This window comes from Cyprinus carpio, unplaced genomic scaffold (genome assembly GCF_018340385.1).
Source record: "Cyprinus carpio isolate SPL01 unplaced genomic scaffold, ASM1834038v1 S000006762, whole genome shotgun sequence".
Taxonomy (NCBI): domain Eukaryota; kingdom Metazoa; phylum Chordata; class Actinopteri; order Cypriniformes; family Cyprinidae; genus Cyprinus; species Cyprinus carpio.
This window is the reverse complement of record NW_024879359.1, coordinates 42,173-114,261: the sequence shown is the minus strand read 5'-3', so window position 1 is coordinate 114,261 and position 72,089 is coordinate 42,173. Positions and strand designations below refer to the sequence as shown.

General features: G+C 39.2%; 2 pseudogenes; one reads left to right on the top strand and one right to left on the bottom strand.

Annotated features, from left to right (window-relative positions):
- Positions 1–36,009: 36,009 nt before the first annotated feature.
- LOC122144811 lies at positions 36,010–60,071 on the bottom strand (annotated as a pseudogene).
- Positions 60,072–67,803: 7,732 nt separating this feature from the next.
- The window catches only part of LOC109053939, a 12,385-nt pseudogene continuing 8,099 nt past the window's right edge, over positions 67,804–72,089 (top strand).

Genomic DNA, 72,089 nt, shown 5'->3' with positions numbered 1-72,089 from the left:
TTGCCGGCCCGAGACTCGAACCCACAACCTTAGGGTTAGGAGTCAAACTCTCTAACCACTAGGCCACGACTTCCCCACATGCCATACTCCACTGCCATACTTAATCATACTTATTATATATTTTTTTAATCTAAGTGGAAATCAGTTTGTGAAATAATGTAAATTTGACTGACTGCTTCACTTCCACTTTAAGAGTGGAGAGCGTAACAGAAAGAGCAATAACCTCAAGATAGAGAGAAACCGAGACTGGAAGGACTCTCTAGAGGTGACTTGGAAAGACAGAGTTGTTTAGACACAGGGGTGGCCACAGGGGGCGCTTTAGCCCAGTATGGCTGGAGTGCTTGTGAGTGGGGATGCCCAGGTCTGGTAAGCCTACACTGGGCACAGCTGCACAACAGCCAGCCCTGGCACCATCCACATGCCCTGGCAGACATAGTGGGTCTTAGAGCCTAACTAAAACATGCACACACACATACACACACGTACAATCCACCCAGTCTGGTAGCTGCCAACAGCCCTAACACCGTCTCTGCCATGCTGGCATCCATCCTGCCACCTATCGCTGACGGCGACGGTTTCCACAGAGACCGGAGTTTGGCACGACGCCCAGGAGAGCACTGGAGTATGGCATTGGCAGCGTTTGTATAAGCTTAGGCTTGTCTCTCTCTCTCTCTCTCCCTTCTTGGTCTCTTTTGCTCATTCTCACCCTCTCTTCCTATGATTTGCTGTTTGTTTGTTGTTTTTATTTGTCCTCTGTCTCCAGACGCTTGTATATTTAAGGCTGTGGATGTGGAGGTGCAGAAAGGAGATTCCGGAGGCACCACAGGGGTCACACGCCTCTGGGGTACTGCGACCACCTTGAGAGAACACAGTAATGCACTCACATCCACAATCACACATGCTTAAAAACACCATCACGATGAAATTTACACCCTAACAGCTCTAGTGCCAACATATGTGACAACATATGAACTTATGTATGTGTTTATGTCATATACATTAGGCAGCACAATCTTGGTATAGAGAGTCTCTGAGGCATTTTGCAATGCCACACGTGACTACTACACTCAGTGTTTGGAGCTAAAGGGGTAAATGCCAACTCAAACAGCTGTAATTGTTTTGAACTGAATATGTTCACCTAAAGCCCTCATTTTAATCCTAGTGGACAGATGCCATATAAAACCCCTTTAAAATGAAAACAGTGTAAACATTCTGTCGCCCAATGCTGCCAGCAAGCCCTATACGGCAGACGTATATGGATCTCAAACTGAAATATTACTGTGTAATGCTGGCCATAATTCCAGCTTAAAAAAAAAAAAAAAACCTACATAAAGTGCAGATGGCAATTTTGGTAAAACTGACCGCAGTAATTTTGACATCCAAGAAATTCAAGTTAATACTAAACAAACATGCAAAGTAAAGTCAGATTGTTCACAATTACAGCTGTAACAGATTTTTGCATACTATTGGCAATTGTACATCAAATTTTGTTTGTACAATTTTAGCATATAACTCTATGAACACCATTTGTGAGTACAATTGTTTGTGAATTTTTCATGTAATGGGTTATATTATATGTGCATATGTACATATATTAAATTTTTGCACTTAATTGTACAATTTCTGTTTACATTTTTTGTGCATTATTTGCATAAACTGTACACACAATTTTAGCATGTATACATGTATGTACAATTTTTAATACAAACTGCACATATTTTTTGCATCATGCACTTTGAGTGTACAATAGTACTGTCTTTTTATTTGTATAAAATTGTACACAGTTTTCTTTTGTAATTTCATGTTCAACTTTGTTGTAGATACTGTTTTTGAATGTAACTGACCATACAATTTCTGTGAACAAATATTTAGGCTTTTAGCAAAGAAATGTACCAAAAATTCTTGAATATAATTGTGTGTGCAATTTTGCATTAAGTTGCACATAATATTAAAATGTTACTGTACATACTACATTTGCACGCAACTAAAAATTGCATGTACATTTTTGTATGTAATTGTACATACAATTACTGTGTACAGTGGTGTTTGTGCATTTTTTGCATATCAAATGCACACAAAAATGTAGCATGTAATTTTGTTAATTTTTTTGTATGAACATACTATTTTTCTGAACAGTTTTATGTGTAATTATTTTACTTTCTTTGAACCTTTTTTATTTATTCATTTAAAAATCATCAGATTCTAAAAAAACATGAAACATGACAGTATTCAGACTGATCCACAAATCATTTGTCAAAAGTTCACATGGCCCAAAAATCCACTTCACCTTTTGTTCATTAGGGTCAGATTTAGCCAGCACTGAGTCACCCTCTCTCTATAAGAACACTTGCAGAAGTCCAAAATCATGTCCTTCCCCCTTCTAACTGCTTTCAGATGAGCTCCACAATGAATGAAAAAGGCAGATCTCTCTGTAAAACTCCTCGTTTAAAATATTCTCCCTTTCTGCTTGTCCCCCCATATCCCCCCTCTCTCTCTGGTCTGCTTTTTTTTATTCCTGGGTGCAAGCTGAATTAATAAATATATGCAAATGTGTGCGGTGGAACATGACGAGTTTTAAATCAGTCTGCGCTGCTCTTTGAGCGCCTGGTGAGATTGAGGCTGAGAGCTGACCCCGGGTTAATCATTTTTCACTTCCCTATCGCATTCAGTTCTGCTGCTGCCAGTGTATGTGTGTGTGTGTGTGTGTGCGTGTGCATGTGTCTAGGTGTGGGTCTAAGTGAGTTTGTGCATCCCTGTGTGTGTTTGTGTGTGTATTATTATTACAGAGGGAGGTAAGTCATGTTCATGTTTTTTGAACAAATCAATGAAGATAAAGTCTTTCATTTATCTTATCACAGATGAATCTTAAACAGTAAATAAGGAAATTTTTGATTTTAGTGTGAGAAAATATTCTTCCTTGCACATATTTACTCAGCACTAAAACATGACCTGTTGTTCTCGCCTTTCTCTCTCCGTCACTCTATTTTCCTCATCCTCCAGAAAGCACAAACTTTTGGTCTTAAGTACATCTTCAGCTTTCTGTTTTGTGTTCCTTCTAAGTTCTCACATTTCTTTCAAGTATTTGGTAAACATTTTTCAAATTTTCTCTCTTTTCTGATGTTATGCCACTCCAATTTAAGCAAATATACTACAAATATTTTTTCTACAACTGCTAAAAGATATCAACCTTTCATTATTCCATAAATTCATATATTTATATATCCTATTCAGATATCAGATATTCAGCATCAAATCAGCATGATTTCTGAAGGATCATGTGACACTGAAGACTGGAGTAATGGCGCTGAAAATTCAGTTTTTCCATCACAGAAGTAAATTTCATTTTAAATTTAAAATAATAAAATAGAAAAACATATTGATATTTAACCTGTAATACAATTCCACAATAATACTGTTTTTTTTTTTTTTACTGTATTTTTAATTGAATAAATGCAGCCTCAGTGAGCCTAAGTCTCTCTTACAAAAATATTAAGAAAATTACTGAATGCAGCAGTGTACTTTGTAATAACAAAAAGTTTAACAAATTAGAAAAAAAAATGCTTAAAAAAACATTTTCACTAGTGAGTTCTAGCTTTTGGACAACACACTGATCTCACACACTATATAATCAACTATACATAAGAAAAAAGTGGCCTACATCTGTACCTCAAGAATGAACAAAATAAATGATGCCCATGCATGCTTAAGAGTTTAAGCTTCTAGAGTTTATGGACCACCAGAGAGGTCAAAAATCAATCTCTACTGCTTTGTTCATTCCACTGTAGCTCCATCTACAGGAAGGAGAAAGGTAGAAAAATGAAGAAATCCAGGATCTGAAACCTTCATTCTAATGTTACAATGTACCATAATATAGATAAAAAGTGAACCTTGAAAATGTGCATTTGCATTTTCACTCTCTTACTGTATTGTTTTTCCAACTCACACAGACCTTTGGGATTAGCACACCCCTGTAGGCCCCCTCCTCCTGTCGTCAGGCATGTCTGTGGCCGCCTAACTGATCTAAGTTCTAATCAAACATCATTTAGACTGCATCTCACCCCGTCCCCACGGGAACAACCACCCCAGTGACGGTCGCCAGGCAACCACCCTCTCATTTCTGAAGTGTCAGTTTGCATTATTGTCTTCACGCTCTCTAGTGATACCCAGAGTCTTGCACAGACACAGACTTCTACATGGACACACACACACATTCACCTACAGTCACATACTCAAATGTGCTTCGTAACATTTTTTCAGAAAAGCATTTGAATGCTGTAAAAAATATAAATGTGTTTTGATACACATACCATCCATAAGAATTCACTGCACTGCTGTCAGAAAGTGGTGTCAAAATTTGTCGGCACCAACAGACCCCTCGAAAATCATTTGTGTTCACCTGCCAAAGTAAATATTTGGCATTGATCTGCAATAGACTGTACAGCGTGAAGAAAAAGAAAGAGGAGAATTCACAAACATAAAGAATAATGTATATGAAAACACACCACGCATACAAATTATGCTGAGTATGTATATCTGAAATAATCACATGGCACTCGACACAGTCCACACAAACTGTATTTGTAGGTCTAAAAAAGTGTAAAATGACAGATGAAGATAGTCATCTCACTGATGGCGACATCACTCAAATACATATACAGAGAGAGAGAGATAGAGAGAGAGAGAGAGTCAGAGAAACAAATTTGTGAAATACCTTAAAGTGTGTAATTTACACATCTTTAATGTTATTTTAGTTTTATTAATATACTCATACTTATTCATATTTTGAATTACATTTTATTTGTATATTTTTATTTTTAAAATATAAAAATTAAATGTATTTGATCAAAAATAAAATGTATTAAATTTTTATTTTTATATTTTTGTTTTTATTTTTATTTTTTTTTATTCAGATTTTAATGTTTTAGCAGTCTCTTATGCTCACCAAGGCTGTATTTATTTTATCAAAAATTCAGTAAAACAATTATATTGTAAAATGTTATTGCAATTTAAAAGAACTGATTTCTATAAATGTGATTTATTCCTTTGTTGCAAAGAAAATTTTTAGCAGCAATTACTCCAGTATGCAGTGTCACATAAAAAGCATTCTAATATCCTGATTTATAACTTTGTTTACAAATAACGATTTCTTATTTTCACTGTAAACAGTTGTGCTGACTGATGTAATTTTTTTTTAATAGAAACCATAAACAAAAAAAATCATCAAAACCAAACATTTGAATGATAGTGCAAATTATAAGTGCAAATTGAGTGACAAGATAAGTTGAAAAAATGTATATGAATTTCTTATTTCTGAATATTTGGTTCGTCATATAATAAAACATATAATAAATAATAAATAATATTAGAAAAAAAAAAATAATAATTAAAACTAACTTACTACTACTACAACAAAAAAAAAAAAAAAAAAAAACAAAAAAAAAAAACCCATCGTCTTCTTAGGTGTGATGTGAGAAGGCTACTGACAAATAAGATAAATCTATAATGACATGTCGCCTCTGCTAGCTTTAACAGTTTATGGAGCAGCCGTCTCATAATATCAATACCACAATGTGAGGAGAATTGCCTCTGCAAGGGTGACAAAATTTGCTGTGATTGTTCACTAGGTTTTGAGAGAACATTCCCACTTTGTAACAACATGGCCTCCATGACACCTCTCAAGTGTTGACAGATGATACAATCTTTTTATTCTGTGTATGTCTACTCGACATACGTTGTGTATACTTTTATATTCATGTAAGTGGTCTTTTTGTGGTTTCTGATGTGTGTGTGTGTCTGTGTTTTTGTTTGTGCGTGTGTGGGAATCCGGTGCCAGTTAGAAGACAGAAGTGAGCTCTGAATGCATTAGCACCGATGCGAGCAAGGCTGCGAAATATTGTCAAAGTAAATATGATTCATAAAGAATATGGTGGCTTAACAGCCCAGCGCTAGGTGGAAACACGTCAAAGAGGCTAACCCAATTACTGCACTCGTTAGAGTGAGGCAGCTGTTCATTTTTTAGGACTCTAGAAATGTGTTAGATGTACCAGTTAATTTCCTGGCTGTCGAATTCAAACCCTGGGATATCATGTTCCTTTTTTCGCTTGTTTGTTGCATAATTTTCTTTTCTCTTGGCAAGTCAAATATTCAGATGCGCAAAACCTAAAATGAACCTGTTTGGGATGTAGAGATAATTGAGCCATATTTTTCCGGACTTTTCTTAAAGGGAATGATTTTCTGACGGATCATGTGACACTGAAAAACTGGATTAATGACTGCTGAAAAATTTAGCTTTGCCATCACAGGAAATAGTAATTAAAATTGTAATAATATTTCACTATATAACTTTTTTTTTGCATTTTTTATCAAATAAGCAGAACATGTGTACAGTTAATGAAGTCTGCTTTGACCCTTGTGTGATCTTTAGGGGAACTGACTTTAATACATCCAATTAAAATCATCCTTGACGCCAGTTACTTGAAAGTAATTGAAATAATAAAAAGTTAGTTCTGAGGAAAGTTCTAGCATTGCAGACACTTAATATTTTGCATCTAATATAAAGAAATTCATACATTTAAGATTGTGACCCAAGTGTCCTTTTTGGGAAACAGTTTTTAAAGTAATTTTATGTGACCTTAATAGTTCAAGGAAAAATGCAACAGATTGAATAGCTAATTTGTTAACCACCAGTATCTGTGTTTGGACCGTGCTATTCTGAGGTTATTTGCATTATTGTGAGGATGCTCTTTAAAATACCACCTATTAAGGCTAGCTGTCTACACACCTGTGTACATGTATATGAAAACAGTTAGTTTTTATAGAGTTGTGCTCAGATATATTAAGTTGCAAACAAACGCACACACACATACACATGTAGGCTGACACCAGGGGGGGACATGTGCAGATGGCCACGCAGGGTGTATTGACGAGGGTACAGAAGGTGCAAACTATATGGTGTGTGACAGAGAGCAAAGTCACTGAAACCTCCAACTTCAAAAGAGTTTTTGAGGCCCCAGCGCTGCACTTTGATGCCAGGTGAAGCGACTTTTGCATTAGGCCAAGTCCACTTTGGCGAATTCTTTTGGTAATGACTGTAGAGTGGAGCTTGGCCTGTCCTGGGATCAGAGGTGAAATAAAAGTTCTGTGTAGCGCGTCCACTTAGCAACCAACAAGCCGCAATTTATTAATTCCATGGCTTGAAAATGCAATACCCCGTGTTTATGACGTGACTCTCTCGAATACTTGATGATGGTCAGTGATGGCATTCTGTGGTCAATATTCCAAAGATTGCCAGATAATCATTGCAAACTATATAATTGAACCATTGTTCCATGCCTTTGAATCCCTGATATTGCCAATATACAGAACATATGATTATAATCCAATTTAATATTAATATTCAACTCAAAATTTCAAAATTCACACAAAAATATCTGAAAATATAACATGCATTGTCTATTGATCAGTATTGTTTTAGTATTATTGATATACTGTTTGGAAATATTTTGATTCATATTTTATTTTTTTATTTTCTGTTTTAATTTTAATTAAAGTTTAAGTAATTTCTGTTGTGTTTTTGTGTTGATTTTAAATTTATATGTTTATGAAGTTTTAGATTTGAGTTTTACTTTTTTTTTTTTGACAAATGCAGTTGAACAATTAATAATAAAACTGAAAGGAGAGGAAAAGGGGTAATAATATTGATATTGGTGTGCTTTAAAACTGTTTGTTGTTAACATGCTTATCAAGTTCGGACGCGTCATTCTTTATTGATTAAATGCCGCCGATGAAAAAACAGTCAGGGTTCAAAATTTCCCTTGGAATGAGCACACTGCTGACGTGATTTATCGCCACAATGTGAGTTTATTAACCGGATCGGCAAGGCATATCAGCATATTTATTTGATATTTGTAACATCAAAAAACGATGCCGGAGATCTTCCGATTAACACTACGATAATATACAGAATTCCTTGTTAATATTATTTTAAAGACTGACTTTTTTGTGTGTTTTTTTAGTAGTTTCAGCTTAGTTTTAGTTAAAGAATAAACCTTGCTCTTAACAAGATCGTGTAGATTTTTTTTCTTTGTTTTTCTAACAAAGAAGGGCTGCTAACAATTGTAATTGCGCAATTGTCGTCAATAATTTTGTTACATTTGCAGTTTCTTATCTGGTGGGGACAGGTATGAAGAGAATTCTAACAACACTAAAACAAAAACAACCAAAAGGAACATATAAATCGAGTCAACCACATAGTGCATTCTGGACAGCAATCTCACCACCATTTTACACCACTTAGTCTATAACCAAAGTGATCAAAAAATCATTTAATGGGAATAGGTAGTTAAAGGACCCCTCTGTAACCCACCCTTTTCACTCATCAGGGCTTTTTTGTCCGCCCAAAAGGTTACTATTTGAAGGTGGATGGCCATAAAAATATGGCGAGAAGGTATTTTAATTTTAAATAAAAGCTTCGTAAATGCTCTCTGGGGCAGCACTCTGCGGCTTTGTTTAAAGATGATTGATTGACTGCTATATCTCCAGGATAAGGTAGTTTTTTGTTCCACTCCTTCCCATCCTACTCTGTTCCTTTTCTTTCTCTCTATTGCTCCATGTCAGCATACCTCTCCAAGCATCCGCTCTCAACTATCATCAAGTCAGTTACGAGGACAATATTTCATCGTCACCAATGACACAATGTTTAAGAGCTCATTCTGCGCCTGGTGGACAAGCCCCATCACTTTTCCCAGGAGGCCGTGGGGTAGGGTGCCCTGTTAAACATGAACTACAATCTAACACCCCTGGATAGTGCCGCGGCTTATTTTATTTTTCAGGAGGCCATTAGAGCGGTTCAAACGAAAGAATGATGCTGTTATGTCCAACCACAGAACTGATAAAAAGGGGGGGGGGGTAAACCGACTCAAGCCACTGTCCAATTCTCTCGCCTATATCTCAAAATACACATTGAACATAATGTTAGGAAAGGGCTTTATGAATAACAATTTTAATCAGAAATATTGAGACACCATAAAGGCGTGACCCAGACCATCAGAATCACCGCTGGCAATTCTTTATTCTTCAGTCTCTCTTTAGTCAATTTTTTTGTTTATTTCTCCTCCCTTTTCCTTTGTCATTCTCCTGTTTCTCAAACTTAGGGACAAGAGTTTATTAAAAACCATATGGAAGGAGGCTGAGAATATAGGCAACATTGTCACTTCTGTAAATAAACTGTACCGGTGAAAACAGATTGAATTTATTTATGTACGTCACTATAACTATACGGTTAGGAGGTCATGGGATACCACCTTGTTCTGAACACGCAAGTATCACCCGACTGTATGCTGGAAAGATGTGTTTACATTTCCAGTCTATGGTGTTTCTAGTCAAATTAACATATTTTTTCCGAGCTGATAATATAATGTGAAATCTATGGACGGGTTTTACAAAAGCAGAGGTCTCCATGTTTCAGCACCTAACAGTGTCGCAATGATGCATTTTTTTTTTCTCCTTTTTTGTCCCTTCATGTTTCTTGACAACAGATTCTTCCAGATTCAGCAAAGTTTATTGAAAATATTAGATCGCCATACATTGTAATGTCTAAGTAGTTAAAACATCCAAAACTGTCATGGACAGATTCAGTAGCACACATTGCAATAGCAAACAAAAACTTGCTTAGATCACTAGTGTCACACTTCCTGCATGCAAATATGCATACTTACACATCCCATTATGTCTGAGAAGGTACTACATTTGAATTTGACTTTATACATTTGAATTTAATACGTTGTCATTAGTATGAATTATAGTATCTATATTCTATACCAGTTTATGTTCTATGTATATGAGTATGGGTGAATGAAACTTTGATGTACTTTCGCCTATTGTTTTTGCGAATACTATGACTTTTGGGCATAATACTCTTATGCCATACTGTTCTCCACTAAAATTAACCTCAGTTATTAGTCTTTTCCAAATATGAAAACTATGTCCTACGTTTTGCATTTGTCAGCAAATTCTGCTGTATTTAAGAAGGACGAATTATAATTGCTAATGATCATCTCATTTTACTTTACCATGGGACCATGAATATGAATCACAATTTAGTTCCCTTCTCTGTTTTTTTCCTCTCCCTTTTGCCAAACCCTTCCCTTTACTGCTTGCAGCTTCCGAACATTAATCTTTCTTTCCGTTCAGTCTCTCGATCACGTTTTCCTCCTTTTCCTTGCCCCTATTTTCCCCTCCTCTGTCTCTTTCTCTCTAACATCAGGCTGATAAGGTCTGATGATTTCTAGCTACTCTAGTGCCAGCGACAGGGACTTCCTGCCGGCTACAGCCCAGGGGCCCAGTGACACACTGCAGGGATTGTTGGGAGCTCTGATTTTTTTTCTTGCTTTTTTTTCCTTTCTGCTGCACTTTCGCACAGGGTCTGTTTTCCTTCTGTGTTGTATGCTGAGCATGGGTGTCCTCTATGAGATGAATAAAAAATGGGATCTCAGGAAGTCCTGGGGCCGAATCATAGATCACCCACGCTTCATCTTCTTCATATCACACTCTCTGCTGCAGAACTACATTCACTCTGGGGCTGTAGTCACAGACAAGCTGCCTGCTGCTCCAGTAAGATACAGCTTTACTGTATCAGATTGAATTTATTAGGCCTGTCTGATGCTGTAGCCTTCTGATGCTTTTTGTGAGAGGTCAAACTGTAAGATAGATAGAACAATAGATAGAAGATGGACAGGACAGCAGATAGACATATATATATATATATAGAGAGAGAGAGAGAGAGAGAGAGAGAGAGAGAAAAATGGATAGATGATAGAACAAAGGCTATCTAGATGGACAGACAGAATGATAGATAGGACTATAGATTCGGATGATGATAGATAGATGAATAGATTTATGGATAGACAGAACGATAGAGAGAATGATAGATAGAATGATCTATAGATGGAATGACTACATTTAACAATAGATGGAATGATAGACAGAATGATAGATAGAACAAAAGATATATAGATAGATTTATAGTTGGATAGCAAGAATGATCGAAACAATAGAATATCTAGAATGCTAGATGGACAGACCAGAACAATAGACCGAAAAATGATAGAGAGAATGATCGATGGAATGATTGATGGAATAATAGATGGACAGATAGGACAACATAATGATAGTTGATAGAACAATATATATATATATATATATATATATTATATATATATAATATATTATATATATATATATATATATATTATATTATATATATATATAGATAGATAGATAGATAGATAGAACAAAAGATTGATAGATTGATGGATAGATAGAACAATAGATATATGGATAGACATGGAGGTGGACAGACAGATGATAGACAGAAGGATAGATAGTTTGAATAATAGAATGCTTGAATGGCAGAAAAAATGGAGTGAGACTTATGGATGGATGAATGGATGGATGGAACTACTCAGCACAGCTAAAAAGAGAGAAAAGGAACAGGAAGTTGGCAGGGTGGGCGGCACAGTCAGTGCTGAGAGGATGAACAGGGCTGAGAGGACACACCATTGATAACATGAAGAAAGACGATGATGAGAGGAGACTGAATGAGGACACACACAAGTCAAGAGAGAGAGAGAGAGAGAGAGAGAGAGAGAGAGAGAGAGAGAGAGAGAGAAGCACCAGGCTGTCAGGTGGAGAGAGAGAAGGATGAAGAGGGAGGAGAGGAGGGGGGTTAGGGGTGTTTGAGTTTGGGGAGTGGACAGCCGGGCTGGCAGGCGAGAGAGAGAAAAAAATTCAGCAGCAGGGAACAGGCCGGGGATTCACAGTAATTAGATGACAAAACGGCAGGGCTCGCTGGAGATGAGAGAGAGAAGGGTCACCCACAATGCCTCCCACCGCGAGGGGTAATTTGTAAGTGTCAATCACTACGCCAAGCCACCCGACACGAGAGAGCGAAAAAGAGGGAGGGAAGACAAGGGACTTGGAAAAAGATGCAGCGGAGGGAAAAAAAAAAGACTGAAAGTGGAGAGGGACGAGAGGAATTACAGAGTCTGAGGAAGGGGAGAAAAACAGGAAGCGATCGGTTTGATTCATGAACAAAACCATTGGAATCAGTTTTTGTCAAATGAATCTGTGTGTGAATCTGTGTGGTTCCACCACAGGTTAAAAAAGAAAGGTCATTTAAACATCTTAGCTCACAATTCTGGAAAACGAAAGGTCAAAATTGTGAAGATATAAACATAATGCGAGGAAAGAAAGTCACAAAAACAAATAACAAATCAGATGTATGACTCACAATTCAGAAACGGCCGAATCAGAATGTAACATGTAAACTTGGAATTGCAATAATTAAGTCATAATTCTGTTTTCCTTAGAATGGCAAGAAAACAGTCCAAAATGTGAGAAAAAGAAAAAAAATTTCAATAGCCTGTTTTTTAAAAACAAAAATTTATTCCTGGCTGGAAACAGGCTTCAATAGAAGCAACTAATTAATTGAAAAAGATTAAACGATGATTTATTTTTTTTCATGGCAAACTAGTGAACTTAATTATTATTATTTTAGATAGTAATATCTCAATAAATAATACAAAATTTGTTGCTTGAAATGAAAGCAAACAGAAGCAATAGTTGGGGGAGATTAAGGTAATAAACAGGAGAGAAATTATGGTGCACAGAGTCTGTCGGTAAAGTATAAGCAAATTAGAACAAACTCGTCGTGATACAAAAGAAGCACCCAGAGTCACTGATTACAAGAAACATGGGGTGACGGTAATGAGGGAAGCTTTTAGAAGATGCATTCGACGAACAGCCAAGAGGAGGCCATTTGCCTTGGTGATCTACGGCAGTCTCAAGGCCACACGACAAGTGCATGCTTTGAGTTCAGGGAGTGGCCTGCAGACTATTTTTAGTTTATGTGTTGATTTCGAGGTCAGTACGGAGGTCACCTGTGTTAGAGGCACATCAAGCACAACATTGGCACGGGTAGAACAACCACTTTTATCTTTGGTTATCATCTTTGCTGAGGTGGTTAAAACCGGACTGGAACATAGTCCATGGACTCCGTTGCACATATTCAGTTTGGAAAGAAGAAAGATTTGAGAAAAAACGTAGTGACTGGTTAGAAGGACAGATCATGGTATCACTGCTTCTCCATTATTCGCTGGTTATGTTGTGAGAATTCGAAGAAGTGTGAGAGGTTTAGTTTAGGGACGGTATAGGTCAGGGAGCCATGGGATGACTGCATGTTATCTCGCTCTGCCAAAGACATGAGCTCTGTTCATACAGTACTCAAATAACACCAACACCATCAGAACTGAACAAGGGCATTTTAGCATTATCTCTACTGACACAAGGGCACTATCGCCATCACACACACACATGCACACAATTTCTAAAACGGTACATTCACTGTAGGGTTTCTTTTTTTCTTGTGTATAAAACCAGGGATTTACTGATTACCAAACACAGATACAGTCCAGAACAGCACAGACATTGTGAGAATTGTGATATGATAAGTGTTATGTCGCTTTTTTCATTTGTTATCACAAAACTATAACTGACACTAAACTTTTCATATTTGATTGGATAAAATTTAAGTTTAATTCCACCATCCATTTTTAAACAATAAAATATTTTTTTTTAAATGTTTGGTTGTTGGGTCGAATATCATCTAATTATGCATGCACAATGGCAAAAGCCAGGTTGTGAAATAATTTGCCAATGCCATTTATGTTCAGACTTAGTGTGTGTTATTCCAGAATCACCAAAACGAAGTAACCCGTTTTTCTTGGTTTTCTGCTTCAAATGTTTATATGGAAGTGGGGAAAAAGTATGCATATGAGATTGAACTGGAATGAGATGAATGGAAATAACGTGTCATGGTCGATATAATATCAATAAATTATTGGTATGTCTGCAAGGGAAAAAAACAGCAGAGTTGAGATTATTGCTAATAATTTCAGAATTTGTTGACCACTAATCGGAGATTGCTGTCCTGTGGCATGTAAAAAAAACAGATGTGCCCTGATGCTTTGGGATTGATGTTGCAGATTACCTATTTTAAGCATTAAACGTTTTAAAATGTTAAGTCCTGAATTCTGTAAGTGATCTCAACAGATATGAAAGATATTTTCAAAACCATCCCTTGTAAATTTATCCCCCGCAAGGCATTATATTTGCACCTCAGTTTGCATATACGGCACGAACACCGTGTAAACACAATTCAGTAAGGCTCAGAGCTAATGAGTACACAAGCTTAATTGAATAAATTAAAGTGCATACAGATTTAAAATCAGAAACCGGGCCCAAAAATATAATCAGGACAAAAGACAGACTTGCAATCTCACCTGGTTAATAAATGAAAGTCTTTTAAACGCAGGGTCTCCAAACACCTTTTAATTTTTATATTTTAGGATTATTATTATTTTTTTTTTACTCTTAATGAGTGATTTAAATTCCCACATTTCCACCTTGTTTATAAGTTTACCTATAAGTAGCAGCTCGTGAACCTCCTCACACTGTATTTATTTTTTCTATTCTGTTATTTTAATTGTATATTGAATATCGGGGTAAACAGGGTGCGTTCATTTTAAAAATAAAACACAGGTAGACAGACACACAGAAAGGTCTGGAAATGCCAAGGCTGTGGGTTGGAATCCTAGGAAATCCTCTTTTACCCACCTTTTTTTAATAAAATCTATGAAATTGCATAAAGACAATCTTTGCTACGATCAGTTGCTACATCAAATATATTCATGCATTTATTTAAAAAGAAAACTCTTTTCAACACAATAACCAGTAAGATACATACACCAAAGATGCCTTAGTCTTTCATGTCCTTGACAAATGGTTTTTGAAAGCATTTGAATGCAACAAACTGGACTTGAATACACACTGTTAGTCCTCTTTCTACTGAGAAACACAGGTCAAATCAAACCCACACATCTTTTGGCAGCTGATACTAAGACAAAATAGCTTAACAGAAGCAGCACTGATAAACATTAAGGGCCGCTGAGGACAAAATCGAATGCTAGAAGAGTTGTGTTATTGCTGTCCACTTGCAGAATAGACAATAGACAAAACAGACAATCTGACATGCAAGAACCTTGACAGGGTGATCAGGACCCCAAAACAAAATAGAGGTGTCTTGGCACGGCTAAATAAACATATGGACATGAAATAGCAATTTAATTTAAATTATTTTATCATAAAAAAAGAGACCTGAAACTAGCCCAACTATGTATGAAAATCAGTTGTCTGGACCAGCTACACACACACACACACACACACACACACATACATATATATTACACCAAACAAGACCTATATATCAGTTATCTACTATGACCATAGGACTTTTAGTGCTCCTGTCAAACCATTGGTATCATTGTTATCACTCCGACTAGCTGGATAATACACACCATGATCTTTTTTGTTTTAAAGCAGAAGCAATAAGTTGAGCAAACAGAAGCAAAATTTAGACTGTGAGGACATATATCATGACATTTGTCAACAGTTCGTCCTTTAAAAAAAAACGAAAGCCCCTCCCATGAGTATGGAAACAGAATAGGAAATCTTTAAATCACGTTTAATAAAAACTAGAGTCTAAAGGAAAGTCGAATCAAATCATTTTCAGCTTTGTAGGTCTTAACCCTGAAACTGCTGTTTTTTTGTAAAACTCTAAAGGATGTTTCTCAAAAGTGCCTCGACCTCAATAAGTCCTTTTTTGTTGATGTAACCCTCCGGCACGATTATACTGTGGGTGAGTTTAAAGGAAATCCTTGAATACAAACCTCTTTAAACTATTTTTATAACAGCATTTTGTAATTATTTTGATAACTCAATTTGCATTGCAGCCTTTTATGACATTTCTATTCTAATTGAAAGACTACATATTCATATGTTTTCGCCAAAGCTCAATTTGTGTTGTCAACACCGTCAGGTATCTATTTATCCAAAATTATAAGGTATTAATAACAATTATAAACAAAACAAAACAAAAAAAAATCCACATGGAACACTGCTTGACCAGTTTTCTTTACTGTGTCATGATTCATACTTCCTAATGAAACAGAATCTTAGACAGGTTTGGGACTCAGAACACATTATTATGGACTTTTCATTTTTTTATAAAAATGTTTAGATCACAACAAAAATATGATAGACCACCAGCTGTATTTAACAACAGAATCACTCGCCAGTTGGTTGCAGGTGCTATTAGAATAAACATTGTTAAGATTTTTAAGATAAGGACTTTTTGGCCTGCAGGACAAGCTCCATCAGTATTATTCAAGGATCACATATAACATTTAACAAAAGCTTAAAAGTCTAAGATTATTTATTTTTAAAGAAATTAATGCTGCCCACAAGGCTATCGACGCCGACTATTAGGATGATTTCTGAAGGATCATGTTGAGCACTGACGAACTAGAGCAAGGGCTGCAAAAAAATCATCAAAACAAGAATATAAATTAAGAAGATTAAAAATAGATCTCCAGATATAAAAAAGATCCTAAATGGTCATATATTACTGTTTTCAATGTATTTTTGATTTCAACACAAAATGGACCAGAGAATAAGACTTAAATCAAAAATAAAAATCCATACCGGCCTTCCTCCGTGATCTCTGTTAAAATTAATCAACCTTGGACTACAACGAACACAGCACTATTTAGCATGACATCAAACATGAGAATGGACTAAAAAAAGATTTTGATTTCAAGGGATAAGTAGAAACGAGACGTGCATCATGTAGATTTGTACTGAATAATATAAAGTCACATAGATTTTAAGCCAAAATATATGTTGATGGATACGTGCTAAACAAATTCATGAACCAGTGTGGGTCTCGCTGTCTGTGTCGTGTGGGTCTGTTGTGCGCACGCGTAGAGAGAGAGAGAGTTGTGTTAATTGAATGGAATGGTTGAATCTTGATGACTGTCCAGATAGTTGTCTGTCCACGCATTGGACTCAGACGGAATCGAATTTGGAAGCATTATTGGATGTCACTAATGTGTTGAAGTGATCTGCTACCTTCTGGAATCTACTTCGAAAAAGATGGATGGAAACACTGCTTTTTTACCCAATTCTCACTCATATATACCGCCCATTCAGCCATCCTCCACGTACTTAATAAATGAGGACCGGATCAAAAACCAGTATATCCATGATACAGGATGGTTCCCAATCAGAAAGGAGTCATTAACAGAATGGGATGGTATTTTAAATAACCAAACTTCTGATACAGTGTAAGTCTTCTGAGAAAATGGAACTAGGGAGGATGTTGCTGGAGAGAAGGAGGAAAAGAAAAGGAGGATGAAATAAGAAGAGGCGAAAGCGAGACGAGATGGAGGGAAGAATGGCTACACTAACTGTTTGAGGAAGTTTAATATAAGAAGTTCGGGAGATACGGCCACGCGGACAAAATAATTGGACAAAATCAGGCATTCCGCCGTCAAAGCCGGACGCCTGTCCACGTCAAACTGCGAGACAGGGCCAAACAATCCAGCACTCGCATTCCGATAAGAACGCCAGAGAGCGTGTGCAGAAACTGCATCTACAGACGACAGTAATGGAGAGGGAGAGTGGAAGGGCACATAAAGGAGGAAAGGGATGTGAAGGATGCTGAGTTAAATCTTTTACCTGCAGACTAGTACAACAAAAGAAAAAAGGGGGAGGAGAGAAGATGATGACTTTTACGGAAAGGGAGGGACGTGTCTCAGACAAAAAAAAAAAAAAAAGTGAACAGCGATAAAACAGATGCTTCTATTAGTATTGCGAGACACATGATACTTCATAGGTTTTAAATCAAGCTGAGGAGGGTGAAGTTATGTGTGCGCGTCGCATGCAAAATTCAGGGCTCTCGTCAGACCCATCCATGCCTCATATTCCTCACAACGAGGGGGAGGGGGGAGGGAAGGTGTGAGCTCAGACTAGTAAAAATAGCACTTCCTCTCTCAGCCTCAACACCTGGGGAAATGCCAGAAGGTGGATGAGGGTGAGACGGACGGAGCGGGGAAAACATATCGAGAGACAAAACAGATCAGCTTTAAGATTTAAAATCAGATGCTGGTTTAAACATTTTTGCTTTAGATGTTTCATTGTTGATACAAAAAAAAAATCAAAACAAAACAAACAAACAAACAAAACAAAACAAAAAAAAAAAAAAAAAAAACACTGTTTTGTCAGTCTGGCCATAGGGATTTTCAGTGACTTTTCCTGAATCATTCACTGAATTAATTTGTTCAAAAACACTGATTCATTCAGAAATGAAACTTATGAGTATTGAATCACTGAATTGCTAAACCAAATCAGTTAGTTCAAATATTGCCTGCTATATAGTAGTGAAGTATGCTGATTTGATGCAGCCACAGTTTTTATAAGTGAATCTTTAAATCATTCACTCCATTGAATCAATTTGAATCAAAAGTTTCATTTTAGAACTAAAAAGCTTTGTTTTGAAATATTTTTGTTGGCATAGCGAATAATAGCATGCTATTGGTAGGAATATGTAATACAATTATATGCAGTGTTCATGAAAGAACCATGGAATAAAGTTAAGTGATTTTATCAACGAATGCAATGATGGGCTCAATCTATCTTTGTTTTTTTTTTGTTTTTTTGTACAGCTGACTTTTCTCGAATCATTATTAAACAACTGCTGCAAATAGAGCTGGAAAAAGCATGTTTTCGTAAAACTGTGTAAATAACCACCGCATTACCAAGAGGAGATTTATTCACTAGAGTCATTATCTGGTGAACACATGGAGTACTTTTGATTAGTCTGTGTGCTCGGAGATATAGCGTGTACAATATTGTTTCATAGTATTCAAACTGAGAGAATGAAGTCTTGTACAGTAAATACGTTTGTTTGATAAGGATATCAGCTAGATATTTAAAAAGGATGGCTAGTTTCATTTTTGTTTACTGTGTGAGTGTACAGGCAGGCCTACAGTTCTTTGTTGCTCGTTCACGCTTGGATATTGTAACAATGTATTTTCCAATGTATATATAAAAAGTATATAATATGTGTGTTTTATGATTAGCTAGTGGTTTAACAGTTTGTTCATTGGCGTTATAGTATAATCAGTGTTAAGTTATAAGCCTTGACTTATGATATATTTTACGAGATCTCGTCTCTGAATAAATTATCACTGTCACCACTATGGAAGCATACAGGCCCATGAATAAACATGCAAATAAACAATGAAAATTACCATAAATCTGCCCTGCTAATGACTAAGGTTAAATCAAACTCTCAAAAATAGAAACAAACAGTCAAGCAAACAAATATGTTCACAGCATCGGGAGTGTGCTGGCTGACGGGCCCTTCCCTCTCCATGCTGCCAAAGATGTTCACACAGGCAGGGCATATGTGGAAGGGGGAAATGAGGCACCAACCATCTCAGCATCCAAGCGCTAAAGTGCCAGCAGAGACACACTGCCCCCTATTGGCGTCTTGGGAACCCAGTTAACCACCCAAACAAGATTCACCTTTTTTTTTTCTTCAATTTGATACAGTAGAGAGGCCGTGGCACACTATGAGAGAGAGAGAGAGAGAGAGAGAGAGAGAGAGAGAGAGAGAGAGAGAGAGAGAGAGAGAGAGAGAGAGAGAGAGCGCACACATTTCACTCATATCACTTACCAAAAATACAATTAAGCAGATACGTTTTAGTATAAATATGTCTTAAGGAAATATTCCAGATTAGTGAAAAAAAAGCTAGAAATTAACTCATGAAGAGTTGCCCCCAAGTTTGGCAAATAAAATATTATATACCTTTTTTTTTCTCTTTGCACTGGTATTGTTATATTATACAAATAATGTAAACAATTCAAATTCTGTAAACAAATAAAAATATTTTAAATGTTTAAATATTAGAATTTTTTATAAAATATTTTGTTTTATTCTTTTTTTATTTTAGCAGGTGTAGTGGTCACAGGTTTGTTTAACAGTTAAAAGTTAATTCATATTTAACCCAATATATTGAAGAAATATTCTCAATCAGTATGTTTTTCCTGCTCTGAACAAGTTTTACCCCCTCAAGAACTTTTGACAAATGTTCAAAATGATATGCACTCATTTCAAAATGAATAATTAGTCATATCAGTGCCTAATAAAAGTTGGTGTCCCTTCATGCTGAGATCACATGATGACTGTTTCCACCAGTTCTCACCAAGATAGGTTTGATTTATACAGTATAACTTTCCGGTACCTCAAATCACTTTTAAAAGTACATCTGAACAAAGCAGGCAAGTCAACGAAACAATGTTGTAACATTTATATGCATTTTGTTTTATGGCCGCAGAGCTCTATAAAGAAGGGAAGATCCGTGCCTTTTTTGTGCAGCTTCGGAAACACTTGCACATATGCACAAGGTGTTTTGAATTGATAATTAATGTTTAAAAGCAAACATGGAGTTACAAAAAGGGAGAGAAGTTAATCTACCTGTAGTCGAAATGTGGCACCCGTCTCCTTCCCTACAGAGACACAAATACACACACACACACACACAATTCAAGAGTTTGAGTGTGTGAGTACATTAAAAGGGTTAAAGAGGTTTCCTGCTGTGCTCTCTGCTCTGTGTCTCGGCCCAATTCACTTGCCAGAGTACAGAAATATGCCGCCATCAATTACAGCCTGGCTGCACTGCCAATCAATATAAAGAGCAAGAGAAAGCAGCGCCACAAGCCACATAAACACGACAAACGGCCACATTAAAACCTCCAGCTCACGCTCTTTCACTCTCTACGAGGTTTGAACCTCTCTCGCCTCATTCACCGCTCGCGCAACACCTATTTCTTTTTTTAGCTCAAGCCCCTCAATGCTCTTTTCTTTTTGTTTCTCTCTACCAAGTGTCTGTCTTTGTCCTCATACCTTCTCTGTTGGCAAACAAAACGCTTTTTCTTTTCTATTCCCTCATGAGCAGTGCTCTGTTCCTTACTTATGGCCCATGCTCTTCAAAAAATCAGCAATACCATTGTTGGATGATGGTATACATAAAAGCCCTCACAACCCTTCCATGCCACCAATGTCATGGTCTGCTCACTGCATGACATACTGTACACAGAGAGATCAATAGATACTGAGATTCAATACACTGCAACACACATGACTGACCGACCAGTTGACAGGAATGGTTGTTAGAGAAGCCTGTTTGGACACACCACACACACACACACACACACACACACACACACACACACACACACACACACACACACACACTTTGCTCCAAAATATAACCATAGCCTAGCTTCCATTAAAATATCTAATGAAAATCCTACTAATCTTTCAGCTACTATTTTTTTTTTTTTCCAAAAGTGACAAAAGAACAATAAAGAAAACTGTCTGAAAGACTTTAGTACACATGCAATGAGACGTCTTATGTCTTTGTGGCCATCTGAAGGAATGTGCCACTTTTTTTTTTATCTGACACCGGAATTCCGCGTTAATCCACTGACCTGAAAGATGAAAAGACTGTCCATCTTGCATTCCCTAGCAATGAAAAGTAGAGCATGAGCCACCGATGTTACTTTCAAGTGAAGTTGGGCCATATATACAAAAAGCAGTTATCTCACCAAAGAAAACATCATGCTTTGTTGCTTTAAACTGTTATACTGCTTTGAGTTAAGGTTGGCTCAAGGGTTAAGATTATTTTAATTTATTCAAGCCAAAAATTTGAATAGAATGATACAAAATCTCTATCATATTCCACTTTTAATCAAAAATCTCAATGGAAAAGTAAATAAAATAACACTTGAGTATTTACCATCCTTTAAAACACACCTTTTCTCAAGTTGTTCACTTTGAAACGTTTTTTTTTTTTTTAATCCCCCTGAAACAACATTTTCATTTTCCTGCAGCTCATTCTGACTAGGAAGTACTTTAAACAATTGTGCATGGTGCTCAATAGCAAGAGGGTATCCTTTGACATACAAAAGTCAACAAGTGTGACCATATAGATAATAAAGGTGAGTGTAAAAACACACAAAAGTGCTTGCATTGACCCTGGCCCCTTCTTACACAGTGCAGCTTCTATAGCGGAAGGCAGTGCATCCAAAATTCAATCTCATTAAACATGAATATGAAGTATGCTGATCCAAGAGTTCTTCGGGTCAAGATTGAATGAAGAGAGTAGTCATAGTTCCAGCAACTTTATAATTAAGTGCTTATGTCTTAGTTATCATCGAGACATTAAACCAGAAAACAGTCAAGGACTTATCATCAAAAAAAAAACATAAAAACACTCTCTCATATTTTGCTTTCTACAGAATTTATGCATACAAACCTGTCCTTCATCAAGTAAAGATTTAAAGTGCAAACATCATACTAATTGCTTTGTAAAAACTACTATTGGGAGGAGCTGCACTTTAAAAAAAATGGATAAAAGAAAAAGAAACAAAAAAAAATATATAAAAATAAAATAATTAAAAAGCACATTTGGAATTATAAAAATAAAAGAAAAATAAAAACCCATATAGACATACCACAGTCTATCAAGACAATGTAGCGTGTCACTTATACAAGCCCACAGTTTAAACCAAATGTGGTTAACAAGCAGGCCCCAAGCTGATGGATTTTAGAAAAGTGGATGGTTTAAAGATAGCAAAAGAGATTTCTGTGTTTTCCTCAAATGGTTTTTGGTGTGAAAGTGTAAAATAAACCGTGGAAAAAATATGGCATGCTTCGCCTATAGTCTTCTCTGGGCTGGGATGTGCAAAGTTGATTGCAAATAAGTCTCAATTGAAACACCCTGTGAAGAACATCCCGAAGGAGCTCCCTAAAAACAACGCCAGCAATTGTTATTTACAGGGCAAAAAAGTTTGCCCATTCTACAGGAAACACTTTCTCCAACAGGAAAACATTGCGAATCATAATTTTTCAGAAAAGTTTAGCATGTGTTGTTTAATTCATGGAGACCTTAAGTTGGAGGTGAGCTGAGACGCCGAAGCTACTCGCTGGCATGAGCTCTTGGCCGTCTTCTGCCCCACCTGGTGGCGCTGACTGCCGTTTCGGCACCCGCTGGCTAGAACCAGATCTTGCAGTTTCTCTCCCCTGCCAATGAAACTTGTTGTACTGCGTACTAACTCACAACTACACACAGAAGGAATGCCCGTAAACATAAACAAATAAAACATTATACATATGACATGCTCAATCATTTTGAGTTCAAAAGTCACAATGAAACTCAATTATTTAAATTTAAATCCCACCACTCATTAATGTGGTGTGAACAAATCGCTGATGAAGGCTTTAGTGTCAAACAGCACCATGTTGGCACGAAACTGCGCATCTATTCTGTATTAAACTATATATTTACAGAGTGCTACAGTGCTGGCCATACAATTCTGTCTCCTTGAAGAGATTTGCTTTGTCCCATAGTGTTTTTCAGAAAAGTACAATTACAGAGTTAAAAGACATTGAAACACAAAACATATTTTTTTTTTTTGAAAAATTAGCCAATAAGACACAGTAAAAGACGGAACTTTAAGCCTTGGAGTGAGGAATACAAGTGGCTTCATAGGTGGGGTAGGCGGGCGATGATTTTTGTTAATCTTCTGATTAGTAGATCGTCCCTCTGCAGCATCCCAGGGGTAGTGTAGTTTCTCCAACCCCGATCTCTGATTTTCACAAAAAACGTTTTAAAAACAAACGTTTAATTAATACTGCGGGGAGGATCACGAGGCTTAACAGAAGCATATACTATCAACTAATAATGGATTCCCAGGTTTGTAAGATTATCATTAAATAAGAATAGAAAATGAATGAAATTTTGCATTGTCGCGCTCATATGGACACAAAAACGCAAGCTTCGACATAAACTCGAACGCGTAATGTTTAACGAATTCAGAACAATTTACTAAAATAATGTTTTCATTCTCTGTAAGAACTGTTGCTGGCCTCGCGATTTTGCTAGTTTGTAGATTCCTGGAATACAAAATTAAAATAAAAGTACAGAGAGGTCATTCAGTGTTCACAGCTTGTGTTTGCGGTAGTAGGATACAATAATAAAAAAAAAAGCATATCTCTAAAAGTTTCTTATTAGTTACGACTCACTGATCACGAGTTCTATATGTATATGTCATAGGGTTTACCTATAGATATATATATTACTATTTTATATAATATATAGATATATATATCTATATATAGATACTTCTATAGAAACCATCTAAAATTATTCTATTTTGACCGGGTCGAGTAGACATCATAATCACACCAATAGAGACCTAAAATTTTCACTGCCTCAAACTTGCCAAGTGTGTTTCTGTGTCAAACTGGACTCAAAATGATGGAGATGGTCACATATGACGGAAATTATTTTGATAAGGGGTCAGTTGTATTTCAGTGTAAAACTCCAGTGATGAAAGTGGCAACACCACATTCCATTTATGAAAGCTGACAGTCACACGCATTGCGGTTCCAGTGTTGGTGGACCGACGATTTTGCAGGATTGGCTGGCTTACTAGTGCATTACAGTGTCACATTGTGACACACCATTAACAGGACATTCATTTACCATCGAATGAAGCAGAAGACTCTATAGCTGGCATGAGAGTCAGAGGAGTCCATGAGGGACACATGGAAGGGCAGCAGCTCTGGGGCATTTCACCACGAGTATTCAGAGCACTGAGCCCGCAAATAACAGGCACAGTCGGCGAGGGCATGAGAATTGGAGGAACAGCTATACCGGCAACATGAAGCTGAGGGCAGGAATTAGTTATGTCAGCATGAGAAATGATACTGCAATAGTTCATGGGCGTGTGAGAGAACAAGACCTTGAACAGCAAGCATCGGGTATTAAACAAGGATTGAGGAGATACAAGCTAAAAAGGAGAGAAGAACAACCTTGAGCGATGGGAGCACTCGTGTCACCGCCACTGTAAGACCACTATCTTAGCCCCTCACTTACGGTGGGCGGGCAATACGCCGCAGAGGGAGCGTGACTGCAGGTCTGCAGTTCGTGCTCTTTTCCTGAGATCCACACCCTCCTCTTCACTGAGGAAGTGAAACACAGGTTACCAAAAAAATCATAATGTTACACTACCACTAAAATATGGAGGAGAACGTGCTCCAAGGGACAGTCGCAGTTAAAGTCCCACCCAGAACAGCACAGCTGTTGTGATCACCTTATTTCCCAAACTCAAATATAGTAATTCTGTGGCATATTATGCTTAGGGTCTGTTCACTCCATGACTTTTACATGTGTGGCCCGCACCTTCTAGACCTATGAAGTTGCAGTGGCGGGTTGGGGACGAAAGGGAGTGTCACCAATGGATGTTCAGAGGCCTTGGCCAGCACACAGGTCTTTAGGGGTATGAAAAGTACTGCAGAGGAGCAAACGTCATCTTTAACAGGGTCAATATGATCCTGTAGCAGGTGAAATGGATCATTTAAAATCAATACAACATTAACAGATACAAACTGCTGGCACGTTACACCGGTTCAATAAAAAAAAAGATATATTAATATTAGTAGAAGACCTTACAAAAAATCAGATGTTCATTAGCCTAACTGTTATACAGGTCTACTGAAATAATATGGATGTTTTTTGCCTTAAAGATTGGCATTATCCGTTTGAATTTGATTTTGTGGGACTCACTTGAAAACCTCTTGGTCCATGACTATCCCAGCAGCCTGAGAGTGAGCTCGAACAGCTCAGTCTCCTCCGCATTTAAGACCTTTTTTCTTCTTGATGTTGTATTTCTGCATTCCCGCTGACGGTCACGCGCTCAAGAGATGGGGGGAGTCGGGGCTGAAGGCATCGCGCCGGGCTGCGCTGAGACATCCGCGTCCCCAAACACTATAAAACACATGAAACCACACACCGAGAGCAATCACAAAACGAGCACGCATTTTGCCGAGCTTACTGATGCTGTGGTACGCGTTCTGGAAAAACATGTCCCTCTCATGAAATGTATGTAAAGTCAAGTGATAAGTGGGGTGTGCCCTACGCGTGTGGGGCCTTGTGGTGGATGCACTGTAGCAACGTGCACAAGCACAGGCGGGTATGTGTATAGAAGAGACTGTTAGATAAAAAAGCAAACGGGAGGGCAAAAGGAGAAAGGTAATCTACCGGGTCGACAAGGCGTGGGCATCCACGGCTCAGCCACACACACTAGCAAGACACAACTTACGCACCACACAAATGCAAGTGTGAGGGGGGGAGCGACTAAGGGTTAAAGGATGGTTTCCTGCTGTGCGCTCTGCAGCAGGGGGGCGCCGGGCCAGGACACTTGCCAGGTACAGCCAATCGGCCGCCATCATTACGCCTGGGCTGCAGCTGCCCATCATATAAGAGCAAGAGAAAGCAGCCCACAGGCACTAATAAACACGACAAACGCGGCCACATTAAAACTCCAGCTCACCTCTTTCACGCCGCTCGCGGAGGTTTGAACTCTCTCGCCAGCATATCGCGCGCTCGCAAGCACACACATATTTGCTTCAGCTCAAGCCCCTCAAGCTCGTGTTCGTTGGTGTTTCTCTACAAGTGTATGCTTTGGCCATACCTCTCTGTCCTGGCAAACAGAAGCTGTCTCTTTCGATGCCCTCATAGCAGTGCTCTGTTCTTTCTTATGGCCCATGCCTTCAAAAATCCAGCCATACCATTGTTGGATTCGAGTATGCCTACTGGCCATAAAAGCCCGCCACAATGCAGAACCCTTCCATCATCCTGCATGGTCTTGCTCACTGCCCTAATCAGTACACGAGAGATCACTACATACTGAATCAATACACTCGCAACAACATCTGACCGACTCATGACAGACTGTGTTAAGAAGCTGTTATGGACACCCACACACACACTTTCGCTCCAAAATTATAACCACATAGGCCTAACAAACGCAAATGGCTTGCCATTAAATCTCTATGCAAATCCGACTTATCTTCGCTACTATTTTTTTTTTTCTCAAAAGTGCAATGAACCCATAAAGAAACTGTTGAAAGACTTTAGTAGGCACGTGCAATGTAGACATGTCTTTATGGCTTCAATTTGTGGTGCCATCCTGAAGGAATTCGCCTTATCACTGAACCTTAAAGAGAAATAGAGCTGTCCATGCTCTCTTCATCGCATTATAGTCAATGAAAAGTAGAGCATGAGCCCCTAGTACTTCTCAAGTGTAGTTGGCTAGATATCACAAAGGCAGTTATCTTCACACAAAGGAAACATCAGCTTTGTTTCTTTTAAACTGTTATAACTGCTTTGCGATGTACAGGTGGCTCAAGGTTAAAGTATATTTTAAATTTACTCCACGCCAAACATTTGCACACTATAATGATACAAAATTCTATCATATTCTCAATTTTTACAATCAAAATCACAATGATAAAAGTAAATAAAATATACACTTGAGTATTTACCACTATCCTTTGAAATACACACTTTCTCAAGTTTGTTTCATTCTTTGGCACGTTTTTTTATTAATCCGCCCTGTAAACACATTCATTTCCTGCTCTCATTATGAAGACTTCCTTTCAAACCATTTGCATGTCGACAATAGCAACAGGGTCAGACCTTGACCGACAAAGTCAACAGTGACCATACTAGTTAATACCGGTGTGAGTGTACAAACACACACAAGTGCTTGCATGACCGCTGGGCCCAACTTCATTAACATCTAGTGCAGCTTCTATAGAGGAAGCGAGTGCACACACATCAAATTCCCTCTCTCATTCTCATCCGATGGAATAATTAAGTACTGGCCTGATCAGAGTTCTTGCTGGTCGAGATGAGTATGAAAAGAAGTAGTTATCATTACGTCCGAACTTATAATAAAGTGCTTATGTCTTAGTTCCTCATCAGAAATTATAACCAAAACTCATAGACTTTATCCAAAAAAAAAAAAAACAAATACACCTCTCTTCATAGTTATGCGTTATAAAGCACTTTATGCATAGCACGTACGCGTTCCCTTCATGCAAGTAAATGTTTAACAGTGCAACTATACATTACTGCTTTGAAAAAAAATCTCAATTAATTGGAGAGAGTGCACTGTAACAAATAAGATTAAAAGAAAAGACAATATAAGTAACCATAGCTAATTCGCATGTAAATAACAGACATTGGACTATATAAAATCAAGGAACCCAATAAACGAAAAAACCCAATCAGTGGACATCACACAGTCTCTACTGCTCATCACAGATCAATCGTATGTTGTCTTATACAGCACAGTTTAAACAAATGTGGTTCCACCAGCTTCACCCATGTACGAGCCCCCGTCACCCACTGCTGCTGATTAAGAAAAGTGGATGGTTTTCCAAGCTAACGCCAAGCAGATTTTTCTGTGTTTAGTTGGGTTCTTTGAGAGTGTGTGAGGTATACACGCTGTGGTGTCTGTACTGCTCCTGGTGGTCCGTTCAGGACAACAAACCCTCCTATCCAGCTACTTGAGTACAACGGACAGTAGTTAGTCCTCCTGCTTGGTTGCTTTAGCTATATCGAAACGCGTCCGGGACATCTGGACTCGCAAATGGTTGATGCAGGAAGAATTCTTCGTGAAATTACAACACCTGACAGAGCATCACTCGACAGGAGCTCCCTACTCACAAACCCACCTATGTCTTTATTTCAGCAATTTTATATATCCGAGTGCAAAAGTTTTTGCAACCTACTCGACTTCCCGTACATGGGAAACCTTCTTCTCCTCGCGGCACAGTCAAACCATTGAGCATCGTCTCAATTTTTTTCCGAAGCCAAGGTTTATAAAGTGTCTGAAGTTGTTTAATTTGCTTCCTGTCCATGGAGATGAACTATCTCAGCACTTTTTGTGCGTTCTGAGCTGCTGAAAGAACGAGCCCCTTAACCATGCTGCCTGAGCTCCATTGGGCGCTCCATTCTGCCCCACTGGTTACTATAGTATACTGGCCGCTGCCCTGCACAAACATCCCGTGGCACCCGCTGTGGCCATTCTATTATCCAACAAATTAAATCACCCCCTCCTCATTAATGTTGTGTTCATAATCCTTGTCGCCTGTTGATGAAAGCTTTAGTTTGGTGGTGTGGGTGGTGTGGGTCACAGTGTGTTTTTCTCACCTGAGCATCATGAATCTTCTGGATAACTAATCAGCCTTTACAACGAGTGCTACCAGTTCTTTGGCCCCCAATTTCTGTCATCCGTTATGATGAATTGATGCTTTGTGGTCCCACTAATGTTTTCGCGTGGGGTGGAGGAAGGGTAGGGGGGGAGGAACAGTCTCATTCAGTTAACGCCAGGAACGCCAAAACAATTTTTTTTTGAAAATTAACACAATATACACAGTACAAGACTTAACTCTAATAACAAGACCATATTAGCTTAAGGCCTACATTGTCTCTCATAACCCTTAGAGTTTTGCGCTTGACATGATTCGTTTTGTTAATCTTCTGATTAGTCCAGATCCTATGCCTTCTGCAGAATCTTGTATTGTAGTTTCTTCTCTACACACCGCCCGAATTCACAAAAAACTTTTTAAAAAAACAAGTTTAAATAATGCGGGATTACCAGCTTTAACCTCTAAGCTATACTATCATTAATAATTTGGACTTCACATTTTGTATACTAGATATCATTACAATAGCATAATAAGGAAGGAATAATATTTGAATGTCGCGCTCTGAATGGCCACAAAACAAATTTGAATAAACTCAGAGTTATGGAATGTTGACAGTCACAGACTTAGCCCACTACCACCGGCTTCCAGACCAATTTACTAAAATAAGGTTCCATTTCTCCTGTAACTTGCTCATTGTTTTTGCCATCGATTGGCTGGTGAATACAACTAAAACACAACACATACCAGCTCAAGACACGCATTCCTGAACCTCCCATTACAGCCGTTCACTCGCACTGCTCTAGTGTGAGTAAGGACAACAAAAATACAAATACAAACAACAAAACAGCATTCATCTCTAGAAATATCATTTATTATAATCACTGATTCACTATTTGTATTGTATATATATAATATATACACCCATCTACATCACTTAATTTTGCCCTGTTCCTCGTAGACATCATAATCCTAGCCTAAAGTTGTTTTGTCTGGCTGCCTGTCCAAAATGACTCAAAATGATGGGCTGCACTGCGCATGGTCACACTGTATTTTGCGGCGGTCGCCTGCTGACAAGTGGCAAAACACACCCATCCATTCTTATGAAGCTGACAAGTTACACTGCATGCGTGTTCTCTAAGTGGTTTGTCACTGGTATTGACTCAGACGATTTTTTTGGCACGCGCGTGGGCAAGACGCTATCATAGTGTCTAGGGGCATGGCAAAAAACTACGGCTATAGCGGGTTTGTGCTGCGTTCTCCATTGAGTATCTAGGCTGGGTCTGCTCGTCCGGAGTCCTCCCATTGACAGACATCCACTTACCCTTGAAATCAAACGCATGACCATCTATATCTGTCTGAGATTCCGAGAGCTCCATTATCACCACATTAAATTCATCCTCATCTTGTGGCATTTCACCCCTAATTTCAGAGGATATCCGCTGGTGATCCCCCTCACATCCCAGGCATCCTTCCGCGTAGTCTCATCTGATAATTAGAAAATCAATTATACTTCACTATGTTAATCTGAGGACAGCATTATTATTGTCCCGCCTTAGCCATTACTTCACATACTTTTCCATGGGATTGAGACATCCCTTTAACCACATGCATCTTTCTAACAAAAGATATTAGAGAACCAAGCTTAACAGAGAGAGAAAGCAAACCTTTCTGAGTAAGATCGGATTCACATCTCATTTCGTCACAAACCGGGTTGTCGCACCTTTATAGACCAACTACTCCCTTATCCCCCCCTTTCCCCTAGTTGGCTTGACACATTACGCTAGGGATTGCTATCATCTTTAGTTCTCTGACCCCCTCTTTTTATTTTCCCTATCTCCTGATGATACCCACCACCACCTCCTCTTCTAACTAGTGAAGTCCACACCCACCATGTTACCACAAAATATAATTTTACACTTACCCTCATTTTCTCACCATCCAATTCAATATAATTCTGGTGCATACAGTTATGCGTAGGTGCTATCCTTGTTTATCACCTCTATACGACTCTGAAGGTGCAAGGGCGTTGTAGATCGGGAGTCTGCGTTTTACTATAGTGGTCGTGTCACCTCACCAATGGAATCGTTCAGCTTGAAGAACGCTTTTCCCTACATGGGCTTTTTAGGGTCGCTGAAAGACTGCCCGATAGGAGGCAACGTTCATGCTACAGTGACTATATTTTACTAAAAAGTCAGCGTAAATTCCTTTGTCCGCCAGTAATTTTTACTCCCTCCACACCGCATTTTTAACTTTGACATGAACAGATGCGCGAACGACCGGGTGGTTCATAAACAAGTACTATTAATTTAGTAGAAGACATTACAAACATCATAATGTGGTCATTAGCCTTAACTGTAGGTATTAGTCTCGCTTGTGTAGTTGTTATCAGGGTACAGGCTCTGCAGAATGTATGGATTTTTTTTTTTGCCTTAAAGATTGACCGTATCCGTTTTGAATTTGATTGTGGCGGACTCCCATGACTTTGCAAACCTCTTTGGTTCCATTTTGACTATCCACGCATGTCCCTACTGGATAGCTCGAACGTAGCTCAGGTCCTCCTCTCGCATTTAAGACCTTTTTCTTTCTTCTTGATGTTTGTACTTCTGCACATTCGACCCGACCAGCTGACGGTGTCACGCTCAGAGATGGGGAGTCCGGGGCTGAACGCAATACGAACCGCCGGCGCTGCTGTGACTGTGACATTATCTCTCGTCCCCTAAACACTATAAAAACACATGAAAACCACACCGATTGAGCAATCACAAAACGAGAGCACGCATTTCTGAGTCAGAGCTTACCGATGCTGTACGTTCTGAAACACATGTCCTTCTCATGAATGTATTGTAAAGTCAAGTGTAAGTGGGTGCCCCACCACACCGGTAAATGGCCTTGATGCAATATAGATTCTCTTTGCACAGAAACAACCAAGTTTACCTCCCTACTAAATGTGCATGTGTAACTAGACAGTTGCCACGTAAATTTACATACACTGATTTCGATAAGGACATTTTCCTGTTTATGTTTTTACACATGTTTAGGCTTAAAAAGAAAACGATAAAGGTTAATATAACACTCGCCATAGTGCACTCAGTGAATTGCCCGCGTCCCATTCCTCCGGGTTTGTTGCTGCTTGACAAGGCAAAGTAGGAATTACTTAACTGCCCCACCTATCTCGGTCTGGAGATGGCGGTCTTCCTCTAACGGGCGCTTAGAAAACCGATTCCCTCTGCACATTCAAAACTTTAACCTTTGCATAAATAAGGAATTGCAACGTCTAGTTTGTGCAAGGCGATTAAAAAATACAGCTAGCGTGTGACACTCCGCTGTCTTTCATCAAATCGATTGAACCTTCCGCACTTGAACACATGAAGATTCTGTAACAGCTTGCCAACAATCATTGTAATGCACCAACGGTTTGTTGCAGTTACAACCGTTTGTCATATAGATATTATTCCTCCTTAGTTTGGCCATTGGAAAGTGTCCAAAAAAACTCGCAGTATACAAAACACACGAACAGAACAATTTATGCTGTGAAGCCAACCATTCAAAATGTGACATACCCCATTTAAGAATGTTTTGTCCATAAGCCCAATAAGTTTCCATCATATAAGGTTTACTTTTGAATTTATGTATCAGTACCATGGCTTCTAATCAACTAAAAAATAAACCTGATAATCCTATGCTTTAATTCCGAATATCACTTCTTTGAGTGACAAGAAACATGAGTCAATTAATCAGAAAGCACGGACAAAACCCGCATACATCAACCTAATCTATCTGGAAAAAGTGAGATTTTAAGGTTAAAAATATTTCAGCATGGAAACAACGTTTATGTAATTTTGCCTTAAATTACAGGAATACAGACACAACTATGTGTGTGTGTTTGTGTATATATAGTATCTATATTAGCATTATATATATCAAAATTAAACTTTCCATATATTTTAGATTCATTGGCACACCAACTGAAATATTTCAGGTCTGTTTATTGTTTTAATACTGATGATTTTGGCATACAGCTCATGAAACCCAAAATTCCTATCTCAAAAAATTAGCATATCATGAAAAGGTTCTCTAAACGAGCTATTAACCTAAATCATCTGAATCAACTAATTAACTCTAAACGCCTGCAAAAGATTCCTGAGGCTTTTAAAAACTCCCAGCCTGGTTCATTACTCAAAACCGCAATCATGGGTAAGACTGCCGACCTGACTGCTGTCCAGAAGGCCATCATTGACACCCTCAAGCGAGAGGGTAAGACACAGAAAGAAATTTCTGAACGAATAGGCTGTTCCCAGAGTGCTGTATCAAGGCACCTCAGTGGGAAGTCTGTGGGAAGGAAAAAGTGTGGCAAAAAACGCTGCACAACGAGAAGAGGTGACCGACGGACCCTGAGGAAGATTGTGGAGAAGGACCCGATTCCAGACCTTGGGGGGACCTGCGGAAGCAGTGGACTGAGTCTGGAGTAGAAACATCCAGAGCCACCGTGCACAGGCGTGTGCTTTTGAACCAGAAACAGCGGCAGAAGCGCCTGACCTGGGCTACAGAGAAGCAGCACTGGACTGTTGCTCAGTGAGTCCAAAGTACTTTTTTTGGATGAAAGCAAATTTTGCATGTCATTCGGAAATCAAGGTGCCAGAGTCTGAGGAAGACTGGGGGAGAAGGAAATGCCAAAATGCCTGAAGTCCACTGTCAAGTACCCACAGTCAGTGATGGTCTGGGGTGCCATGTCAGCTGCTGGTGTTGGTCCACTGTGTTTTATCAAGTTGCAGGGTCAATGCAGCTAGCTATCAGGAGATTTTGGAGCACTTCATGCTTTCATCTGCTGAAAAGCTTTATGGAGATGAAGATTTCGTTTTTTTCAGCACGACCTGGCACCTGCTCACAGTGCCACCCCCAAACCCACTGGTAAATGGTTTACTGACCATGGTATTACTGTGCTCAATTGGCCTGCCAACTCTCCTGACCTGAACCCCATAGAGAATCTGTGGGATATTGTGAAGAGAAAGTTGAGAGACGCAAGACCCAACACTCTGGATGAGCTTAAGCCAACTCGCAGCAGCATCCTGGGCCTCCATAACACCTCAGCAGTGCCCACAGGCTGATTGCCTCCATGCCACGCCGCATTGAAGCAGTCATTTCTGCAAAAAGGATTCCCGACCAAGTATTGAGTGCATAACTGAACATAATTATTTGAAGGTTGACTTTTTTTGTATTAAAAAACACTTTTCTTTTATTGGTCGGATGAAATATGCTAATTTTTTTTTTGAGATTTTGAATTTTGGGTTTTCATGAGCTGTATGCCAAAATCATCAGTATAAAACAATAAAAGACCTGAAATATTTCAGTTGGTGTGCAATGAATCTAAAATATATGAAAGTTTAATTTTTATCATTACATTATGGAAATAATGAACTTTATGGGAATTATTCCCATGCTAATTTTTTTGAGAAGGGACCTGTATATATATATATATATATATATATATAATACATACATTACACATAGTTTCCGTATATAATTAACAGGAAACAATGTTATTTCTGATATCATCTCAGCTTAACAAATTAACAATAAAGGAACCACTAAATGGTTCAAACAGGATTTGTTTATACTGCTTGAGTGATCTCAGTATGCATGGTGGAAAACACTGAAACACACGTTGGCTACTGTAATGCGGTTCTGCCATAAACACACTAACACGCTATCACACACTAGCTCCTGCGGCTTCTTAGATGGAAGCAGGAAGTGCTGTCAAAATCGATATAGCCTAGCTGATGTTGAGTCTGCCTTAGAAACAACACTCAAAAAGAAACACCTGTTCTAGCATCTGACAGAGTGGCACCCCCAGAATCCATGCACTAGCCTCTAGTAGTCCTCACAACAATACTTCTAGTATTAGATAACACCGTCCTTAACCAACAGTCTTGCAATACATATTAGTACTTTTGATTGGAACTGTATTGATGGTCACAAAAATTTTTGGTCATTCAAAAAGTTCTTTCTGACCTAAGACCAAAAAACCCCAAAAAAAACTGCCATACCCAGGTAGGAAAACTTATGCCCGCTGTTTCTGATTCAAAGCACCTGCATCTCTACTGCTGCCCCTAAAAAAACATAGATCGAATATGCCCATTAATCAGCCTGAGCTGATTATCATGGTTCCATCGAGCATGGGAATCGGTGCCGCAACTCTCTAGCATTCGGCGCGGTCCGGGCGCGGGCTTTCATGTACAATACTGCAATGTTTTACCGCTATTGCAGTTCCTATACGTGCTAAATGCATCTGTGCTAAACTATGATACTTAGCCTCTAGCTCACACACTGGAGTAGCTAATCTTGAGAATTTTTACACCATGTGTTAATATCAGCCATCATTTAGTCACGGCCGAATGAGAGTTAGTCTCATATGCGAGTATTTACTTGGCAATGTCGAGGTTTATTATATGGGTAAGTTTTAAATGATTTATTTGTGTATATTTTAAGTTGTATTAATCCGTACTTATATTAAAAACACTTTTTCTTTTTTTATTGGTCAGGATGAAATATGCTAATTTTTGAGATAAGGTACACAAGGTTTTCTATGGGCTGTATGCCAGCAAATCAATCGAGTATGATAAAAATAATAACACCTGCAAATAATTTCAGTTGCTTTATTGCAATGATCTGTAGATGAAATATATGAAAGTTTAATTTTTATCACATTACATTATGAAATAATGAACTTTTTTCACAACACGCCCATCTCCCGTGCCAGCATCCGCCCCAATAATATTTCGTTTTTTAACCCGGAAATGTGTGGCAAAGGTAACAGCAGTTTGTTAAGAAGGAGGAATGGAAATGATAAAAATGATTTGTTTTTATCATCAAGTCATTCTCAGCCTGACTCCTCTGCACTTTGCTCGAGTCATCTCCTCTGAGTCATCTGCTGAGCTGCATACTTCTTAGATTCCCACAATGGGCCCCCATACCACTCCTGTTTATCCTCTAAAACACTTAGATGTCGTCAAGCCAGAGTTTGGCAATTCTAAGCCCAAGCACAGGCTTTCTCCAAGCAGGGAATTTTATTGTTTTGGTACTAGTTCAAGATCTGTGGATTTTAGTTCTCATGTTGACGTTTTCTACGTCCATATCCTCCAGTCCTGAGTAAAAGAAGCCACACAATTGGCTTCAGAATCTGTGGCTCTTCTAAATCTACACTGAGCTCCAGACGGCCCTTGTGGCCATCGATTGGCATGTTAACTGTTCCCGACATGGATCTCCCTCCTGAGTGAGGCCAGCTGGGCCTGCAGCAGCTCTTTGTGCTGAGCTTCAGGTTTTCCATCTAACAGTACACAAAAACAAAATCAAAATGGGAATAATATTCCTTTCAATTAGCCCAGGCCTATACATTCCAGAACACTTACAAGCTTGGCCACCTTCTGCTGGCTGTGATCTGGATATGATAAGCTTGCAGTTCCTCAAACTTATCCTTACGTTAGACTGAACCAGGCTTGCAACCTTATAAAGGGATGCAAAAGGAAGATTGAATTATAGCAAGTGTACAAAATAATGTTTATGGATCTGTGGTGTAAAAACTCAAAAAGTTCCTATTAAACAGAAACAAACAAAAAACACTTTAAAAAATGTAATTTATTTCTGTAATGCCAGCTGAATTTTCAGCAGCTATTACTCCATTCTTCAGGCGTCGCATGATCCTTCAGATATAGTTCTATTATGTTGATACACGTGGCTGCTGAAACATTTATTATTATCATCAATTTCCAAAACAGTTAATATTTTGCATAAAAACCAAAAATACAAAGTATCTTTGATGAACAGAAAACAATGTGTCACTTTTTGAACTGTCACTCCAGTACAGTAGTTTAAATATTTATTTGTGGTATTGCTTGCTTAGCTAACCATCTAGTGTAAGTGTATTTATTGTGAGTGTGTCCCATTTGTTCATACAATAGGGCAATTTGAAATTATTGTGTGGTAAACAACATACTGCAAAAAAACTTCAACGAAAGTTAAAAATCACTTAAATCAGAAATACAATAAGTAAGGAATAATTGACGATGGACCATTGAATTATTAGAAAATAATGCACACCCAAGGTGGCCTTTACCTCTGGTGTGCATTATTTTCTAATAATTCAACAGATACTCGAATATACAATTATTCCCACTTATACTATGGTTGCCTCACCTCACCGACATTATTCAGATGATGTATTTTTAAGACATTTGTCAGGTTTTGTTCTTAAAACACTCTTGCATGTGGCACTAATGCTCATATGCATCTCATCTCAAGCCTCGTTGTTAATTCCGGTTACAAAATGTCATTTCGTATTTGTAAAACGGAAGCTTGAGCCATTGATAGCAGATTAATGCAGCATTAATGTAGAGATAGGAGAGAGAGAGAGAGAGAGAGAGGAGAGATCTATAGCTTAGTGTGTGACTTCTCTGCCAAAAAAGCGTCTCTACTAATAGCAAATCTCTACATTCTGTCTGCTTCAAGAACAGCGTACTTGTAATTATCTCTGTAATTAATTACTGCTGTAATTAGTGATATGGACACGTAATGCACGGTCAAGACCTGTCTGGAGACTACTTTAGTAATGCATTTCCCTGAAAATAATTTCACACCTTAGAACATTAGATCACAGCCGATCAGTTTTAAGCATAAAACAGCCCCCCATAGTATAAAGCTAAATATTACTTCAGATATACCTGTTCTTTGAGCTGTTTAATCTCTGCTCGTAGTGTCTTCTCCATACTCTCCTTCTCCTGGCGTACTGTGTCGATCTGCTGGTGGAGCTCCAGGAGTCGTTTCTGTAGCAGGGCTTGTTCCCAACCTTCTGCCTCCTTAAATTACAGCAACAAAAATTTTAGACAGCTCCAACAGGAAATCTATTAAACCAGAAGATAATCTACACAAATAACATACACTACCATTAAAATATTTGGGGTTGCTAAGAATTTTATGTTGTTGTTTATGCTCACCAAGACTGGATTTATATGATTAAAAACAGTAAAAACTGTAATACCTGTGAAATATATAGTACAATTTAAAACAAGCTGTTTTCTATTTGAATATCTTATAAACAAGACTGAATTCCTGTGACTGCAAAGCTGAATAGTCAGCAGCCATTTAATCATTCTAATATACTGATTTGGTGCTCAAAGACATTTCTAATTATTTCAATGTAAACCTGTGTTTATTGTTTTTTTGTGTGTTTTTACACACATTTATTAGAAATGTCTTTAAAGCCAGTTTTTGGTTGAACTGTTGAGCATTTTAATATATCCTTGCTGAATAAAAGTATTAATTAAAATAAAAAAGTGTGATTCATGTAAATAATGTTCACCTGTTCAGTGATGATACCCAGTAGCTGTGTCATAAGATACACCTGTTTCCCCTGTCCATCAGGATCCATAGAGCAAAAGTCTGAGAGTCCCATCAGATGAGATTCTGGGAAGACCCCACCTCCTCCTCAGCACCCTATGGGATTCCATTTCTCTCACCATCTTCCTTCAAATACAAAGGAGAGGTCAACTTCAATACTTCAATAAGTCAAACACCAAAAAGGCTTAGTAGTAGATCATGCTTGTTAATGAATAAAGCTTTGAGACTTTGTCTACCTTTGGCTCCACAGTCAATAGGGTTTCAGTGCCAGTGGTTAGGAAAGGCTGAGTTAAGATTGATCCAATGCTAGTGCCATCTCCACCTGGTCCAAGACTCACTGCCAGCCCTTCATATGCTTTAGCATGAGCCTCTGAGCTCTCACCATAATACTGTCGAGGCAGTTCACATTCTGTGAGAGCACATATGCAAACATGATCAAAAAATGGCGATATCCAAAGTGGAAAAACAGATTTAACCCAGTGTTTCCACCTTTACCTGTGTGACTTGGATCTGAAATGTGGTGTGGGGATTTCGAAGTGTGTTTTATAGTGTTTGATGGCCTCATCCCTCCTGTTGAAACCATTTCTACAGCGGTAACAGTGCCAATGTGCACCTTTAAACCGTTTTTCTCCTTTAATAGTGCCACACAATCTCAATAATGGATACAGCAGCGCCAGCACTTCAAGCCTGTCAAAAAAATGAGAGAGACCGTCTCCAAAGGGCATGAATCACATGTGAGTCTATAGTCTCTCTGTGCCTCACCTGCAAAGTCAATGCCTTTGTCCACATGTTTGATGCGGAAGTGAGCTCGCAGGATATGTGAGTCCTTGGTAAGCCTCGGCCTAGAACCAGAGGCGGCAGTGCATGTGCACTCCTTTCTCCTGTCCTGAACACTTCTCATCCTGACACAGCACAGGTATGTATGTGTGTTCTGTTCCTCTGACACGAACCGAAGGATGGGCCTAGAAAAACAAATGCAGACAGCCAGTGAATCCAACGCTAACAGAGAGATTATAATGAATAAGCTGCCCTATTACAATGTGATTCACTTCGCACTGGTGACATGAAATACGCAAATAATTTATTGTTTCTGAACACACAAAGCAGTCCTTTTTATCTTGTTCTATCTGTGACTAGAGATTGCTGTTCAATGTTCTTGTGAAAGCACATCTGGTGCTCGTGCACATTACTGTGAACGTAAAGAGGGAATATGTTGAGGCTGGAGAAAAACATGCATCGATGAGTGGTGATGTAAAACAGGTTGCTTGCTCTGTCATTAAGACTATCTTTTGTTGTTGTTGTTTTACAGTTCTGCTGAAGATGTACAGCAGAGCAGTATTAAGGTTATTGATGTGAAGGTCAACCCAGACATTTGACGACAGCAGGGTCACCAAATTCGACAGAGCAGCAGGAAAGGACTGATCGACACACGGTGACCCCCCCCGCGCTATTTTGCACATGATGGCTTTTAAGGTGTCCAGATATCACTCTAGGAGATGTCAAACACTTGGAGTTGTATATTCTAGAAAGTCAGTTTGCGCTGATGTGAACAGGTTGCAGATAGTCTGCAGTCACCAAATCTGACAAGGAAGCACAACAGGAATTCTACCGACAGCTGGTACCCGCCTGTCTATCTCACACACACTGTATAATATATCCTGATTACTGTAGTTGATTTATACTCGAATCAACATGCCAATGTGGTGACACCATAAAGTCTGACAGATTGTTGTATCACACCGGGGACATTTTGGTTTTAAAGAGGCAGGTCATCAATGCGGTAAGGGAACCCGTTTTGCCTTCAACCTAAGTCACTGTCACGATACAGCAAGTAAACTGGGAGCCCATAGCGTTGAAGCTATAACATTAAGGACATAAAGGATGACCGACCAGTGATCTTGGAGCGCGCGTTTGCAAAAGACGCTTAGGCATGGAACAAGGCTGGAAGAGGAATAACATTTACGTTAATTGGCCCTGAACAGCGGCTAACAATTGGAGGGTCATAGAGAGTCCCAAGGCTGTTGCAAGTGAGGGTAAACGGCAAGGGAAAGAATGCTCGTGAGATCAAATGCAGGAATAAAGAAATATATGTACGGGTGAGTGTGCAAAATTCTCGCTCTCGGCGAGCTCACTTCACGGGCACTGGATGCACACTGGGCCAAAAAGTAGAAAAGGTGGCACACAGTTTTTGGCACCATTTCAAGCACGCTAACACCTTATGCAAGCTAACACACAACCCTACCAGCAGTCACGTATTAACCGTGCACGCACCAACAAAAGCGGACATGCGGGGCGGAATGGGATAAGACACCGCCGATGGAAATGTCCGCGGATCCGCACCGCGGGTGGGTGCGGGAAGCTTTACCCTATGACACAGTCGTGTCAGAACGCGCTTTGATGTGTGGGTCGTCCTCTGTGTGTCCACACATGTCACCGGGCGAGTGCGAGGGTCCAGTCACAGAAATGATCACCCATGATGGGGCAACGAGTGGTAGGGGCGAGGGGCCCACGTAAATGAATGCAGGGGCCGCCATTAGTTTGGGGGGGAAGGTTCAAATAACCAAGCAGCCACCGGTAGCCATGATAAGCGAGGGTCCGTGGCCTAGCCACAACGACGGCTTGCACGGACCGGTACAATTACACGATGTGTAAAAGCGAAAAAACCACAAAACACAGGAAATAATCCACACATCTTGAAAGGCACACACTTGAATTTCTTATTTCATTTACTATAGAAGAACGTCCGGTATCTATTAGTAAAAAGTTTGGAAACGAAGGTTACAAGATGATCACATTATGCATGGGTTTACTACACAACAGAGCTATCCGAGACTTACAATGTTGTGTGGTCGTGAAGTGAAATTAGTTATATTTGTTGTGTATGTGCTAACCTAGAGATATAAGGTTAGTGTGTCATACGCTACGGGCATGAAGCGCTAATGCTCTAATCCGAGACCGACTCTACGTTGAAGCGGAAGGGGAATTGTATCATCAGTGTGTAGAGCGCATGCTTTGGCATTATGAGCCCCCAGCGGATGCAATCCCTAACGGCATCCTCTCCACGGGTTTTCCTGTAGATGAACTATAGAGATGTTTCGATGACGATCCAACATAAAAGTCCTAACGACAGATAGTATATAGCGAAAAAGTATTTAGAGAGGGCACCTACCATATGAAATGGTCAGATGTGAGTTGTGAAGTTTTGGGTCTTGGGCAATTGTCGTGCTACACCACAGAAGGTCGGCCTCTCACATTGAGGAATATGCTAGTATCGTCCATGGCAAGTCGCTCCACTAAGGCACGCAAGTTGTGGCTTTAAACGGCGGTGAAAACGCCAGCATCAAACCAGGTCCGTTCGAGTCAAAAAGAATTCAAGCGGCCAAAGTATTCAAAAAGTTCCTTGTGTTGATAAATTGATGCTACCCAGCATGTTTCTTCTGGTTTACCGTCCAGGCGTACATCTGGCATGCTGTCCGCAAAGGCGACAAACGACATCCTCGCCTTTTCCGGCAGCAGCACTTACGGGTGAGTTTTTAATGGGTCAAATGCAAACGTTTGAGGTAAAATAAAAATGGAAATAGATAACAACTTTACGCTCGTTGCAAAGGTTGGTGTGAAAAGTTCTCTGGATGACTCACCAAGGCGGCCGACTGATTTGATCAAAAGTACAAGTAAACAAACACGTACGGATTGTTGAATGGGTGGGACGTTTTGAAATAACTGGGTGCCAGGTTAATATATTGGAAGGCGGGAAGTTGCTTCGCTCATACTCATGGAGCGTGCAAGCGATGAAGCAATGTAAATAGCTTTGCGTCGGACATGGTCAGGACATCATCTGCTAGTTTAATCTATAACTGTACTTACAAAGTGAATAGACCACGTGGCAGTCCCAGTCCGAGAACTGTGTAATAAAGAACAGGATGAGGGTGTTGGTTTGCCATTATTGAAGCAAGCATGCCACGTCCCTAGTCCTGGACCAACACCACAGGCCAGCAAACAATAGCCCTGCATGGTCAACCCTAACAAACCACACCCCTGGCTCCTACGGTGAGAGGCGTAGCTCTAACAGAAGGCCCATGGCTAAGAAGATAGAAACATACACCCATATACAATGCAAAGGACAAAGGAAAGCTTTTAATAAGATGTTTGTTAGACATGGTACACTAACCAGTGTACCATGCGTTCTTCTGCGACACGTGACCAGGGTAATACTATCCCGGGAAGCACAGCTATACACATCGCCACGTCGTTTTACGTCACAAACATCTTTCACCTCACTCACTATGTCAGCATATTGCAAATTACTATGGCACAAGGCAGCTTCGAAAGGACTGGCCTTAATGGTGCAGAACACAGGCTGTTTGGTGTTTAATGAAAATTCCTTGTTAATCCTTGGCATAGCTAATCCGTTACCTAACATATTGTCCAGTAAATTCATGGTGGATAATATTATCCTTGGCATCACTTCAGATACATACTATGGCAGTATGTTCTAACCACTGGATTAGTTGGAGACGTTGTGACAAGCTCACCATCGGTTCCAAATCAAAAAAGAAAGAACGTACAGAACGAAACCATCTCACTGCTCATTGCATGGTTTATCTTCACTGCCGTCTTGGAAAGAACTAAATTGTGATATTAAAACATAAAATCCTTTGGGAAATCGGTCCCAAGAACATATTTTTTGATGCTGGGCAAGACCGTCTAACATAGAAGTGGAAAAGCGACTATGACTAAAGATCCGAGATAAAGACCCTAACGATAAGCAACAAAAATTCATACTGCGAGACAGAAGCGAGAAGTGTTTCCTCTCACCATTTCCATCACACATCATCACAAGACCTCGGCACCGATGAGGACTAGGCTTGCCAGTTAAAACGGCAGCGAAAGTATTCTTTATCCTAGGCAAATCACTCCCTCCCCAGATCACCACTCCACAGACCACAAACATTAGACAGACAGTGTTCAACTCACATCGAACGGCTGACACTAGGGGACCTAAATGACACTTGTACACAAACAGACACCCAAGTAAACAATGAAAATGGTCCTTGGATTAATTCGTTCCAGGAGGGCAAAGCATGTATATTTTAATAGTGCAACTAATCTTCAATAGTTTGTCAATTGTGCGTCCCAGTACCAACGACCTAACAAAGCTGTGTCATGACAAAAAGTTTATAAAAGCTGCTATTTCAAGGATTTAATGACAAAATTCTGCCCGTGGCTTGGTGAGGTTCAACGCACATAATATTTCCCGCTGGCTCGCGGTGACTTGCTTGATGGGATCCACCCCAAATGCGATTGTATGAGAGATGCTATGCAAGTCATGGTCATGCTGTTGCTCATGGTTTCCTTGAAAGTTAATAAGACCTTTTGTTGTGCTTGTCTCAAGTGCCTATATAACTATAATAGAGTCTCGAGGAATATATATCATATTATACATGAAATAATGCTCTGTAAACTGTTTTATACAGGCTTATCCAATTTCTGGATTATGCTTGTCGTGCACACATAATGATTTTTAATATTTACAAATGTGAAAATAACCACATTTTTTATTCAAAAATGAAATATTACAGTAACGTCTCTGACTTGTATATTTCTGTGGATGTTCTTTAGGCCATTGCTTCAGGTACTGGAACCATTATACACAATATGGCAAAACCAACACGCTCACAAAAGGCAGGAAAGTGGCACGCTGTGCTGAGCAATGGTGGTGATGAATGCCACACGCCCTAGCTCACCTCGCCCGTCACGCAATCGTACATAGTTTTACGAGGTGGCTATTTGCGCGGTAGACATACTGATATTTCGTACCGACTCACACTCGTACAAAGTCGGACGAGTTTTTGCCAAAGCTAACTTATTTTACGAGTGCACATGTCGGATGATTTTGACGAATTACCTCACGGACCCACAAACCCCGCCCCGAAACCTACCCTCACGGGGTCTAGGCAAACGTCGTGTATACAAATCTACGAGTGAGGTCGTACAAATTCGTACACGTAATTAGCCACACCGTGGTCTTCGTAAAATCGTACACAATTTGTCGTGAGAATAAAGCGTTGAGCCCACCGCTAGATTTCTTATCACATAAGCTATCACAGAGGCGATAGAATGCAAATACAACCAAATAGCCTTTTTCATCTTTGAATGGCAGTAGTTGTGACGACGTGACTCAACCTTAGCTAAATGGCAATTTCTCAAGGCTGGACAAGACATGAACTAAGGCAGGCTTATTCAGGAAATTGACCTAAGAATTTAAACGAGGAGATGTAATTTATAGGTCATAATTCAAATCACAATGTACTCTGGGTGGCTATTGTCTGCCGATCACTTACTCACAGTTGCATGAAATCATCCCGCGTGAGGGGAAGGCAGTGTCTGTTTTTTTGCATTTCAAATACGCAATGGTCAGATAGCTCAACTATTTTAAATTAAAGAATGGGCATCGTCATCTTCTCTAGCACCACACAACTGAGCTGCAGGCCAGGAAGTCGCTGCCCCGACGCGTGAGTTCATGGGTCATATAAGGTTCCGAGCTGCTTGTCATAACACGAAGATGTACCAAGATCTACAGTGGTCAGTCAGTTGACATATTTAATGGACCTCACAATATGCGTTTAATAACCAAGCCAGGATGAATTTTTGGACTAGAGAGATAATAACTTCGTAATGGCGAACAAACAACAAAGGAGGAAGATTATGTAATGCAAGAGTGAGGCATTAATGAGGACAAAATAGACATAACTGAAATCATTCGTCATATATCATATGTTAAAAACTGGAGCTACAGAATTAACGTGTCATGCAGAGACAGACATGCTTAATACGAGATTTCTTATATCCGTCCTCAGCTTCAAGTGAACAGTGGGAAATATACTGTTTCTTTTCTTTTTCAGGCTCCACCGTTTTTCAGAAATTAGAAGACGGTGGCTTGGGACACAATCAGGGCCAGAAAGCCGAACAATTATATGTATTGCATAGATGCGGCAGCAGGTTCCATCATGTCTTGGCCATGTATTTTGTATGAAAGGCTTCAAACGTCGCAGCTCTGCGTCTGGCTTAGAAAGCTCGTTACATTCCTTGCGGCCTGTGCATCACATTCTTTTAGCAGTGTGGCATGGCCCATGATGTCGGCAGGAGGCCATAATAAATACAAATGGTGTTCAGGCAATACAGCACATCTAAAGCCGTCAGTGTACAGTACATTGGGAAGTTTCGCGGCAACCAAGTTGTGCTAGAATCCAACTGACACTGCCGTGTGACACTTCCCAGTCAATCTGACGGGTTCGGAACATCTGAGGCGGGGGAAAGTGTATCCCCAGGATTGCCCAATTCAAACATGGGAAGACTAGTAGAGACACGACCAATGAATTTGAAAGTCAAAGAAATGACATAAACTGGCAGTGTCGTTAAACTAGCAAGTGTGTTAAGACCACTTTGAATGACTGGAAACGTGACAAAATAGGGGAAAAATCTTGCAAGCCTTGAGGGGTTTAACGGCCTAAGAGTACCAGAACTGAAAATAAAAGAGAACAACAGACAGAGCACCATCTATGCAGATAAAATGAAAGTTAAAACAATGAACAAAACAAGTACCAACTGAACACCCTGGTCAAATTCAACTAGATAGATAGGCTTTAGACTTTGTGTTACACAACCATGACAGTAAGGAGCGAAAACCGGTATGTTCATAGGATGTACCCCATCTGTGACCACCACTGATCAAGTCTGACCTCCATCTGGCCAGAGACAGATTGGCTTCCATCTTGACATGCCTCCTGGTTATGGGACCGAAGTTCATGCTTTGATTATTTTCCATTGGTTTCTCTTTGTTATTGGGCATCCTCCAACACCCACTTTGGGCTCTGCTCGTTCTTCGTAAGAAGTGAGCGTTAGCGTTGATCACACAACAAAGGGGACCGTCTAAAATGAAAGAGCGTTCTTTCTTCTTGTGCTCGGTTGTATCCACCTTGTGGGCACAAACGGAAAGACAACAATACCCTCTCGGATTAAATATGGTGTTTAGAGGGGCATTATTAACAAGCTGTAGCTCTGAATCAAAATTTGAAGGGAATTTTTGGTGTCTGTCTCAGGGTGCACTAACAGAGAGTTGCAGTGTTCTACTCAGAAGTCAGCACAAGTGGACAAAACACGAGCTAAAAAACATAAGAAATGTATTTGGTCTAGACGCTGTGTGCTGCCCGCCATCTAGCAGAATCACATCAGAGTCCTACCGCCGGGGGTTGCATGAGTTTCAGGCGCTTGCGTCCTTTCTGGGATGGTTTCAGTGGCAGATATCAAGTGTGTCAAGAGCCCATTAGGAGAATGTGATACTAGAACGTCCGGTCCATCATTCATAATTACAATGCATAGGTTGCAATGCAACACGTTCAGTCTGTCACAGATGCTTGGATAAGACTGCTTTCATTATCATTGAAAGAAAAAAGAGATAACTCGGTCGCTGTTAGACTATTGGCTCCCAATAGTCACGTGTGCATTTTAGAGGCCTTTAGACCTTAAGTGGACGCGTGCGTCATTGACATGTCATGGTGGAGATAATTTTATCGGGGCAGGGGCAGGGTGGTGGGAATCTAAAGACCGCCAGGAAGCCGGTCATCTTATATTAGTTTCGATCGGCTTCGTAACTAGGTTAGAACGAGGGGGCTATGACGGGGCAGAGGATATATATATAATAATATATAGATATATATATCTATATATATATATATAGATATATATTATAATATTTTCTTCTGTGGTACTCTGAGCAGCACATATGTGCCTGTCATAGTGTGTGTGAGTATTATTGTAATTTTATTGTTTTCATTATAGTTGTACATGTAAATGTTACAATCTTATCAAGCAGCTAGCATGCCGCTGAGAAAGTTGGACGGTCAAACATACCATGGACAAACTTCTTGATGTCTTGCAATTTTGCTGAGGTGAGACGATTCCTGTGACGAGCGAACTTTTACAGAAAAATAAACTAAAATACTAATCAATCAATAGATAAAATCAAGAATACCCAGTCTTATGTAATTGTTACTGTCTCGTTATAATATTGCGTTTTTAGAGGACTGATATCACAATGGGGCATGAACGATTCAATTCATGGTGGCAAGAGGACATCAAATCAAGGTAAGAGCGTGTCGCGCATAAGCTCCTAACTCTTCCACAACTGTTGACGGAAAGAGCCATGACTGAGGCCCTAAGAACACTGGCCACCATCAGCTGTCGGCGCCTCAGTGTGCTTGTAGGTGTTTAGTTCGTGATATATTTCATAACCAGGATCACCAGCAACGCAAGTAGGAACGGCATTGTGAAGGACAACTTTTACAAGGGGATGGACCCCCATCTTCGACTTGCTTCATAAAAAAAGCTCTGGGACTTCTGTTTAAATGCCATGGTAGAAATCATTCCATTGCTATGTTTTTCAACTTTAAGACATGTGAGCCGGTTGTTTGGGCATAGAAAATAAGCCATAAAGGGGGACCCCTGTTTTCTGTCAGAGCACAATCTGTGTGAATAATATTAAACTGGGTATAGATCCCATCGTTAAATACTGCAATATTTAATCGCGTTTTCTACGGGCTATTTGACGAATGAAAAATACCAGAGAAGTACGTTTCTGGAGATACACACCATTCTGGAGGGTATGACAGTGGGGACTTAAACGCACGATTCACCATCAGGAACGTGACAACTTCGGTAGTAAGTGTACGTATTTTTTGATTTTTTTCTAGCATATAAATTTTTTTTTTTTTTTTCGACAACAAAGTGGCTTTGTCTATAAACCACGCTTTATTTATTAAACCCCAAATATCTGTCATTGGGACAGAAAGCGTTATAAAAGACATTAAATTAAAATAAAAACACCTTTGCATATTTGGGTGCAAATTCAACAGCAGGATCAACGCGACCAAAACAAACCTCTTGATGTCCTGGCTCACGAAACGTTTATTAAGAATGAATTGAGTATTTTCATATGACTACATTCGAATAAGCAACCCCCATCCTTTGTTAACATCTCAAATGTTTTTGTCTTTAAAAAAACACATTGGGCATATTGACAGTGAATTCAAAGCAGAGCAAGGGGACGAAAAGAACCTTTAGTGAAGACCTTGCTCCCCATGGAAATGTCTCAATGCGAAATACATTCACAAAGCGGGAACTTTCACCAACTCAGGCGTACATTCACTGTATCACATATCACCACACAAATGTTAAGGGGCTTAGTTGTGAAGAGACTGTCCAAAACAGTCAGGATAATGTAGTGGAATGGCTGATGGTGAGCAACTGGTTGGATTCTTTCTGCGAGTCCTTTTCAGCCAAACCCCATGCGACCTTCTTCAATCATCAAAACATGGTTGCCTTTAACCTGAACAGCTTAGATGAAATCCAGACACAGCTTTTCGTTAAAGAAAGATAGATGACTACCTGCATGTGTGATGACAACACCATGCAGTCAAAGAACAAACTGACTTACTTCCCAAAGTGACCCCAGCAGCAACCTCCCGTTACTTTCAGATATGATTGCAGGCCTGTTGCTCCTGTGCTCATTCACCACTAGCCCTGACAGGTTGTTGAGGATCTGCTCAGAGAAAAGTTGCATTCACTCCCATCTCAAGTGACCTCAAGACCCTCCCTAGCAAGAAACACGATTTTAAGATTGGGAGGGGTGCCGCTCAGTGCGAAATACAGTGTCACAAAAGAGGAAACGGGCACACAACTCCAAGCTACATGTACACTGGATCCACAATCCACCCACACAAAGGGTGAAGGGCTTAGCCCTTTTGGGGACGTAGCACGTGAGGCCAAAAAAGTCAGGGGGAAATGTATGGAATGGCGGATGGTGAAAGCAACGGTTGGGATTCGTTCTGAAGTCGTTTCGGCCCAACCCATGCAAACCGCTTCAAACCAATTCATCAAAACATGGTACCGTTAAACCGAACGGCGTGAATTAAAGCAGGACAGGCTGTGCTAGTAATGAAAAGATGATGACTACGCGGCCATGTCTGATGACACACAACCATGCAAAGGCAAAGAGGCAAAACATGACTGTTCCAAAGGACCAACAACCAAACCTTCCGCGTACTTCATATATGATGGCAGCAGGTGCCTCTGTGTATTTCACCAAGTTATACTAGCCCGTGTTAAGGAAGATGTCTTGAGAGTATGATAGTAAAACAAATGAAAACTACACCCACCCTCTGACTCGGGCCTCAGATTTCCCTCATAGAGAACGCAGCCACTTAATGCCAGATCAGACCTCCAAAACAGAGCCCTCTTCAACTAAGTGAAACTGGCTACCATGCTATAAATATACCACACAAAAAGCTACCCAAAACAAAGTGTTGAATCTCATGGCACGCGGATAACCCGATAATTTTATGGCTACTTGTTAAGTGGACAAAAATATGAAACGGTGCAATGAATCACTTTGGAACAAACTTTTAACGATGAAAACCCAAGACAGAACGTATTGACGAGATAAAAAGTACTATCTGTCATACTATATGTATAAAAAGGACAGTTTTACTAACCAAAAAGAAACAATTAGGCAATCCTCAGATGCGATAAGGTCAAGTCGGGTAAAAATACTTTTCTCTCGCGGAGTGCTTCAATTCTGATATATTTACAGTATATGATAGTCTTATTTTTGCCCGACACTCGCTTGGATACAAAAGCCATTTGGGAAAGATGTATATTATGGTGATATTTTGCGGTCTTTAACAAATCAAAGTTTGAAATCCGTTTTTATTGGTATATTAACACATCCTTGCAACAGCACAATAAATTTACTTCTAATAGCTCAAGTTGTTATCAGCCTGTTTTCCTTGATGTTCGGTGAAATCAGCGCTTTGCCTCAACCCAAAGTTAAAATATAAAAATAAAAACTGGCACATTGTCAAAAGTAAAATGGGTGTGCGGTGGCTACAGTTAAGCATGTGGAAGGTTAACAGGTAATAGGTTTTGCAGAGCAGTTGTCAGGAGTGACTTGGATAGGGGTGCCTTGAGTGTTGCAGAGGAAGTTGGGTGAGGGGGGAGGGGTCTTGGGAATGGTGGGTGGGGTGTGTGAAGTTCGTGGGCGTAGGTGCAAGGCCTACAATCAATGCCACAGTAAAAGCAGCTGGAAACTGTTAGTCCCTTTAAAGGAGTGGTGGATGTATGTAGGAGGTACCATGTATAGTCACCAATTGCAGTGTGGTGTAAATGTTCTTGTGTTATCATAGGTGTCATATAGTACATAGGTAAATCACACAGAGCTACTCAGATAAAATCACAAGATAAGGACATGGGTGTGACCTTCCTGTCTAATGTCCTGAAAGGCGGCAAGTGAAATGTTGTTTTGAAGCATATGGCGTGATGAGGTTATGGTGTCGTTGTCGTTGTGTCGGCGGAGGGAGTTGTTCCTAGAATTGCATTACAAGCAGACAGAAAACAGTTTAGTGAATCTCTGATAGGACCTCTCAACATGTGCAAAATACTTACACTTCATCACTATGGGCTTTACTGTCAGATTCTCGTTCTTCCAAAACATGGCTTCATGGTGCAGAAATGCTTATGAGTAAAGTGTGGTCTATATTGCCAGAAGTGGCACCCGGGATGCAATCTCTATTGCCATGCACTTGGATTGACACAGAGGACTTCCTACAAGAGGAAATAAGAGTACAGTTTTAAAAGCCAAAGGTAGAGCTATGCTGGTTACAAGCCATTCCTAAACATTTAAAATAGCAATTTAGGCATAAATGTAGCCATTTATTTTGATTTAGTCTCCTTCTTAAGTCTCACATCAGGAGATTAACTAATCTCAATTTTGGTTTACATTTTTGAAAAGATTTTGTGGCTGTCTGTGAGGACAAACTGTAATTGGGAAAGCAATGCAACTATCTTTAGCATCTCACTCATTGTCTGATGAAGTCTCCGCAAATTCAAGTAGTTTGCGCAAATGCTGTGTGTGTGCGCAAGACCACGTGCCATGCTGATTTCTTACTGAGAAGTTTGTGTTTAACCATTAGTATGTTATGGCTTCACTTATGTTAATATATTGTAAACCTACAAAGAATTTTGAATTGAGATCACTACCAATCACAGCCTATCTAACAACAGATTAGACTCACATTCTCTTTGGTCGTATTGCGTATCAGACCCTCAATCTAATGCTTTTTATTTTACGCACAGTGTTTCTGCAGGCCTCAAGCACATACGCAATTAAGCAAAACGGAAGTGACTCCCTCATTTCCTCTGATTCACTCGTCACCTATGTTAGTTTTGACAATCTATTTCCTCTTGACCAGCACTTACATTCATGGAGATTACTAATGGACGGTGATCTAACGCCGCATCATCGTTGTTAATAAGGCTACGGCATCACTTCCAAAACACTGTCTTATATTTGGTTTATTCCATGTGAAAAGAATAAGGCAGTCACTAAAACTGGACAAGCAGTCAGTGTTTGTGTCCCAAATGAACGCCCACTTATAGGACAAGCTACTGCAACCATCATTCTGGTCCTAATAACGCAGATGGATTCCCAGGGATGCTTTGGAAGACGCTCCTGAAAGCAGTCGTTTATGGAAACAGGTGTCAGAACTAGCGTAAGATGCTAAGGAAATATTGTTCCCATCTCGGATGCCACAAAGTAAGTTGAAAATATTTACTAATCAAAAGGGTCTCAGACTGTTAATCTGTCCCTAAACCCAGGCTATCAAGACTATTCACAACAGCCAAGGCTGTCAGGAAACTTATGGTAAATTACCCATCGAGAAAGTGCAGGAAATACATCGGTTAGCACCGAATCCCGTAATGGGTCTGTCATCAACGGGAAAACAATGACTGCTGTTATTAGAATGGACTTTTCCAAATCACAGCAAAGGACCAGCATAGTTAACCCCAACCACGTCCATAACAGATGAAGAGTGCTAATGTAGGAATGACAAGACTACCTTCAACCATGACATCAAGGCTCAAACGATTACAAGAACACTGTTAATAATGGTAGACGAGAAAAAAAAACTGATCACACGTGCACTGCAACCAGGTCTTCGAGACAGAAAGCACTAAAGATCTACACTGTTAAGTGCAGAAGATATTGAAAATGAATAACAAGTGAATTTAGAAGTTCTCGAGTCACCTCCGAGAAAATATGCAAATAACTATCACACTTATCAACGACAGATGGGAATTACAACAGTGGCAGACTAAAACAGACTGTACAAACAGAAGCTGGAGAAGATGCCATCAGGGCAGAAAAATGAAGCGAAGTGAGAAGAAAATAATCGTTCAGTGGGAAGCAGTTGAGGGAAACCACCAAAAGATGGTCAACAAACCACAGACACAGACGCTTCAGTGATTAGAATTAACGATGGCAAAACAACAACGAGAAAGAAAAAGGAAAAGCAATGTGATCTGATAATAAGAACACAAGGTATGAGAAAGATCATATGCATGAGCAAAGAGCAGGACTTGAACAGACAGTGCACAGAGAGCCCTGATCTTGGTTCACAAGTCCAACCTGATACTTTAATTGACAAAAGGAAAACCCCGAACAGAATAGAACCAGTGGACACCAACCAACATCCCAAGGGAATACACATTACTGCCATGCTGACGAAAGGAGAGACTTGGAATGCACAAAACCAGAACCATCCTGAAATCAGAAAACATATAAATCCACCTAGAACACATTGGCAGTTACAAACACTTGAACGACCAAAAAACCTGTGAGAGCGAAACAGATTCATCATCCATGGAGAAAGACAGTTGAATATGACGGTATTATAGTTAAAACAGATTTACAAAACAGAAAATCAAAATGCACATTAGTTACACTCAGCTCCCTCCACCCAGGAGGAAACCATGAAACATACTACCATATGACCAAACTTGAGGAGGAAAATGACAACAGAGTTTTCATGAAACAGAATGTACAAACAGAAATTGAGATACTGCAACCCCAGAAGATAAAACACTTGTGTGAGAGAAAACAGTTACCACACATGAAGAAAAGACGGTCACAGAGCCTGTTGATTTAAATTCAACAACATCTAGAAACAGAAGGAAAAAATGAACCAGTGACACCAACCAACACATCCAAAAAATATGCCTGAATATTTACAGGAGGACTGGTCAAGAGAGAAAAATGACAACAGATCATTCCTGAAACGGCATTACAACAGAAATCACTTATCAACAGCAGAATACCGAACTTCACCCTTGGAGAAAGCAACTGCAACATATGAAGAAAGACACTCAAAGCCTGCTGAGAATTCATTTCAGAAAATACTGAATCAAAGTTACAAATGAACAAGTGACATCAACCGTATCCACAAACCATAGCAGAAGATTTCATTTCAACCAAGACAAAGAGACCATCAGATGTACAACAACAGGGCTCTTGAAACTGAATGTAACAACAGAAATTTGAGTTACAAACAACACCAGAAGATAAGAGACCTATGATGACAACAGCGCTACCACATATGAAGAAAGACACTCAGGTACACTGGTTATTTCCTTTTCAGAAACATAGGAAGTCAAACGGTACAAATGAACCGGTAACAGCCAACCATATCCACATAAAATATGCAGACAGACTATGTTTTCATTGACACCAGACAAGTAGTCACCCCAATTTAAAAACAACAACAGAGAGCCTTGATAACTGTAATGTACAACAGAAATTGAAATTACAACACACCAAGAAGATGAAAACCCACCTGTGGAGATAACAGATACCGACATTGAAGCAAAACACACTCAGAAACCTGTTGATTTCATTTCAGAAAACATTGACCGGTCAAAAGGTACAATGAACCGGTATCCTGACACAACCATATCACCACAAAATATCTGAGAAGTTTTCATTTCAGACCAGGACAAGAGCACATTGCTGAAACACAGAGGCTCTTTGAAACTGAATGCACAACAGAAATTGAGCTTCAAACGACCAGCTAGATAAGTACATGGGGAACGATGAGAACACGCGACCCACAATGGATCAGAAGAACGCCACTCAGGAATTATCTGTTGACCTTCACCCCTTGTTCAGACTAAATATTGACGTCAAATCAGATACGAATCCCATGAACCTCACTGCACACACAACACATATCCACACGAAATTATGCAGACATGACTGCTTTCACAAATGTTCCACCAGTCAGACACAGCATCCTATCTGCACAACAGAGGCTCTTGAAACTTACAACGTACAAAACAGTAATTCGCGCTGCAAACACCTGACAGATTTAAAACAACCTTTAAGAAGACAGCTACCACCACATGCCGCAAAAGACCACTCCCAGTCCGACTCTGATGATTCTTCATTGTCCGCCCACCCGACACTTGAGTCCCCCGAAATAGAAATGTTTTTTTTGCCAGTGACTCCCAACCCCTATCCACCGAAATATCAAAAGCATCTTACACCTTTCAACCCCAGACAACGCGACATTCCTTAAAACAGAGGCTCGTTGCCCCTCAAACATATAACAAAATTGAGTTGCAAACACCTGAAGATAAAACACCCCACCTGAGAACAATGCCCACTCCATAAGAAAGACACTCATAATCTGTTTAATTTCATTTCAGAACTATTGCTCAAATGAAACCATATCGACTCAACCATATCCACAAAATATTCATACGTTTTAATTTCAACCGAGTCCCACAAGATACATTAATAGACAACAGGTAATCTTGAAACTACCGCGACAACAGTCCTAATTGAGTTACCAACTCCTGAAGATAAAAAACACAACCTGTGATGCCAACATCTACCACATATGAAGAAAAAACACCAGAACCTGTTGATGTCATTCAGAAAAATTTGAGTTAAAGATGAAATTGAACCAGTGACACTCAACACTTCCATCATATTATTGCAGAAGACTCACAATGAACAGCGAATACAATTGATGCCCCTCAGAGGCTCTTGAACACCTGGAGCTCGTCCCAACGCCCCTCCGAGCTGCCAAACACTCGCCGCTACAATGCCATGTGGCCCGCGGAGATACCCGTAAAACGAATGAAGCAAGACACGCAGACCTGTTTATTTGCGCAGAAAATACTGTCAGATCAAAGATACAAACTGGCCAGTTGACACCCGTTGATAGCTGTTAACTAACGCGGCCGTGGTAGTTCAGCGTACACAAACATGGGAAGAGAAAGACATACGATCACACGCCAACTGATCCCAGGAAACTCTCTGAATGGCACTTACCACAAATGAGTGGGCAAAGACGCAGAAGAGAAAACACCTGTGATGTACCCACTGCGCCCCACACAGAAGTAAAACAATCAGAACCTGTTTAGGGTCATGACCAGAAATAGTTCAGATGCAAAAGTCAACGAACGCTGTGACACCGATCCATGTCTCACAAAAGATGGCAGATTGTAAATCTTTCAACCAACAAGAGACATCCTACTGACATCAAGCGCGTGAAACAGAAGGTACAACAGAAATGGAGTCACAAACACCAGAAGATAAACACCTGTGGAAAGCAACCAATACCACTTAGTAAGAAATCACTCAGAATATGTGATGTAAGTTCATGAACAAACAGAGTCAACAAAAGGTATACATGACTTAATGCAACCCCCTGTCTAAGAGCACATGACACAACTCCTCCCATCAAGTCGACTCAACCCATAGATAGAATGACAACACTTCTCCTCGTACATCATGTACAACATAGATTGAGATACTGATACCCTTCTCATCCCACCTCCAGATCCATTTCCACCTCACAACCTCCTTTTACTTCTTTTCTTCAGCCAATTTCTAATTTTCTTAACCGTACACCGCTGACACATTATTATTTCTGATCACACACAGGACTGTCTTCTGAAGGAACCGAATGTATTCCAACAGAAATTGCCCCTGTTGTATGCAGATGATTTAATTGGGACTGAACAAGAGAAAAAGAATGACAACAGAGACTCTTTTGAACAAGAACGTTACAACAGACCTGAGGTTACAAAGAGCAGAAGATAAAACACCTTTGGAGAGAACTGATATCCCACTCACGATGAAGAAAGACAGAGTTAAAATCGTGCAGTGATTTTATTTCAGACAAAACTGAGCAAAGATACAAATGGACTGAGTGACACCAAAACCTTCCAGAAAAATCTGCAGAAGACTCCTCACAGAGCCAGACAAGAGACAGTAATGACAACAGAGACTCTTTGAAACAGAATGTACATGAGAACAGAAATTGAGTTACAAACTCCTGAAGATAAAACATCTGAATCTAGTCACACGCTATACCAAATATGAGCTACCTGACATACCAGAAGAGTAATGGTTTGACACCAAACCAAGAGACAGCAGTTGGGTCCACAGATGCTACGAGAAGACGGGTGCTTTGGATTACTTCATCGCCAGGCATGAACTGTGTGGGTTGACAAAAGATGCCAGTCGCACATGAGCAAACAAGATGCAAACACTCAGGCACATGTACTTTCACAGGCAGTGACCATTCTTGCAAACTGAAGGAACCAGAATACATGGTAATTACTAGCCAACTCACAGAAGGGATCATAGTCTACCTGATGCAGGCGGTTGCTTTGGATTAATTCATGCATAATTAGCTGTTACTCTGAAACATGCAGACTGAATCTACCGCAAGGAAATGATTTATCGTCAGAGTCTCTTGAAACTGGTATAAATACATTAGTTACAGCAACCAGATCCTAGAAAACGGGACTTGATCAAGTTGATCAGGGAACGGTACTGACAGGCAAGGAACTCTTGAAACCTCGAGATGTACAACAGAAGTGAGTTACCGACACCTGATCGCCCAACATCTTGTGGAGAGAACAGATACCACGCATAACAGAATGGCATGCTGAATTTATTCAGCACAAGTTCACTGACATAACGCAACAAAGGACGCAGATAGATTTGTTGCATCGCTCACTTCACTAGCACATGAACACTGCCATGATAGACAAGATTCACAGTGACCAGATGACGAGCACAGGGCTTCCAGCACCCGAATGTACAATGAAATTGAATCCTGATACCAGAAGATAAAAAATAACCAAACTCAGGAAAGAACAGAGTTACCACAGTCTTCAGATGAACGCGGTTGCTAGTTAGATCATGCTTGACTGGGTTGAAAAAGATGCCAGGAGAAGGCGATGAAAATACCACATTATCGAAGTCAAGGAACATCTTGCAACTGAAGGAACAAATACATTAGATGTAACTACATCTAGAAAACTCACCCAGATGATGCAGTGGGACTGAACAAGGTGCGAGAGTATGACAATTGAGACTCTTGAACTAGAGGCGTTACTTCAGATATTGAGTTACAAGAGCAGAAGATAAACATCTGTGGAGACAACGTCTGCCATGAAGAAGACAGCTCAACCATCTACTGATTTTATTTCTGACAAAACTGAAACAAAAGATAAAACATGGACTAGTGACGCAAATACTGAAAATCCTCTTGAAGACTACAGTCACCTGACAAGAGACGAAGTAATGACAAGCAGATACTTGGGGTATCAGAATGTATAAGCGGGACTGGGTGATCTACTCCAGAAGAGTTCAACAACTGTGGAAAGAACAGATATAACCATTGAAAGAAATACACTCCGAATATAATGATGTAAGTTCAGAACAACTTGATAAAGACGCGAATGAATTTGTTGCATCGACTCCTTCAAGAACACATGAACCTTTGCCATAGTGACTAAACATGGGGGATACAAATGACAAGGAATAGGGTGAAAGAGAAGGTACAACAGAAATTGAGATACTGATACCAGAAGATAAAACAAAGCAAAGCCAAGAAATAGAAGGATCTGTAGCCTAGATGAAGGCAGTTTGCTTTGGATTAGTGTATACCAGCTCTGGGTTGAAAAGGTACCAGGGAAGATAATGAACATTAATGATTTTAAAGTCAGGCAACTTTGCCACTGGAAGGAACAAATACATTAGTTATCAGTATGGGATTTAATTAGGAGTTGATCAATGAGAAAAGGGAAAATGACAAGCAAGGAGACTCTTGAGCAAGAATGTACCACAGAAATTGAGTTACAAACTCCACAGATAAAACACCAGTGGAGAACAGTTACAACAGATGCCAGAAAGGCATTCAGAATATAAGGTATGGAGTTCAGAACACCTTGCAACACAGGTCCGAGATGAATTTTGTTGCATCAACTCCTTCAGAGACACATGAACATACTGCCATGATGACTAAACATGGAGATAAGTGACAACAAGTTCCTGGAACAGAATGCAACTAGAAGTGATATACTGATGCAACATGATAAAACAACAAATATGAAACAGGATCACAGCCTACAGATGAGGCAAGTTTGCTTTAAGTTAATTCATCCCTTTGACTCTGGGTTGAAAAAGATGCCAGGAGATGATGAAAAAATTAAAAATGTTTAAGCTTGAGTCAGCACCATCTTGCACGAATGAGAGGGACAACTACGCATTACGGTACAGCAACCACCATCTAGACACTAGCATGCCGAGGATTTAATCCGGATGGAAAGAGACAACGAGAACAATAGTGACCCACCGCAGAGGGAACTCGCATTACAAAACTCTGATGATAGAAAAACACCTGTGGGATGAGACAGATGAACAGACATACAAAACGTGAAGAAAATACAACTCAGAAATATAATGATGTAAGTTCAGAACCCCTTGCAAACACCACAAAAAGGTTTAGTCGAGAGATGAATCATTCGCTTGCTATCTACATGTTTCTTTCACTTCAAAAGAAAACACCATATGAGGACAATATGCCATAGTGACTAAATACATAGAAGATAGACATGACCAACATGCAAAATCTTCCTGAAACAGATGTACAACCGAAATTGCGATACTGATACACAGAAGATTAAAACAACGAGAACGGACCACACTAAACCAAAAACGAAACAGTACAGGATCACAGTCAACTGATGAAGGCCTTCGGTTCTTTCCCGTGCTTTGGATTAATTCTAGCCATTCAGGCTCTGGGGTGAAAAAGCCTGCCCTGGCGGACCGATGCTGAAAGAATGTCCTGACTTACATAGTCAGGAAACATCTTGCAACTTGAAGGCCATAACATACCTTAGTCTACCGAGCAGAGCAACCACATCTAGAAAGACATCGCAGCGGAGAAATTTAGGATCCAGATGAATCAAGAGGGCCAGTGCCTGGACAACAGGAGTACTCTTGAAATCAGAACTGTAAACAGAATTGAGCGAGAAACACCTGAAGTTCCAAACCTTAGTTGAAGTGACAGAACAAGACAGATGGTGACACAAGAACAGACTCGTGATGAATGATGTAAGCATTCAGACAACACATATATGAACCACACAAAGTCTCGTGACACGAAACCCTTCCAAATTTTTGCAGAAGACCTCTCAGAGCACATGACATCATACTGCCTGTTGACAGATAATAATGAGTTAAGTTCATAGAACATGATCAACAAGGAGGTTCCTGGAAACAGACTGTTGTAACACTCCTTCAGAACACATACCTTCTCCCTAGTGCTAAAACATGAAACTGATACGCTAGAGACGCTATACAAACAAACACAATTGTACAACAGATTGAATTAGTCAGAGCGGAAGATCACTACAGCTACCAAGAATGAAGACGTGCCTCTGAGATTTACTTCATCGCCGAACCGCTATGGGTTGGAATATAAGATTGCAACCGGAGAGCACTTAGCCCCCCCCCGCTAGATTGATAAATTACTCCAGGAGAAGTCCACCCCCCAATGACAATTATTAAAATCAGAACAAATCGTGCCAACTGCACAAGGACACAGTAAATACACTTGTTTACAGCAACCACATCCTAGACCACCAGCCGAGGATTGTAATCAGGGATGAACAATGAGACAAATGTGACAACAGGAGGACTCTTGGCAAACACGTTAGATGATGTTCCATAAACCAGAAGTAATTGAAGTTAACAAAAACTCCTAGATGCTACACAACAACCTGTGGAGCGTAGCAGAACAAGATATCACACATGAAGAAGACAATACACTCAGAATATAAGGATTTAGAGTTCACAGAACCACCTTGCATCAAAAGGTACGAAGGAATTTGTTGCCCACACATCTCTCAAGCTACACAAATTGTCAGAATCTTCACCATATCCTATTAATAAACTGCCCAATTAAGGACGCCCTGTCCAACCGTCCACTATGTACAGCAGAAAATTGGAGCACCGAATACCGTAGAGAAATGCAACATACAGATCAAGAAGCAAGAACTTTACTGACAGCCAAAAAGAAGAAGACGGTTACACAGAAATAATGAAGCCCCAATAGCTCTGGGTTGATTTAAGATATACCAGAAGTAAAACAACCCACAACCAAGACAATCAGAAGGACACAGTCACAGTCATGATCGCGGTTGCTTTTGGATTAATGCCATCCGCTATTCAGCTCTTGGGGTGCAAAAGATTGCCATGGCGAAGATGTGAATCATGACCATTGTATCTTTTTCTTTAATAGTTCAACCGAAATCTCTTGCAAACTGAAAGGATACCACATCACATTCAGTCTATACAGCAATCCACATCTAGAAAACCCTGCAGAAGGATTTAATAGGATTAACAGATAGGACCGAATGGACAACGAGACTCTGAAACAGCATTGTCCCCCAGAAATTGAGTTACTAAACTCCTGGCACAAATAACACACCAGTGGATGCGTTTGCATCACATCTTCGAGAACAGAATACCACAAATGACCATAGTGACTAAGACGCATTCAGCATATATGATGTAAGTTCGAACACTCTGCAACAAAAGGTACTGAATGAATGTGTTGCATTCAATCCTTCAGAGCAACATGAACATATGCCATAGTTGACTAAACATGAAGATAGAAATGACAACAGGAACTTCCTGAAACAGAATGTCAACAGAAAGGTGAGGATACTGATACCAGAAGACCCTTATTAAAAACAACACCAAACCAAGAAACAGAATGATCACAGTATACAAGATGAAAGACGGTTGCTTTGGAATAATTTTCATCCGCATCAGCTCCTGGGTTGAAAAGATGCCAGGAGCATGTGATGAAAATGAATGATTTAAAGTCAAAACATCTTGCAACTGAAGGAACCAATAAATGAGTTACCAAGCAACCATCATCTAGAAAAACATGCAGCCGATTTAAACAGGATTTGACTTGAAACAAGAGACAGTAATGAAAACCGAGACTCTGAAAACGAATGTACAACGAAATTGAGCGTTACAACTCCTGAAAGGATTAAACCAACCAGTTGGAGCGAGAGACCAGATACCACACATGAAGAAGAGGACCATTCGAATATAATGATATGTAAGTTCAGAAACACCTTGCAACCAAAAGGTGGTACGACATGAATTTGTTGCATCAACTCCTTCAAGAGCACATCAGAACCTTACTGCCATGACTATAAACATGAGTTAGAAATGGACCAACAGAAGTTCCCTGGAAACAGAATGTACAACCGAAATTGAGATTACTGATAACAGAAGATAAAACAAAACCAACCAAGAAACAGGAAGGAGCACAGCCTCGATGAAGACGGTTTGAAAGCTTTGCATTAATTCATCGCACAAAAACATACTGCCATCTGGTTTGAAAAAGGATGCCAGAAGGGAAGAGAGAATGAAAATTAATGATACTTTACCAGAAGTCAGAACATCTTGCAACAGAAGGGATGCAACCCAGAACCAAATTACTTTGGATTAATTACAGGAGAACCACATCTTGCAAGCCATTAGTTAGGAAAATCCTAGAAACAATGCAGAGGATTTAATCAGGTTGAAGAGAGAGATATAGTGACAACAGAGACTCTTGAACAGAACGTACAACAGAAATTGAGCTACAAACACCTGAAGATAAAACACCTGTGGAGAGAACAGATATAACACGTGAAGAAAGACAGCCAAAATCTGCTGATTTTATTTCAGACAAAACTGAAACAAAAGATACAAATGGACTAGTGACACCAAACCCTTCCAGAAAAATCTGCAGAAGGACTTCACAGTGACCAGACAAGAGACAGTAATGACAACGAGACTCTTGAAACAGAATGTACAACCAGAAATTGAGTTACAAACTCCTGAAAGATAACACAAGCGGAACACCAGTGCAAACGAGAACAGATACCACACATGAAGAAAAGACATTCAGAAATATAATGATGTAAGTTCAGAATCACCTCTGCAACAAAAGGTACGAATGAATTTGTTGCATCAACTCCTTCAAGAGCACATGAACATACTGCCATAGTGACTAAACATGAGATAGAAATGACAACAGAAGTTCCTCGAACAGAATGTACAACAGAAATTGAGATACTGATACCAGAAGATATAAAAACAACACCAAGCCAAGAAACAGAGGGATCACAGCCTACAGATGAAGACGGTTGCTTTGGATTAATTCATCGCCCGGCTCTGGGTTGAAAAGATGCCAGGAGAAGATAATGAAAATAAATGATTTAAAGTCAGAACATCTTGCAACTGAAGGTATAAATACATTAGTTACAGCAACCACATCTAGAAAACATGCAGAGGATTTAATCAGGACTGAACAAGAGAAAAGAATGACAACAGATACTATTGAAACAGAACGTACAACAGAAATTGAGTTACAAACTCCTGAAGATAAAACATCTGTGGAGAGAACAGATATAATACATGAAGAAAAGACCGCCAAAAAATCTGCTGATTTTATTTCAGACAGAATGAAACAAAAGATACAAATGAACTAGTGACACCAAACACTTACAGAAAAATCTGCAGAAGACTACAGTGACCAGAGACAAGTAATGACAGAGAGACTCCGAAGCAAGAACGTACAACAGAAATTGACTTTACAAACACCTGAAGATAAAACACCATGAGAGAATACCACACATGAAGAAAGCCATTCAGAATATAATGATGTAAGTTCAGAACACCTTGCAACCAAAAGTACGACATGAATTTGTTGCATCAACTCCTTCAAGAGCACATGGAACATACTGCCATGACTAAACATGAGATAGAAATGGACAGCAGAACTTTCCTGGGGAAACAGAATGTACAACAGAAATTGAGATACTGATAACCAGAAGATAAAACAACAGCACCAAGACAAAAGAGCAGATTCAAGGATCCACAGTCTACAGATGAAGACGGTTGCTTTGGATTAATTCATCACACACCAGCTCTGGGTTGAAAAGATGCCAGGAGGTATTGTCATACAATACTACATCCAAAACCACAAGAGTTTGCAACTGTGAAACATAAGCAGAGACAACTAGCTATCTTTCATCATATCGCAGATGCACTGCAGCCATCACCTCTCAGTAAATATCAAGGTTCGAAAACCGATTACCCGTAATATATTGATAAAGTTGCTGAAGATTGAAAATATCCACTCTACTATTTCCAATGGTAAGTTAAAAAGATTTGGAATCATGCATTGAGACATAGGTATGATAGCTACACTTACCTGCTCAGACTATGGACGCCATCATAGTATTCTTGCGGTACAACTTTAATGGTGGGGTATGTAATGTGGAATTAATAATCAACGACCCACAGTTGGTCGCATTTTCTTTTACATTACATTTTCATAGAGATCAAATCACAGTATGGACCGTCAGTTTTCAACCATGTGTCACTTCATATTAAACAAGCAATGTTATAATTGTAAATATAATTCTAAAGTAAGTTTATGGCAGCTTTTAATGTTTCCTGTAACTAAAGTAATATATAATAATAATTATGTACAGTTATGTACATTATTACATAAATGTAATACCTTTTTGTAAATGACAATAAAAACTGAATTGTTTCTTTTTTTGTTATTGACCTAAGATAGCTAGATTGCTAGCTTGCTAGATAGATAGATAGCATTTCCTCCAAGGAGGCAGTAGCCCATTGACTATTAAAGTGGTCATATGACGCGTGGCTTAAAAGAACATTATTTTGTGTATTTGGTGTAATGCTATGTGTTTATGTGTTTTAAGGTTAAAAAAAAGAACATTATTTCCACATTATGTACATCACCTGTTGCTCCTCTATGCCCCGCTTTTTTGAAATCATCAGTTTTACAAAGTCATCATTCTGAAAAGCCAGGTGTACACTGATTGGCCAGGTATCCAGTGCATTGTGATTGGCTGAATACCTCAAGCATGTGACAGAAATGTTACGCTCCCTTAACATACTGTGATGCCGCTCCCCGCACGACCAGGACAAAACTAATAAAATCCATTACAAACGAGGCATTTGTAAAATCCAGTGGGGACATAATTACTTGATTATAATGACTTATATTGTCTTTTTACATGTCTGCATTTCGCGTGATCGCGAACGCGATAAGCAACAAAAACCATGTCTCATTTGTGATCAGAGAAACGATAAACAACAAGCTTACCGTACACTGCTCAAAACTCAACATTGGCAAATACTTTAAATATAAAACGTACTTACAGGCCGTGAGTCAGAAGCACCAGACTGTCCTTGCAAAGTTGGTGCTGCCTCACTTTATAGAACAGCCTTTGAGCACAGACCCATTGTAGTCCTCTTTTGGAAGGCCAAACAAAGTAGTTTTGCTTTCACAACGAAACACAGTGTCTCCACAACATGGTGGCAACAACAATACTACAGCGAGAATAAAAGTTACGCCTTCTTTCTTTGTGTGAACATTTGGGCGCTGTTATGCAGATCTTCCCACACAGTGATGTAGAGATGTGGGGGAGTGTTTAAACAAGACATTTTGTTTAGGAGGGCGTGGAGGCGAGTCTTTAACTTTTATAAAGAATATCTCTTTGGGTTTAAGACTTTAGTGTTTGTAACTTTACAGATCTTCTTTATGCAACAAGAGCTTGTAACACTACAAAGAGAAAGGAAAAATTGAAATTGCATCATATGACACCTTTAACAGCCCATTGCGTGCCATGACTTGGGAAAAGTCATGTGAGAGGCAAATGCCTCCATCAGCGATATGATTGGATATGACTGGTTATGCTCAGCTGTGATTGGTTCATGCAATAAATCCCTGCCTCTTGTGTTCTGCCAGTAGCCAGTTCCACATTGAATCAGTCTGAATGAACAATATAAAGGCATTAATGGAAAGACTAATAAAAAAGAAAAGTAAACAACCCACAATTAGATATAACCACTTGTTGCATCAAAATAGGACTTAAAATGGCATGAAAACATGATCTGTGCAAGTTTTTAGTGAGCAGTCATCTTGGTGAAATTTGATGACTGATGATCTGAAAAAATAAAAAAAATAGTCAGAAAAGAAAATAGCTGAACATAAGTTCATAAATAAAATATATTGTTTAAATTGTACTGCTGTGAGTTATTATTTAAATAAATGTAAAATGCTTAAAACATTAACTTGAGATTCATATTTGGCTTTAGCTTGAATATTGATTACGTTGTTGTTAATGTAATTATTATTTTTGTTGATAGTGTAAGTATAATGTTTATTTAACCAAGAAAATGTGACATGGACATGAATTTACATTTGATTAAAAAAAAATAAAAAAAAAATAGAAAAATGAGAGACAGACAGACAGACAGACAGACAGATAGATAGATAGATAGATAGATAGATAGATAGATAGATAGATAGATAGATAGATAGATGGATGGATGGATGAAGGAAAAAAATGAATAGATGAAGCGTCACTTCCTAGGGGAGTGTTTCAGCAGTAGCTACTGCTGGTCACCTGATTACACCTACAGTAAGCTGAATGTTGGACTGTCCATGCTTCTTGCTGTCTTTGCAAGAGGAAATCCTTACCGACTAGTCCAGGTAAGAAATAAATACATAGAATACAACTCGCTAGCTGTGATGAGGAGCAGAGGACGGTTTTCTGAAGTGTCCTCAGAGCCCGTTCAGTAAGATGAAGAATGGAGAATTTCGCGGAACGAGTCGTCGGAAGAAACTCTTTGAAAGAATAACGACCGGATCAGATCACAGCGCGGGGTTTTGCTTTTGTGTGAAACATCTGTTTTGAAAAACAGACATGGGAAACATTTGCCATTATGTCTATTCTGTGGATCTGTTGAAAGGAAAACGTGTGGCTTATGTTATTAGTGTATTCTTTTAGAAAATCATCTCGACTCGCCTGTCTATAGCCTATGTGCGGATGAATTGCGATTTAGTGTTTATTTATTATTGTCATTATTGTTAGTATTTTTAAAACATCTGTTGGTTTAGCGTGTTTTACCTGCAGTCGTGTAACCCCATTGGCAACCGTGTAAGGCTATCTTCCTTTTTAGTTAATGCAACATTAACATTTTATTATTAACTTTGTTTTTAATTAACAAATTCTACTATGGCAAAAAATCTCTCTCGTCCCGCTTTTTGTGATGTAAAAATATAAAGTTAGTATAACTTTTGTTGCATTTAAACCAGCTACAAGTCAATCGTATCGATATTAATTGTGCTTGTTTTTTTTAAAGCATGAAATAGACACAAAAATGTGCAAACAATATTTTTATGTAATTTAAATCCAATTTACCTGCTTACTGCTGTAAACCCTAAAAAAAAAAAAATTTTTTTTTTTTAATAGAGTATTATAATAGGCTAAATAGGGGGATAACGGTGCAAGTTGTTTAGAAGGGGTGACGTTTTTCTCCATGACAGTTTCCCCAAAAGTCAAAAATTTCATTTTAAATTCAAATAATCACAACAATACAAATACTGAGTAAAAAGAGGACTATCCCTCTCACGATCATCATATTTTAGAACTTGCTTATTTTGAATACCCACTATATTGAAAGTAGATTTTACCCAAAAGTTTGGACTGTTTTCTCAGGGCTTAGGACGCTCAAATCATCTGAAACGTAACCATGTTTTGTTGATTTGTCAGCATGTTTCCAAGATTTCAAGGCTTAAGATCATCTAAACTCAATTCAAAAATGAGAAAGCAACACAAATACAGAATACCCTGACGTGAAGATAGGAGAAGGATTTTGGCAAAAAATAGTCATGAGACAGATGTGATATCAGGCATCAGCAAGAAGGAGCAGGAACATCAAAGGACATTCCTCTGACATACTGAGAGTGAACATGGGCATCATTAAATGTTGGTATCACACAGCTTTTGACTGAAAGGTTTTTGGTCAAGCAGAGAAGAGCCTGTCATAACCCTATAGATGTCCCCAGTGACTTACAATCAATGCTCCGAACTACCCTTTATTATGGAATGAGATAAAGGCATGTTTTCTCAACAAATGGGAACAACCATGAAAAATGGCTGCAATCCATCATTTACAAAGAGAACCCGATCAATCAGCACACATAAACTTCTTAATGTAACTTAACAAGCTCTCTGTAAAATTGTGAAGATCAGACCATCACAGATTGTTAACAAGTTGCTACACCACAGTTGGCACCGAAGAATCAAACATACTGGTGTTCTACAAACAGCTAAGACCCTTGACCTTCATCAGTATGAACCTGACTGCCCATCTTCTGGACCTCATGCTGAAGGCTTCTAACCTCTCTCGCTGGCAGTTCATCCAGAAATTCTCCATTCCTCCTTTGGTGGCCGTGCCCAGACTCCCTAGCGCCCTGCTTCCAGTTTTTGGCCTACTCTACGTGCTCATCTTTGGGCTTGCAGTGGTAGGAAACGGTGCGGTGCTGGTTCTCTTGTGTCGCAGGAAGGCTCTGCAGTCTCCCAGCACCTTCTTCATTTGCTCTCTTGCACTCAGTGACCTCCTGATATCCATAGTGTGTGTTCCTGCCACACTGCTGCAGCACTTCTTCACCAACTGGTTAGCAGGTAGGCTTAGTTTTCTTCACGCTTGACAGAAATCAGTTTCTGTTCAGTTTATAATGCACCGTAACTGTCTATAACCAATTGGCCACACGGTTTTTCCCTAACTTTTTATTATTTTTTATAAACCCAAGGTCTCTTGATGTATAGCTCAATCTCAACACTATTAAGTGACAGCTTTGGGAAAATAAAGCTTTAAGCATATATAGTTAATGCATGATCAAAGCCACTGATGAAGCTAGGGGTGCTTTCGCACTAGCACTTTTGGTGAGTACCTGTTCGATTGGCAGTCGACAGTCAATCGAACCAAGTGTGAACACACCCTAACAGAGTACTTGACCTCCAGTGCATTCATCTCACAATTCAATGCTCTTAAATGGTATAGTATTGTTCAAAGGGTAAAGGATTTCTGTGCTTTCTACACATTCTTTTTTCATCTTTAACAAAACTACAATTCATCAAAAGTTTGTGCTACAGTACACTTCAGTACATGTGCACAGATTCATGTAACTTGAATTCATGCCAGTGAATGAATCATGTGCAAAACTGCACTTAGGCCTTAAATTGGATTTCTGAAGTCTATCCATGATAATGCAGTACAATATATTGCACCTGCATTAATGAATTAAAATGCAAGTGTCTTTTGTACCATCCTTGAAGCACAAAAATGAGCACTGGGGTTTTTTAAAAAGACATAAACTGTGCTTAAATCTATTTAGGCATCTCAAAAGAATGTCAGAATATTTTTTTCCATCTCTAAGAAAGCGTATCTGGTGTTAATAATAATAATAATAATTATTATTATTATATGTGTGTGTGTGTGTGTGTGTGTGTGTGTGTGTGTGTGTGTGTGTGTGAGGCCAGTGCATTAAAGATGAATGCACTGGAAGTCAAGTACTCTGTGCTAGTGTGAAAGCACCCTTAGCTTCATCAGTGGCTTTGATCATGCATAATAATAATAATTATTATTATGTTTGTTGTGGTTGGCTGTTTTGTAGGTTTGGTTAGTACCTCGGTTTTGATGTCACTGTTCGGTACAGTTTTGGTACAGCAGGGGGAAAACATTATTATTTTTTTTTTTCATTAAACAGTGGTTTACTGAAAAAATAGCTCTTTCTTTAAACAAACTCAGTTATAATTAAAAAATGTATTAGGGATACAAATCTACCTCGGTTTATGCTCTAAACCAGGGGTCGACAACCTACGGCATGCGTGCCAAAAGTGGCTTGCACACACACACATACAGTGATGTTCAATACGGTCACACTGTATATACTGTATGTTATTCAAGAAACTTTTGAAAAGTTTAAAAAACAATTTATGAAAAACCTTTAGAAACTATATGTGCATGAAAATCAAATAGGCATATTGTTTTTTTTATCGTATCATTTAAAAATGTGTGTGTACTGTACAAAGCATTAATGCATTCTGTATAATACAGAATGCATGGGGGGAGCACATAATATAAATTGCACATAATGTAGTTTTTAAATGAACTTCTAAATTATAAAAATTCTATTTGTTGTTGAAATATATTCATTTACACAGTGCCTCTCATAACTCATTTCATAATAGTTTTATTTGAACATTAAATAATGAAGACATCACTAACAGGTAAAGTAAAATGTAATGTGTATATAGTCTAATATTTCACGAAATGATCTTCTCTAGACTTCATTTAGCTATAGCACACTATAATGAGCTGTGGACACTGATGACTTCCTGAGGTAAATTAAATGCTCAGTAAATTTCACGTTAAAACTAGTAGTAAAGAGGAAGGGATGATCACGTTGAAGTTTTGTTTGGCCTTGAGTGTTTTTTCTTCAGCTGAAATTTTACTGATGGTTGATTAATATTCATGGACATCTAGTGCTGGGTGATACTGGTTCAAACGGTAAACCGGTATATGCACACGGTATGAATTTATAAAAAAAACAGCATATAGCTACCGGTACAAGTGCCTAAGCAACAGCGTCGTGAGAGGTAGTCCCTGTTAACTGCATACACTTCTGACTAATAGTTAGAGAACTATAAATAACACACAACTAATTAATTAACTGGGCAAATAAACAAACTGTAAACGTCTGTTAACAGAAGCCAGAGATGCAACCCAGCATTACGCCCCATCGCTCCAGCATAGCACATCTTATGTCTAATAATGGATTGGGGCCTCTATAAATGTTAGGGGAACTGACTGTCTTTAGATGGTATTTTTCTTTTCATCTTACCGACGTATAATGCATATTAATGTAGTTTTCAGAGTCTGCTGAGTCCAGAATACCAACCAGAATCAAAAAAAAACCTGATACAATTTTTTGGTCGAGCCAGCATTAAGCCCATCCACTACAAGTAGACTTCTATGTCTAAAATGGAGGGACGGCCGGTGATCAAATGGAAACTTGGCACGTCTGAAGTCCATAAATAAGTTGTTTGTAGAGCAGACACAGGCTGCGCTGAGACCTGAAAGGGTGCTATTTGCGCTAAACATTTCCCTGTAGCATACTCATTACTGCATTTGTGGGTGGATGTGTGGTATTGTTATCAGCACCGCTGTTACGGTCGTCCAACCCCCCGTCATCTCGTGAGCTCCAAGTAGCCTTTTAAGGAGCCGTCAGGGAAGGTCACCATTGAGTAGAAGAGAGATCGTTCAAGAACCGCTCGTGTTTGAGTGGCAAATGAGCAAGGTACCTATTGACAGAAGTTTCTTGGGAATCCTCTGTTGCTGCATCAGCCCCATATTTCCTACACACACTCTTGTGTAAATATACACGTTTAATGTGGCATGTTTTGCTGTAGTCACAATTGTTTCACTTAGGTTTTTAAATGTTTTTTGAAAGTAGTCTTTTATGCTCACCAAAGTGGCACTTATGATCAAAATAAGTAAAACAGTATATTTTGAGATATGATTACATTTAACTAATGGGGTTATTTATTTTATTATTTTTTGTAATGTAATTCTGTTACGGGGCCTGTTTATCCTCTGCAATGTAATTTTTTTTTGTTTTTTTTAATGTTTTTCCCCCCCCCTAGGATTGCTAATGCGTGAATTTTCAGCGCCTTTACCCAGTCCTCAAGCGTCAAACAATCCTTCAGAAAGCATTCTATTATGCGAGTTGTTGCTTCGCATTTCTTTTTTATTATTATTAATACTCGAAAATCGTTTATATGTTGTGGAAACGGTGAAATCCTTATTTTTCAGGATTCTTTGAATGAATAAAGTTTCAATACAACAGCATTTATTGAAGAGAAAATTGGTATAACAGTGTAAAATTCTTTAATTGAGATTTTTAGCCAATTTTAAATGTTCCATTGCTGAATAAAAATATTACATAAAAAAAAAAAAAGTGATCCCCAAGCTTTTATAGTGTAGGTAATGGATATATCATGTGATAGAAAAAATTGTGTAAAATATTAAATATATTCATATGGATGCTTTTGATATATTAACACTTTTAGCTATTTTTTTTCTTTTAAAAAATCGTAAAGTTTAATGCATCGGTGGAAGTATATCATTGCCCACTCAGTTCTGCTTATTTATTTCATCAGAATAAAATGGCTACCTATGTGTTGATAAATTTGGCATGTCTCAATGATAAAACAACAGCACTGAGTCATCAAATGTCTCAAACTGCATCTGCCAGAAATTCGGTGATAGGGTTAAGATGTCTAACCTACCAGCCAGGATCTATACTGGCTGTTGTGTACCAACAAAATTGAATGATTTACATTAAAAATAATTCAAATATAACCTCAAATATCAGTAGATACATCAAGCAATGCCTGCCATTATAGACACTACAAATCAGGCATAGTTTGCATTGCTCAGTATTTGCGTCATGTTGTGGTTTAAATTTCTATTGTTTGCAAGAGTCAATGACCTTTCATCTAATGACATGGA